The sequence below is a fragment of the Rhamphochromis longiceps genome, linkage group LG8 (genome assembly GCF_057381845.1).
Source record: "Rhamphochromis longiceps isolate RC_006_pf linkage group LG8, R_longiceps_female_GT1.1, whole genome shotgun sequence".
NCBI lineage: Eukaryota > Metazoa > Chordata > Actinopteri > Cichliformes > Cichlidae > Rhamphochromis > Rhamphochromis longiceps.
In genome coordinates, this window is record NC_140564.1 from 13777476 (window position 1) to 13836626 (window position 59151).

The window sequence follows — 59151 nt, forward strand, 5'->3', positions numbered from 1 at the left end:
CCTCTCTGTTCCTCTCTCTCCCTCTCTGTTCCTCTCTCCCTCTCTCTCTCCCTCTCCGTTCCTCTCTCTCTGTTCCTCTCTCTCCCGCTCTCTCTCCCTCTCTGTTCCTCTCCCTCTCCCTCTCTGTTCCTCTCTCTCCCTCTCTCTCTCCCTCTCCGTTCCTCTCTCTCTGTTCCTCTCTCTCCCTCTCTCTCTCCCTCTCTGTTCCTCTCTCTCCCTCTCTGTTCCTCTCTCTCCCTCTCTGTTCCTCTCTCTCCCTCTCTCTCTCCCTCTCTGTTCCTCTCTCTCCCTCTCTGTTCCTCTCTCTCTCCCTCTCTGTTCCTCTCTCTCCCTCTCTGTTCCTCTCTCTCTCCCTCTCTGTTCCTCTCTCTCTCTCCCTCTCCCTCTCTGTTCCTCTCCGTCTCTCCCTCTCTGTTCCTCTCTCCCTCTCTCTCTCCCTCTCTGTTCCTCTCCGTCTCTCCCTCTCTGTTCCTCTCCCTCTCTGTTCCTCTCTCTCTCTCCCTCTCTGTTCCTCTCTCTCTCTCCCTCTCTGTTCCTCTCTCTCTTTCCCTCTCTGTTCCTCTCCCTCTCTCCCTCTCTGTTCCTCTCCGTCTCTCCCTCTCTGTTCCTCTCTCTCTCTCTCTGTTCCTCTCTCTCTCTCCCTCTCTGTTCCTCTCCCTCTCTGTTCCTCTCCGTCTCTCCCTCTCTGTTCCTCTCTCTCTCTCTCTGTTCCTCTCTCCCTCTCCCTCTCTGTTCCTCTCTCTCCCTCTCTCTCTCCCTCTCCGTTCCTCTCTCTCTGTTCCTCTCTCTCCCTCTCTCTCTCCCTCTCTGTTCCTCTCTCTCCCTCTCTCTCTCCCTCTCTGTTCCTCTCTCTCCCTCTCTGTTCCTCTCCCTCTCTCCCTCTCTGTTCCTCTCCGTCTCTCCCTCTCTGTTCCTCTCTCTCTCTCTCTGTTCCTCTCTCTCTCTCTCTGTTCCTCTCTCTCTCCCTCTCTGTTCCTGTCTCTCTCTCCCTCTCTGTTCCTCTCTCTCTCTCCCTCTCTGTTCCTCTCTCTCTCTTTCCCTCTCTGTTCCTCTCCCTCTCTCCCTCTCTGTTCCTCTCCGTCTCTCCCTCTCTGTTCCTCTCCCTCTCTGTTCCTCTCTCTCTCCCTCTCTGTTCCTGTCTCTCTCTCCCTCTCTGTTCCTCTCTCTCTCCCTCTCTGTTCCTCTCTCTCTCCCTCTCTGTTCCTCTCTCTCATTCTCTCTCTCCCTCTCTGTTCCTCTCTCTCCCTCTTTGTGCTGACAATCAAGCCAAACACCAACATCATCAAATATACAGTGGAAACCAGATATTTACTCTTCAGGTAAAAACACTTTTTAAATTGTAACATCAAATCAGACTAAATGTTTATTTTTTTAGATAAGTAAATATAAAAACATATTTGTTAACTTCAAGAGTAAAGAGAGAAACTATCTGTATTTCTTAATTGTAAATGGCACCAAATTGTATTCATAATTGAGCCACACTTATGGAGCTCCACGATTCTTTTCCTGGTGTTTTGGTTGACATCTCTTGATTTTTCCCATGTCACAGAAACAGGCTCTGTGTTTACCTTATATGCATCCACAGCTGTGCCACCAATTTACTCACATGGACTCTACTAACCTATCAGAAGCTTCTTCAGCTCAGAACAGAAACGTCTGGAGTTTCTTATTAATTAACAATAAACTTAGTGTATATGTATTCCTAAATTTGATGAAAGTGATAAAAACAGAAGCTCTGTCTCTCTTTATTCTGACATTTAACTAATTCAAAAGATATTTCAATATTTATTTATCCAAAACAAAACAAGTTTACTCTAAATTGATGTTGTACAGTAAAAAAAATGTTCTTGTGTTTTCCATAAAGTGTATGTAAATATCTGGTTTCAACTGTGAATATACTGCTGTGTATTGAAATTCCTCTTGTTTTGCATAGAAAAATACTGAACAACATACAAAACATAATATATAAAATAACATTTACCTGAGTTTTTTCTTTGAAAGAACCCTCGAATGTCCATTCTTATATTTCAGTACATAACTGAAACCGATTTATTTAGCCGTGGAGGGAAACAACTGAAAATATGAAATAAACACATGTAAGCTAAGACTCTCTAAAGAAACAGCATTGTTGTTGTTGTTGTTCGGCTTTTCATTTCGCAATTTGTTGATTCACTTGAAGAGCAAGTAATGTAATATGGGTCAAGTGATCAGTTTGACATCAATCTTTCGTGATGCACCGTCATATTTACATTATTTGTACAGTACGAATGATTTGCTTTGGTACCTGCTCAAACTTCAGTTCTCCTCTGTCTGCCTGGCTGCGCTTCTCCAACAGCGCACTCGCAGGCAGCAGCTCCACCCGCTCAGTCGCTTAGTGTCTGAGCTCGGATCGTACCAATATTAGGGGGGATTTACGCACAGTCGTAAATTCCCACAGTGTGCGCTATGTGCTTCGAATATTGTGTGAAGTTTTTGTTTTATACAGTTGTCAGCCAGGCATCTAACTATGAAAAAATTACACTCCAAAAGACCCCGGGCTTCTGACAAAACAACCCGGGCTTAAGCCCAGTAAGCCACCCCCCCCCCCCCCACTGCTTTGGATGACAGTTTGCCAGTAGTTCTCATGATAGATGCTGATCTGTCTGCAAACACTTTCCAACTGCTGACCAAATGATAAAGAAACTGTTCGAAAAGTGCAAGAAAGAATAAACAGTTAATGTTTGCCTTCTAACGAACTTGTGCCTTTTACATGTTGGTTTCAGTGGTAATGCATTAGTTTTTATTTTGGTGGCATTCTGTTTACAGAGAGGCGCAAATTACAGGTGAACTCGTCCATCTGCAAAGCAATCAAAAGGAATAGCCAGCGACCACATGCCAACTGATCAGCAAATAAACATTTTTCACTAGTGACTGGAAATAGTACATACATCTTGGGCCTATGAGTGAAGTCAAAATGTATATGGGGAGTCAGCTGGGAGAGTATGAAACTGTCCAAATCAGTAACACAGGCATTTATATGAATCTAACAAAGATCACAAAGATGAAACTTTCTTTAGAAGCTTAGGAGTCAACCTTTATTGATACTGTTCAAAAAGTCACATCAAACAACAGAAAATTATATACGTCTTTCATATTTGCTTCAGTACTGCTGTTTATACTCGTATGCTGCATTTCTTATTTCTTATTACAGTTGAACTCAATTAGCAGAATATAAAAAAATATACCCAGTCTGCAAGACATACAAAAATCTGTAATTTATTGATGCTCCAGCTCCATAAAGCACAATGTTTGGGAGTCTGAAAACAATTAACATTTCTAAGGCAGAATCTTATTTTTTGCAGTGGCACATAAAAACAAAAAGGTAACAGTAATCCATAGCAGGATATCAAACGGAGCCATAGAAAACAGGGTGGCTGGTGGTATAATCTCCATTTTCATCCTCTTCCCTGATGTATATACTGACACCTTGTAGGGCCATACAACACCTCCAAGCAACAGGCAATGCAGCCAAATACGATGCTAGAAACTGCTAGCAAAGCATGTGTTTGTCTTGCTAATGTTACATTTTGTTTATGGACATTACAACAAACCAACTGGTTTGATTTAGCACGTTGACATCAAAGGTATGAACTACAATGAGCTAATTGGAGTTTTTCAGCTGTTACCAATGCATGTAGCAACACAACGGTACAGGACACAAGTGAATGACGTACATTGAAATTGTAATTATAAAAAAAAAAGATGATGAAGAAGAAAACTTGAAAGGGCATCGGATATAGGAGGAATACCAGCAGTTTCAACCTCTTTCCTAAACCAAGAAATCTAAATGTTTTTGCTAATTTCTGGCAGGTTTGATCTCAATTACGATGAGTTAATGCTAGGCTAAAAAATTGTCTTTTTATCTGCTAGCTAGAACGATTTTCTAATGTAGACAAAATCTTTTTCAGATTTACCAAAATGCTCATTTTTAGTGTAGCTAAGGGGCTGATAAATGCTGGTAAGCCTAAAATGACCTTTAAATGGTTATCTGTTGTGTTTCCTAACTGTTCACACAGTGTTCATCTCGGTGATTGGACACCTTGTCAATATTCAAGTACTCTCCTATATTTCTGTCGGGGAGTAAAATAAATTAGATGCGCTTTGAACTGCCCTGCAGTTGCAACGTGACCGGTGATGATATAACTGAAGACATACAATACACATAATAATGGTATTAAAGTACAGTATCAGCATTGTGTATAAAAATGTGAGGAGAGACATGAACCTGATTTTTGAAGATTGATTTCATCAGCTTCACTGCTAAAAAAAGCAAATACACATTGTAATTTCCCAGCAGTCTATGTGCGCAGTTACAAAAAAACCCAAAATCAAAACAAACCAAAAAACATAAATTGCTGTAACCTAAAATCAACTACATGAAAATGCGGTTAAGGACAAATTCCAAAGCCTCAAGATATCAACCAACAAAGTATTTAAAACACATCTCAAACATATACTGTAAAAACACACCTTCCACATAACCTCCGTACACTTCCCTGTCACAAAAGGTACAAAAACCTGACCACAAATTATATAACTGGATCATCTCTGGACTATATAGTCGGGATTTGTTACTTTGGCACGTTGTTGTTGGGTAACAAAACAGCACCAAATTGCAAATCTTTTTGAAGAAATTTAGAAAAACATATGTTTCTTATCAGTTACGTAACACCATTAAAAATATGATCAGCTAAGATTACTTGGAAATCCAGTTCTGAAAAACCCTTCATTGGTCACACAGCAATGGAGAAATAAGCCAATTGATTCTACCTAGCACTTAATACAGTTACTGTGATTTTAACTTAACAAAGGCCTAACTCAGTAGTTGATAGAGACAACAAAGAACTTTCATCCATTGCAGTAATCTTTCTTTTTGGACTTTTCCGTTCCCACATGCTTTGCTGTCCAGCAACAATCCTCCCTGATTTCACAAATGCAAAGTAAAATACTTTCCCAAATAGCCCCATTCACTTTATATGAGACAGAATATTAAGTTGAACTGCTATGCAAAATAATTTTTTTGCTTATCAGCAAATAGTCACATAGTCTTTTTCACAGCCATATGAAAAAGAAAGGTTTACCAGGACTCTAATCAGCTCTGTTAAAAACTCCTTACATCCTTACTGGAGTTCATAAAGTAAGTAGAAGCAAGTCGCATCATCACAGCAAAGTCACGCTAATGCCAGACCATGCAATGCTCAGAGAAACAGCAAAAATCTCAAGAGCTACATCTCAGACTCAACAGGCCTCGGTTAATATGTTAAGTACTAAAATTCACGACAGTAAAGTAACAAAAAGACTGAACCAGTATGGCTTGACATGACAGCACGAAAGCAGGGCTTAGGTTTGTAACGTTGCATCTGAACAAATCACAAGTATTCTGGAAGAACAATGTCCTTTGGACAGATAAAACCAAAGTGGAGTATATAAAGCATATAAACATAAACTTCCTAATACCAACTGTCAAGCACTGTGGTGGAGGGGTGATGATTTCAACTTGTTTTGTAGTTAAAGGACCTGGACAGCTTGTAGTCACTGAGTCAAGTGAACTTAAGCAATGCCATAAATATCCATCCATCCATCTTTTCACGTTATTGCTGCTAATGGTGGTTCTACAATCCTGGGTTGCACTTTGTTTTTCACAGAACTGCACAGAGGCCTGTGAAAACTTTTTCATGTGACTATATTTTATTTTTTTGGAGGTTCAATCTTAAATTGCCACATAAAAAACTACATACAGAGCACAGTTAGATATCCTGTATTAAAAAGGCTTAATTGTCAGCTAACAGTTTCACTTGATATGCTATCCCATACCAGATGTGGCACACAGAACAACTGGCATTCAATATACTGCTGATCTTTGGCTTATAGTAGGAGTACCTTTGGCAGTGAGGCCCACAACCTTCAAAGTGAAAGAACTAGTCAACAGGACGGTAATATCAATGTGATATCAAAGCAGGTGCATTGGTAAGGTGGGAGGAGTTTGTCTGTGTGATTTAGGGTCGAAGGCTTGGGGGAGGACGCGATGGCGGTGGACAGGGAAGCCCTGGGGGAGTGCGTGATGGCGGTGGTCCTGGGGGCACCTGGCCTGATGGTGGAGATCTGGCAGGGGGGCTGGTGGCAGTGGTAGATGGTGGAGTGGTGCGAGTTATGGGGCGGTAGTCTGGTGGTGGTGGCGAAGGGGTGTGGATAGGGGTACGAGGTGGGGCCTTGGCTGCCGCTGACTCCTCTTTCACTCTTGTGAAGTTTATGCATCGACCCTAAAGGAAAAGAAAGAAAAGTGGGATTAAAAAAGCTTTAAAATAATTTTTAAAATAAACATAAAATAATTATATAATCCTGTTTTCAGGTCTTTCATGTTGGTTGGACCCCAAACTTAGTCCAGACTGAAGTATTAGCAGATAGTCACGGTGATGAATGATATCTAATGGCGCCTAGCATTAGCAACCACGATGCTAATGTTTACAATGAAATATCTAACCAGCTGTAATAAGGCTCATCTTGAAATGATCTCTTTGTCTGATACAAAGAAATCTTGTAAATAGAGTCATGCAGAGAATACATGTAATTTTTTTCCTACCGGCTAGCATGCTAACAGGGCTTTGAATGTAAACCACACAGCCACAAATCTGCACAGTCAGCATATTACCATGCTAACTAAAACCACCATATGACCATCCTCACAGAGCCTTTTGCTGCAGACTCCGACCCCTTCCTAAAATAACACAAATTTTATAATTTACCCTTCTATGCGTTCACACTAAAAAGCACAGCTGCATGAAATAAAGAGTAAAAATAGGACAGCAACCTATAAAACAAAATTTCACCCTGCTCTCCAGCCCATTTTTAACTCCCGAATGTTCAGGTTGTTGTGGTGACCAACAGATCGCACAGAGGTTAGGGATGGAACGCCCTAAACTTCTGAGTCATTTTGATTACAAGGCAACTGATCAGGTTACCTTGAGTAGATAATCCTTCTCCAAACAATCACAGTTAAACTCAGATTCACTGCAATCATTCTCAGACATACTACCAACATGGTTACAATCAATCTCTGTCAGTCTGTCTGTACCAATGAGCTCAACTCATCTGCATCTCTTTGCAACTGGTCACAAAGGACCTGTGTCATTTTGCTGTTAATTTAGGGTAAATATGATCTTGGAGCAGTTTCCATCCATAGGATCACTGTAGCATAGCAACAACAGTAGTTTTCAGTCAGTGATGGTACGTGAGGTGGTTTTTTTTTGTGTGTTTATGCATGTTACGTTCTCATCTTCAGGATAGATAAATATAATATTACTTATGTTCAGCAAATGCAGCAGCTGCATGGCATTTGTGATCCAATGCTGCTGTACCCATTTCCAGTCATCACACTACCTTGCCAAAATTCAAGCATTGCACAAATAAATTAATAGAGTATTACATGGAAAAGTACTGAATGAAACATCTGAATTGAGACACAGAGTATGTGTTGTTAAACGTGGTATTTTTTTAAGATAACATGGAAAATACTACAGATAAAAAGCATCTGATGCAATATATAATACATAATCTATACATGCGAGTTGTTTTAGATTAAAAAGAATCTGGAGGAAAAAAGTGTCTAATCTAAAGTAGGCTACATCTGGGCTAAGAAGGCATCTGAGCTCAGGTCATGGTACAGTCACTGCTCTTTGTATGCTTGTGTGTGCCAGTCTGTGTGTGTGGCCAGCTGGTGTTCCAGATTATGCTTAAATCCCCGCTTTTACGCCCCCACTCCAAATTATCCCTGCTAGTCCAATGTTCTGTACCGAGAACTGTAGGTCCGAATGCCGACGGTCCATATGGAGAGAGAAGATTAGGGTTAGAGGCTGGGGCTGAACTGTGCCAGAGGTGGTAAAAGTTAGCAGTGAAGCTGGAATACTTTAACAGGTTGACTTATCAGGGCGTAAAAGCAACAAATTTATTTAGACAGAAATCACATTTTAGTTACTCATAAAATGTTACACCAACCACTGGTTTCAGCGAGTTCACAGAGGTCACTGTTACCAATGAAACTCTACCCGCTGCATAGCTGCATGCGGTTGGCAGTCAGGGTGGAATGAAGTAATGTTAATCTGCTAATAAGCAGTATCAGCGACTTGAGCCGCAGGTCCCTGGTTTTACATAGTGGAAAACGAAGGAATGGGAAATGATGTCACTTGTAAAACTCTAATGAAAAAGACCTTAGGCACAAGGGAAGATAGATTTTGATCTTTAATGTTAATATAATGTGACAGTGTTGCAGATAAAGCACGACAGTGAGTAAAAGTGAGACACAGAGAAAAATAGCCAGAGAAGAAATGAAAGACAGAATAATCCAAACTGAACTGAGAGAATTTCCCATTCTTAAGTTTTTCCCTTTATTCAAGCCAACCAACCTCTCCTGTCTTCTTCCATTTAGCAAGAACATCTCTGGATCTACAACAGACTCCACTCTGGCACTGATGTTGACGTTCATCAGAGTAACTTAAAGCTAAGAGATACTTTAGATGTTAAAAATAAGGTAAATATATAAAAAATGCATGATGCAGATTAAGCAGTGTCTTTTTCAGCAACACATACATACACTCATCAGCCACTTTGTTAGGTGCACCTGCTCAGCTCGCAAATATCTAATCAGCCACTCTCATTGCAACAACTCAGTGCAGACATGGTCAAGACTACAAGTAGGGTTTGATCCACCATGCAATACCAAGAAAGTGTTTGATTTGCAATGGATTTATTTTTCAGCATGACAATGATCTCAAATACTCCACCAATAATGAAAGCACACCTGGACGGACAAAAGAAAACGCAATGAAGAACTATCAGTCGTGGATTGGCCTCCCCAGAGCCCACACCTCAATGAATCAATCTGGCATCATTTTAACAGAGAACAGAAAAACGCAGCCAACATCCAAAGAAGAGCGTCTTTCAAGAAGCCTCGAAAACCTTTTCAAAAAAGGTGTTTGAAGAATAACAAAAATCATTAAACTAATTACACTGTGGGGGGCTGAGATAAGTATTTAACTAAGAAATGTTGACATTAATTGTATGTGAATTTTGTTTCAATTTCTTCATCCTTAATCCATCTTTGCTTCTTGAACGTCACTCTGTTAGCACCCAGCTGTGGTTTGAACCTCTCGACATTTTCCTGGATTAAAGAAAGCCACACTCGCTTGGTCTTTTTCACTGACCTCCACCACTGTCTACAGTCTTACCAAGGTCATTAAATTGTCTAGGACAACGCAAAATGTATGTGTGTGTATGTGTGAGAGAGTTTTGTTCAGTTGGCTTCTGAAGACAGGCCTGGCAGACATCTGCCAAAGGCATTACCTCGTGTCCTTCAGCCAGCTAAATGGCTCCCTGTAGAGCTCCGTGTTTATGTCAGTGAAAGACAAAGAGGGGAGGCACTAGCTCTGCTTCATACTGTACACTCTGACGTCAGTGTAATGGATGTGGTTTGGTGACACACATTCGCATAATGGCTAACTCCGTTCTCCAGTTTAGAAACTTTTACTGTAACTCTTCAAGTACACACACACATTCTCACACACTGCTGCTGCAGTATTTTTCCACGGTTAAAAACAGGCTTTTAGGGATGAAAACTCACATATGGCAAAGAGTCAATGCTACTGCATTCGACAGCAAGTCAAATTTGTGTTATTTCTGATTATTCGACAAACATAAATGTCTGTTATAGTTGAAACAAAAAAATCAAATACCAGCTGAATAAAATGCTTAAAAACAGAGTGATTTATTGTCACGCTGGAGATTTAGCTATGCTGCTGTCTCTGGCTGAAACCTCTTTGGGAGCACCAAAAATTCCTCAAACATCCCTTTGATGAACAATTTAAAGAAGCAGAGATGTTAGTAGGTTCATTGCTGAGCGAGAAACAGTGTAGTCATTGCTCTATAGAACACTACATATTTTTAAGCACTACAGGATCCTTAAGTAAATTTACCTGACGCTCAGGAGCACAAACACACTTCCTCTCTTTAACCCTGGACAGCTCATCTGAATCACAAATGTGGCTCTGGTATCGCCCACTTGCTAATTTAAATGGCATCTTCTTTCAGGACCAGCTGTCCCACTAACAGAACAGATGCTGGTTTGGGTATTTTTTTGGCAGAAGGTCGTTCCTCACCAAATGACCTAATTTTAGTCAAGTCAGTCAATCCAAGTCTTTTGCATTCATTACCATGAATCCATCATCCTATATTAAAAAAGCACAATCATGTTTGGTGCTGTTATCTCATTCAGTCGTGGCCGATAGCCGCCCCTCCCTCAGCCTGGTTCTGCTGGAGGTTTTTCCTTTCCACTGTCACCAAAGTGCTTGCTCATAGGGGGTCATATGATTGTTGATTTTTTTTCTCTGTATGTATTATTGAAGGGTTTAATTTACAATATAAAGCGCTTTAAGGCGACTCTTGTTCTGATTTTGTGCTGTATAAATAAAATTGAATTGAACCGAATCGTCATACTTGATCATCACTGAATGTCCTCTGACTTTTGTTTTAGCAAGGGAAAGTTTTAGTTCTATCCTTTTTATACACTGAACAAAAATATAAACGCAACACTTTTGTTTTTGCTCCCATTCCCCATGGGATGGACGTAGAGACCTAAAATTCATTCCAGATACACAATATAACCATCCCTCCCAAACAGTGGTCACAAATCAGTCCAAATGTGTGGTAGTGGGCACATCTGCTATATTGAGATAATCCATCCCACCTCACAGGTGTGCCACATCAGGATGCTGATCTGACATCATGAGTAGTGCACAGGTGTACCTCAGACTGCCCACAACAAAAGGCCACCTTGGAATGTGCAGTTTTTTGCGCTATTGGGGGTCTGGGGACCCAGAACCGGTCAGTATCTGGTGTGACCACCATTTGCCTCATGCAGTGCAACACATCGTCGCATGGAGTCTATCAGATTGTCAATTGTGGCCTGTGGAATGCTGGTCCACTCCACTTCAATGGCTGTGCGAGGTTGTTGGATATTCGTGGGAACTGGTACACGCTGTCGTATACGCCGGTCAAGCACATCCCGAACATGCTCAATGGGTGACATGTCCGGTGAGTATGCTGGCCATGCAAGAACTGGGACATTCTCAGCTGCCATCTGCCCTGAACAATGTGAACCATGATTCATCCGTGAAGCGCACACCTCTCCAACGTGCCAGACGCCATCGAATGTGAGCATTTGCCCACACAAGTCTGTTACGGCGACGAGCTGGAGTCAGGTCAAGACCCCGATGAGGACGACGGGCATGCAGTTGAGCGTCCCTGAGACGGTTTCTGACAGTTTGTGCAGAAATTGTTTGGTTGTGCACACCAATTGTTCCAGCAGCTGTCTGGGTGGCTGGTCTCAGACGATCTTGGAGGTGAACCTGCTGGATGTGGAGGTCCTGGGCTGGTGTGGTTACACGAGGTCTGCGGTTGTGAGGCCGGTTGGATGTGCTGCCATATTCTCTGAAACGCCTGTGGAGACGGCTTATGGTTGAGAAATGAACATTCAATGCACGGGCGACAGATCTGGTTGACATTCCTGCTGTCAGCATGCCAATTGCACGCTCCCTCATTGCTTGTGGCATCTGTGGCATTTTGCTGTGAGACAAAACTGCACATTCCAGGGTGGCCTTTTGTTGTGAGCAGTCTGAGGTACACCTGTGCACTACTCATGATGTCAGATCAGCATCCTGATGTGGCACACCTGTGAGGTGGGATGGATTATCTCAATATAGCAGATGTGCCCACTACCACACATTTGGACTGATTTGTGACCACTGTTTGGGAGGGATGGTTATATTGTGTATCTGGAATGAATTTTAGGTCTCTACGTCCATCCCATGGGGAATGGGAGCAGTAACAAAGGTGTTGCGTTTATATTTTTGTTCAGTGTATAATCGTGTTATCAGTGAAAAGAAAATGGAACAGCCAAAAAAGATTGAGACTGTATCTGATCCTACTGAGCAACTGCGTGGGTGTCTGATAATACCAGTGTTTCTAGTAGAGTGATCACAATCATTTCGTTACCAAATTAACCGTCAATCAGATACTTTTGGATAAAAAAAACCCCAGACATACACATTTGCTTTCTTATTTGTTTTGATATAATAAATAGTTCTTTCTTGGTCAGAGTTTTTGATTGGTCCACTGCTGTGTGAGGACTGTAAACATCTGTCTGTGCAGTCTACAGCGTACAGGTTTAGACTTTGTGTCTTAATGACAGAAAATAAACCAATGAGCAACCAAGCAAACTGTGAGTTTTCTGACAACAATAGGAAACAGCTTGTGTACTGCTTGATTATTAAAATATTTTGGGGTTTTTACCATCATTAAAAAAAACAGGAAGTTGCATTACCACAAAATGAGTTCACTGTTACAGGACTGCAGCCGAAGTCAGTCCCCAGGGTGACAGTCATGCTGTTGCAATTAGCATAAAGAAACATGCATGCGGGAATGCAGATGGAACTAATTTAGAGAGTTTTCTTATGGATTTGAATGTGTGCCAGCTTTGCAGTGTGAGACTGTAGATCTGAAAACCTCAGGATGAAATTGAAAACCACCAGCTTTTCAGGTAACATAAAAGGGAATGAGGTGTCTGACTCTTGTTTCTGCTGTTTCCTCTTTAATAAAAACATATTATTCTGCCTGGAAACGAGCCGGCACGCTGGCCTGTAGGCCTGCTTCTTTTGTTACAAACCACAAATGACTGGTGGAGGCGACATCGTTGGAAAGAGAGGATTTCTTCAACAAAATAGGCATTGCGTCATGTTGAGCTTGCCCGAGCAATCATCATTAAAAAAAGCTTTTCTGAGTAAGAGAAATTTGTCATTAAGGAAATCTCTTTTTATCTGTGTGCCAGGTTGTCTTTGGTGAAGATGGAATTGGAAGCTGAGGGTGACTTTTTTAGGTCTTGGGGAATCTGAATGTTTATTATGTGGCTGCAAATTCTATCGCTGTACATGTTCGTTGTGCCCAGAAAACAGTCTTAAATGTGGAATTCCTGCTAAAGAAGATCACTGGAAATTTTCTGCTAATAAGGCCGGATTTTAACTAGTGCTTTGGATGGGTCCCGATCAGCAGGAGAGTGAGCTATGGAGAGGAAAGAAAAGAAACAGGGAGGAAACAACTGGCAAAAGGAAAAAGGTGGAGAAGAATCAAGGGAGGGGAAAAAGGAAATGCTAACAACTGTATATGTCACCAAAATGGCTTTGAGTCAAACCATAGAGAATTTGAGGGTAGTGCAACACAGTTATGATCTATCATTGAATTACAAAGTTGCCTTTAAGACCAACAGAGATGAAAATAATATGCAACACATTTAAACATTAAAACAGTCTTTGCTAAGATTGTCGGCGGGATTTAAAGCATCCCTAGAGAGCTTCCTCTCCCAACATTCAGCCCAAACTCTTATCTAAGGCTTTTTGATAGAAAGGCCTCAGGCGTTAAAACTAAACCATGTGGCTTATCTGCTCTGAAGAAGAGAGACTTTTTACCAGCTTACGCGCACGAACACATCACAAAACTCTCCCGTTGAGCTACAAGGATGTGAGCTGCGGTTTGGCTTAACATCCGATTTATGGCGTATAATGTGAAGCAGGTGTGAGATCGAGGCTAGCTCAACAGCATGGAATGGGCCAGCTGAGGTGTCAGCCAGCACAGCCACACCAGGAGTGAATGAAGTGCGCTCCCAGACGGTGGAAGGGAGGGCAGGGTGAGCAAACAGCACAGATGAGCTGGACACTTTTAAAACTGCACCACTTCTCAGCCTATAGTGGATCACCGCTCATCTTAGACACTCAATACGCACTTGGTCAAAACTGTGCAAGTAAATGGATACATCCATTATTAGTGAGTTAGATTTGTTCCTACTAATTGATGCACTTTTATTGCAGCTGACCAGTCACAATGTTGTGATGTCATAATTTTGCAACAATCAATTCCAGTTTCTTTATATAGTACCAAATAACAAGACAACAACAATTGCTTCAAGGTGCTTCACATTGTAAGATAAAGACCCTACAATAACAGAGAGAAAATACTTGGCAACAGTGGGAAGGAAAAACTCATTTTTAACAGGAAGAAACTTCCAGCAGAATGACTCTCAGGGAGGGGCAGCCATCTGCCATGACCGGGTGGGGGTGATGGAATACAAATTTAACAGGCAAACTTCACATGAGAGCGGCTAAATTAGGCTACTTCTGACTGCCCACTGATCTGCAAGCAACTTTGCAACCCAACTTGACCATAGCTCCTCCTTTTATGCTGAATGTGACTTAATGAACAGTGTAGCTGTTGTCATTGACGCCTGCTCTCTGTGTTAGGGTGTTGCTCTTCCACCTCTGGCTTTGCATGTGTGTTTAGTTGCCTTGGTAACTAGTGATGATTAAATCTATCAGCAAGTGTTTCAGTTGATTTATAGTTTTGAATTGAGACGCTTGAAAACCAAGGCTTTGAAATCAGGGGTTCATTATTCCTGAAAAACTCCCTTGATTTATGTGCCACTCGTATTACTATTGGATGAAAAATAAATCTTTCTTACTTTTGAATTCTCGCTGTCCAGTGAAAAAAAAAATCAACAAGATGGCACATATGAAACGAACATATAAAAACATGACATATAATTTAAGATGGAGAGAATGCAGTGAAGGAGGGATGACCTTGCAGATGAATTCTTAGACATCTGATGAAACAGAGATACTTACATGATCACCGGGCTGGGGTCTCATTAGAGAGACCTGGTCATACCCACGGCGGAACAGAGCCCAGATGGCGTCCAGTTTCCCCTGAAAAAGAAGCAGAGGAGCAAGAAGATAAACAGCTGGCCAGATGTGAATTGCACACTTCTCCACACTGCAATCTATCACCTAATAAAAGACTGCTCATACTGACTTTTCTATATCAGCAAACATTTGGTCTGTGGTTCTTTTTCAAGGCTGAGACCAGGTTTTAATCCCAAACAAACACCACGGCAGCTGATTTGACTGATTAGTTCCTTCCCCTCTGGATAAAGCTGCTGAATCACTGATTAGTCACAAAGACTGCTGGATATATTTTAGTTAACTCCGGTCATGAACGCTTTAACCTTTAGCAACATAAAGCAATTAATAAAGCATGATAAAACACACGATCTGCCAAGAATCAGAGCGTGGGCTTACTTCTCAGAGACAGGAAAGAGCTGATCCCAGCTAAAACAACTGTAGGAATCCAGCGTGTATTTTACTGTAGACAGTATTTAACATTTGACAGAGCTGAAGGGCAAATGTTTTGAGATAAAATCTTCTGGATTAACCGAATAAAAAAATGCTAAAAGATGTTGCATTTGCTTGGACAAATAAGCAGTGGTGGCATGGATCCTAAACAGAAGTGCACTCACACATCAAAAAGTTTTAGAAAGATGGGGCCAGCCACAGCCCAATTTCCACATTCAGTGATCAATTTACAGTATTTACCCCACAGTTCAGTGTTCACATTCACCTTCTGTACATGCTGTTAGGCTGCTGTGAATGAATTATGAATGCAGCAGTGTGTACAGATAACAGTACGCTTACTGTATGAAAAGCGTCACACAGAGTGGTTTTATTTTAGGAGTAATATTTATGCTGTGCTGGCAGTCTCACTATGGGCATGTGTTGGTGCTATGGCACTATCAACTAATTACATGTATATAGCATGTATATACATGTGTGCTGTGTGCTGGGAAACTTCTGCTGCCCTCATGCCTTTAAAAAAAGTCGGTGGGTGAAAATTCAAAAATGCAAAGTGGTCTGAGTGTAAACAAAGCACATTTTTGACTTTCTAAAAAAGGAGGGTTTTTATGTAAGAGTGGTGAGCGTGAATTCCTGAACTAAATGCAAACAGTACGAGCGTCTATACGGGATAACAGAGTGTGTGGGTATATTTTACATTACAGTGTCCCATTGTGTGCTGATTCTGTGAGGCTGTGTTTACCCGGATGGGCGTGTACCACTTCCGGCTCTGAGGTGGCTTCTTGTTCTGAGGTTTCTTAGGTTTTGGCTCATAGGGTTCGTACTCCTGCTCTGGCATTTTCACCACAGCGTTCTTTGGCTTTTCCAGCTTAGCCCCCTCCTCAGTTGAACCCTTCCCTCCCCAGCGCACCTACAAGATGGTAGACCATACAAAAACAGAAAAGGTCACTGTAATCTGTTGTCTACAGATTTAATTGTGACTTTATTTCAGCAGCGTAAATGCATCGTTTTGACACCTCCATCCTCTTGATTCCCCCAATTCCTCTTCCTCCATAATATGAGGCATCCACAGTGGGCCACTTCTTTTTGGGAAGACCGTCGTCGTCGTCATCTGACTCCTAAACACCGGTACACAAAAGAGTTTGTCTTTCACAGATGAAATAAAGGTGCAGGAAAGTCTTGGGGTATTACTTAGTTAGGCTGTATTTATGTGCGTGTGTGTGTGTTTTGACTCACAGGCTCAGGAGGAGGTGGAGGAGGAGGCTCTTTGATCACCTTTAGACAAATAACAGACATGCCATGATTTTAAAATAACATAACATCAATGCAAGTGTTTATTATTTGTGAAACTAGTCGGTGTTTCTTACCACAGTGCAGCAGAGCGGCCAGAACCACCACAGGAAGAGCAGAGCAAGGAGGAGGAACAACGCCAGCAAGGTGATCAGGAGAATGGTGCCATCGAACTGGAGGGCAGACACAAACACACGATGCTAGAACATTACGACAAGTGCACCGTGCACATCATGTTTCACAGGCTGGACATAGATGCTAGCTAAAAAAACATGCAGGCGCCGTATCTCCAGGAGATAGAAGGAAGATGGCAACTGGCACAACACCTGATAAAAGTAGTAGTACAAGTAAAAAGGGAAAGTAACGCTGACAATTTTAAGATACTTGTAAATTATTTTAAAAGTACCTCAACTACCAAATTTGTGGCATGTATACATCCATAGCTCTGATCTGGGACCTCGCTGCCCTTCTTCACTCATGCATAAGGTGCTAGCCTTCCATGTATGCGCATAGAAATCTTGACTTACTTGTTGTGTAGTGAGATAGACAACACATATATAATAAAAACGGTGATGTAGTGACTGAATGCTCGTATTATCCACAGTGGTAGTGCTGACAAGAAGAAGTAGGACAGTATTTTCAGCACTAATAGCAGTAGCGACAACAGATTAATCATAGCTGTGGTATGACTGATTTGAAGGAAAATAGTAAAAGCATATAGGCTCTAATATTCATGTTTTCCTTTCTCGAGGACAGTGGTTAATGTGAGCTTTTGCCATCCCTGACTGAATCCTTATGTTGACATTTCTCGCTTTAAGCTAGGCAGACGTCCGCTGGCCAAACATGGTTCTCATTAGAGACCACAGATGAGGATCACATGTGGTTAGACTTTCCCCTATCTATCTATCTTGTGGCAAAGCTGTGGAGGATTTATCTGAACTCAGCAGTGGGGCCCGCTGCAGAAAGCACGTCAGCGGTGCCAAATGATTATTTATTAAAAATCACCCGGATTATGATTTCCTGTGACAACAACTTAATTTGCAGAAAAGTTAAAACAATAGATGGTGGGGTGGGGGTGATGGGGCAGGGTTACTGCTAGCAAACAATGCTGAAAATTTTAATAGTGGCCACATCTGCATTTTGCTGCTTTTTCACATGTGAAGTGTGCATTTTCTCCCATGCAATATGGGTGTTTTTTGTGGGCTAAGTACAAAGGCTGAAACCCCTCAGTGTGACACTTTGACAGATTCTGGGGAAAGGATGCAGGGGGTCAGTGGGTTTGTGGCTTTTGCTTTCAGCTTTGATTCAGAGACTCCAACTTGCACGTTGTTTATTGCACCAGGCCCTCCAATCTCCAGCTGACAACTTTCCGTGCCTTCTCGAGCCTGGTGTGACTTCAGTCTATATGTTTTAGTTTAGTGCCATGAGGCAGCTAATTGCAATGGTATGTCTAATTGAGGTCTCTTTATCGTGAACCACAACACAGTTGTTTAAATTTGCAGCGTCTTCGTGGATATGATGCTGCGTGGATGGAGGCGGTGCAGCTTCAAAGACTGCATATCTTTTTGTTTTTTGGGCCTATTTAATATGTTCCAACATACCAACTTCATTTAGTTAAACTGCTTTAAATTGCATTTGTTAACTTGTTTTCATGGACTGAAAAGCTGCTCCGTTTCACACATGCACCACCTCTAAATAGCAGTACCAAGAGTGCATCTGTCACAGATGTTTCACCCACAAAACTAAAATATTAAACCGGGAACTCCAAGGTCACCAAGCAGCTTCTTTAACCTTTTTTTGTGCCCAACACACGGAGGTTCATAAGGTCTTTGTTGGGTGGCTCACTGCTACCAACCTCTGTGGTTTGGCTACCAAAAAAAAAAAGGAGAAAAACAAAACTGAGAGTGGAGAAAGTGAGACAACTAAGAAAAGAGAGAAATGTTGGAGAAAGCAGAAGAAGAAGCAGAAGAAGAGTACAAACTACACAAACGTTTTTTCTTTCTATTTTTTGCACAATTAAAATCTTTGCAGTGTCCCTGCGTGGATACATGAAGCTTCCACTTACACACTCTGTGGTGGTGATGTGAACGTTGCTGCTGATGAAGGACAGACCGTCGTTCATGCTCACTTGGAGATAAATCACCCTGAAACAACACACACACGCACACGGATGAAGGAAAGGAGAGTAGATCAGTGAATAGAATGAGTGAATCAGTAGAATTTAGATCGGTTTATTTAGTCTGTCTGAAGTTTTTCCAGCTCAAGCTCGACTTTGTTTGATGGGAATGATGTCATTTAAACTTGGGTTCGTGCCAAATAACGTCACCGAACTGTCTGCGAAAGGCGAGGTGGTTCGTTACATGTGAGAACGAAATCTGAACTAACAGGGAACGACCACAAGAGCGGAGGATTATGAGCTGAAAGTGACAGATTTTTAGCTTAGGAGAAAACTGAAATCTGAGCAATTTCTTTTCTGCAGTAACTCGAAAGAGGTTGCTTTTGACTGTTTCCAGCTGCGAAAATCTCAACCCAGCAGGAGGAAATGTTATTAAAAACTCTTCCTAATAGATGAGGTATGCGCTGAGTCGTGTGACTCTTGTTTACGAGCCCCGTATCACTCGCAAATTGTGCAATCTGACTCCAAATAAACCAAACCTTTTTTTAAAAAAAAGAAAATAATCGGCAACGGTTAATAAACAAAGACAGAAAGTTTAGAGTGTTTTCATGTGACTGATTGTGCAACACAGCAGGCACGGCAGCCAATCCAGGGAAGAACTGAAAACACAACCTGCTAGTTCAGGCTATTTTTTTATGGTTCTGGACAGGTTGTGTGTGTTTTTTTGTTTTTTTCCAAGAAATGACAACATGCTAAAAGCATCACGAGGAATAACAACAACAACCACTTCTCCTCTTTAAAGGCAGTTCATCATATCTACTTGGAACTACAAAATAATTTGTTCAACAGATCTCAAGTAAATATTTTTCTCACTTCAAAAATGTATAAACTTGCCAAAAAGAGTACAGAGTACAGATTTGTGTCTGTATTCCAGTGGAAACCATGTAGGTTTTCCTGAAGGCCTGAATCCCTTCTCCCTTTGAGAGGTGAAAAACAATTCAAGTGACCCCCAGAGACCTCTCCGAAGCCTGTTGTTATTCACTTCATAAAAACATGGATGAAAGGCATGCCTGGATGTGAAAGAGGTATAACAGATGGAAAGAAGGTGGGTGCGGACAGAGAGGTGAGCTGGGTTAGTGGGTGAAGTTCATGATCAACATCATACGGATCGTGCCGACGACAGACATCTGGACACGAGTGGATCGAAACCTAAAGATAGCCTAGACCCGAGCATGCGTTTGATCACTTCAGCATGGATGCCGACTCCGTCTCCTTAGTTCAGGTCTGGACATCTGTAGACAGAGTGTGGTATTAATAGCATCAGTCCACGTATGCATCCTAGCTGATCTCAGTGGCTGACTGACGGCATTTTAGTTTCCATATTACCAATAAAACCAATAAAAATGTCATTTATATAGCACCAAATCCTAATGCTAACTAGCGCATCTGTTAAGGGCTAAATAGAGATTAAGTCCTTTTGATATGTAGCCATGTCATCAAGTTTACTGCAGCAAAAAATGCCAATGGGAGTAAAAGGCCAATGACCATCACTGATCATAGTGGTCTGTAGTATAATGTAGTGTCTCATAAAAGGAAACTATTACAAGAAAACCTGGGGAGGAAATGTAGGCTGGTGTAATAGACAGCTATTAAGTAAGGAAGTGAAACAGACAGGAGAGATAAACACCCACTCACACTTTTAGATGTGCAGTATAGAAACGATACACTGATTAATTGGTCAAGAACCTACTTTATTAGTCTGAGTTTCAGAAGAGTTTCAAAACCTCACTAAGAAGTTTTTACACTCTGCTGAGAATCATACATAAACACACATGGCAAGGCCAGGGTAGGCGCTACATAGCTTTGATCAGCCGAAGCTGCAGAAGCAGACAGCGCAGAGGAGTGATGATGGGATCAAATAAGGAGGTAATGATAAAAGACAGAAAAGAGAGAGAAAAATAAACAGATGGGCAGGCAGGAGCTGTGGTGAGGTTCCACAGAAACTAGCAAATAGGTCAAAAAGAGCCAGCCTGGCACTAAAAGCTGCAGAAGTGGAGTAAAAGAGAGAGTCTGGAGGTGGTGTTTAGATTTGAAAGAACTTGAAAGTTTACAAGTGCTAAGGTAAGATCAGAACAACAAACAAAGATCCAAATGAATCTAATCAGCGGGAAGTTGTGGGGTTGTAATGCCACCACATCTGCCACCTTTGACTGAAGTTTCAGCATCGGAGCCATCACTCCAGGTTTCCTAAATCTTTCTCCAAGGACGCAAATCAACTTCTCTCTGCTACCGTACCACAGCCAGCACAAATATTACCTCTAGTGTTAAATAAAGGAATTTGTAAACAATTATAGAAATACAAGAAGTACCCTAAAAAAGTCAAGAAAGAAAGCGTGAGAAGAGAACCTCTGGTATTAGCTGACAAGGTCTCGCCTGCCTACTTTGTGTGTTTAAAGTCTTTACCACCATCCACTCAACCTTGTATTCTGTGGCCCAGTGTACTTTTCTTCCCATAAAGACTTAGGTTAGAGAGGTTTGTGGATTGTTGATGTTGGAGCATAGTTGGGCTCTAAAAGGAGAACACAGCTAGCTGATGAGAAGCAATTCTGGCCCCTTCTTAGGTTACACCGAGAACTTGTGTGACAGTCATGTGGTCAAAGTTCGAGTAGGCCAACCTCAGTTGTCTTAGTTTTCAGAGCCCTTCATTGCCCCTTTGAACACTGACAGAAACACTTCTTTTTAATGCCCTGTGATCCTGAACTTTAAAATGCAGCTCATTTTTTCTATTGTACTGTTAATCAGCTTCATGAACCTCAACAAGCACAGATCCCTGATTTGAATCTCATCTAAACTTGGACTACAATAATTTGAAAGTCATTATACCAGAACTGATTCATTTTTGGACACTTCAGAGCAAATTTTAAACAAACTATTGATGTGGTATCAATTTACATGCAGATGTGGAACAGTGTTAGCTTTTATTACGTTTTTCTTCTTGAGGCAGTACTTTCTATCTATGTCTACCAAGAATTTGCTTTAGTTTTCACTGCTCTGTTCTAATTTACGATAGAACTAAGACGTATTTATGAAGGGTTTACCACTGAATATGCTGCCACAGTGAGAGAGCCTCTTTTATTTTGGTAAGCTCTACTGGGATCGAGAACGGAGGAATCTGGCCTCGGATGGGGATCATAAACAGCTAATGTACAGCAGGCGTCTTATGGTCTGTGCACATATACATGCGAATATATTTATGTGGTCTAAGATGCACATGGACGGCACTGAAGTATGAGCACTTTTGCTTGAAAGGGTGATGAAAGTGGATCTGCATAACTAAATGAAATCATGAAGTTATAAAGAAGAGGGACTTACTTTCCAACTTCATCGATAACAGGAGCTGGACACAATAAGAATGTGTCTTCTACATCAGCTGGCTTTTCATCTACAAGAAAAAAGAACTGAGCTATGTGGCATATATGTAGCATGTACAGACAACATACACGAGTGAAAAGTGAATTTTGTTTCTTTGTGAGGGTTTCTACTTTTTCCTCATAGAAACTGTATACTAATAACACATGCATCTGTCACAATTCAGCTTGATTTATATTAAGGAAACAAAGCATAGGTGTACTCACTGATGGTGATGGTGTCATTGATTTTGAAGCTGCAGAGCACCTGGTCGATGTTTCTTGCATGGAGAAACCCATTCCCTTTCACCACCACTTGAAAAGACTCTGGTTACACAAGGTAATTTTACATTTTAGACACTTGGCAGACAGTCTTTGCTAAGAAAAATCTGACACTTTATTACTTTATCCTAAACAAAGCTCACTTTCCTGTTTAATGTGGCACAGTTGCACACCAGCATGGTGTGATGTCTCTCTAATGATGTAGTATTATTTCAGAAAAGCCAAGAAGCCTCCAGCTCAGCTCAGCTTAGCTTATCAGTCTCACACAGGTCGTTCTATTTAAGCCTCTCCACAGTTGCTATGGGCAAGGCAGCTTGCAACCCACCCTTATTGCAGCTCCTGCTTTTCTTGCTGTTTCTGACTAAATCAGTGCCACAACTCCTGTTATTAATGTCCTCCCTGGCTTGCACTTATGCACCTTTGCAAATACAAGGGTTTTCTCCATCTTATCCATGTCATAAGGTGGATGAGAAAATAACAATATCTTGACTGTAGTGGACCTGAGTGAAACTGAGCTTATTTTTCCACCATTGTCATGTAGAGAAAATAGCATGGGCCTTAGTCTCCTTACATTGCTTTAAAATACAATAAAAATGAATAATATAAAATAAATAGAACTAATGTCTCTGCTGGACCTTAAATAGTTACAATGTTGCCTGTCAAAAATTGAAACTACTGTTATATATCAGCCGTATACGTATATAATAAGGTTAAATCTGTGAGGCAGCTTGCTCTAGCAGCAGGCCATGGTATAATATTCAGTGTGAAGTTAAATAATTTCCCTCTTTATTGGTGAAAGTAATTCATTGCTTCATAAAAGGCAGATGTGAAAAACAGTCAAAGTCCTTCTGCTATTGCCAGAAACTTTTAATCCAACCCTGCTTTTATCTGTTCATTTGTGGCTTTTAATGTCCATTTATTGTTGCTTTAACTGTCATAATCTTTCTCTTGGCAGGAGAGTAAAGAATGGTGTCTACTTTACATCATATCTGCAGGAAATCTCACCCCTGCCCCCCGTCTCACGGTCCCTCCTTTTAATGAGACTCTAATATTTAATGAGACTGTAATATTATTCCCTCCGTGTTACCCCATCCCAGCAGATTTCCTGTAAGTAACCTGGATGGCCATAAATGGTCATTTCTTTCAGTCTGGGATTGTCATAATTCAAAGAAGCCGAGACCAGGCACCCACTAATGAAAATGACACAGTGGAAGGAGCAATGGTTTGCTGGCATATGTGTCGATGACTCAGGAGGGACCGAGTTCAGGCTGTAATTGTGAATGTGTGAGTTTTATAGCTCCTCACCTCCTGCACAAACACTGGAAGGCTCAGCTGCCAAAATTTCAATGCAGGATTTCTTGATGATCTGGGGGAGAAAAGACAGCAGTGATTTTTCCACATTTATTTTGATACTAGCCTTGTTCATGAGCCAAGAGCTCAATTAATATGTTTTTGTATATTTGGGAGTCATCTGATGTAAAATAATCCTTAATAATACTTATCAGTGTGTGTCTAAAAAACAAGTTTGGGTTAAACCTCTTCCCAGAATACTCAAAACTCTCCCTGCTTTGCAAATACAGCTGAATACTTTCATGTTTTGATTTCCTTATTATTTTAGTACAATGATGAGTTTTTCTCCCTGGTGATATTATTATTGAGTCTCTAATTTCTGTCTTTTCTTGACGACTGATTTGTTCTGAGTTTCAGTTTCATGTGTCGTGGTTAATGTCTTGATTTTTATCTATGACAGTTGCAGTTCGCACCCTTTGTCTCATTTCTCTGTTTTTGTGTTGGTTCCTCTTTGTTCCCCTGTCTGAGATCTTGCTAAGTGTAAGTATTTATGTAAGCACTAGTGCTCTTTTAGTTATTTCCTGTTATTTCCTGCTTTGAAAGATCTTATGTCTTGATTACCTCCATCAGCCTCTAGTTCCCCATTCTGTTTCCAATCCCCAGTTAGTCATGTGCATATAAATAATCCTGTTTGATTTTTGTCACATGATTTGTAATGCTTGCGATTCATTCCCCTCTTTTCAACCCTTTGAGATCTTCAGTTCTCTTTATGGATTTATTTTACATTGATATACCTTTTATCCTACCTTTTAGCAATTAAAGCTTTTAGCTGTTGGATCCTCCGAGTTCTGAATCCTGCCTTTTATGACTCTGACTCTACACTCTGCACATCTCATTGTGACAACTTTATCTTAAATTATCAAAGTGAAGGGACTAGTGTAACTTACTTTCCGATGGTTATGTTCTCCAATCTTAATACTTTTACATTAGAGATGTTTAAAGCATTAATAAAAGCAAGACTTAAAAATGACCGATCCTTTAAATAGGAAGTGAAAATCTTTTAAAAGAAATTCCAGCCTTAGATATTTTTCAGGGTTTTTTTCTTTTTTATATACTCTGCGTAATAAAACAGTGAGACACACAATGCATTCCATTAAGGTCAAGGAAAAATGATTTGGTAATTACATAAGATAATGTTTTTAGCTATTTGACCATTATCAAACTCTTGGAGCTACAACGGATTAAATGTTCAAATGACAATCATTTCAGCTGGAAATGATCTGGTCACTGGCTAACGACTATGAGCCTACCTTTGTTTATTATTCGCCGAAAGGACGACTGCAGCTGAGAATATTAGGCTTTAGAAAATTGTGATTTAGCTGAGTATATTGAGATTTCTCATGTGATGTCATTGCCTAAAATTTGGATGTGATACAGCCACAGATTTCAAGGGAAAATTACATTTTCCCAGACTGATTGGCAGCCGTTCCTGGAGGTTGCTGGCTGTTGGTGGGTGAGAAAGAAGAGGGTAATAAACCAAAAATCTCCTTGTGACAGCTTTGCCTGTAGATTCACGTCTGTCTGCAAACACTTCCAACTACTAGCTGAGTGGTATTAAACAGAAATGGAGGTTTGCCTCAGAGCTTCAGCCAACATGTTTCAAAAGAAACAACTTTCACAATGAAGGTCTCCAATTCCGGTTTGTATTGCAGTTCTTACATTTTCACTTCAGCTCAGAGAGCAGCTGGCCAGTGTTTGTAGACAAGTCCATCACTTCCATGCAAACCACGGGAGACCGCAACAATATCCTAACAACCAAAGCAATCACAAAGAATGTTTCTGCCGACCAGCTGAGGAACACACATTTTTCCCAACTGACAGGTAGGCTGCTAGGGGAAAATGGGGGTCACTGATCAGTCAACAAGACCATGTGACTCGAGATTTATCAGTCATTTTCCCAATGACTGCCATAAACCTCAAACAACCACTCTCTACCAGTTGATGAATACTAATTTGACCCCCATGACCGGTGGTTGCCAGATGTTCGTGAACAAGTCTCAAACCTGCGCGACTGGTCCTTGATTCACTTGATCCTACACTGTCACTGTGATTGTCACAGATCCAAAACTGAAAAAGCAAAATATTGCTCAGTGAGCTGATAAAAAGCTTTTTTTTCACCATGCTAGCTGTAGGAGAGAACGCAAGTTGAAGTAGCTTACCCTGCTTGAACTGAACTCTGACTGTGTGTGTTTCAGCCAGTATACACAAAGAGTTACAGTTCTGCGTGTTGCATGACAGAATACTGAGCAGAGAGTTGAAACCTAGACAAGTCAGTGCTCCTTTTAAAAGCTTAAAAGGAGCACTGTATTAACTGGTCTGAGAGAAAATAAAATCTAAAATCTTAAAGAGATATTCAGTCATTATGAAATTGTACAATAGTGTTTTCAAAAGTCAGGTTTTGCTTTCAAATAAACAACTGTTTAAAATGACATTGCAGTGAAAAGGGATCTTGTGTTGAATATGTAAATACAGATGTCTGAACGGAGCCTGTATGGGCTAGTTTCTCTGCAAGGAAAAGTGTTTATTTACCGAATCAATGACACCCCGCAGGGCGTGGAAGCCTCCCAACACAGGAAACACATGTTCAATGGTGTCTGCAATGGTGGCCAGCTACAGTGGGAAAGAAGTTCAGACAGAGGTACACAAACAGAAGAGAACAGAGGAAGGATTAACAAACTAAATAATCAAAGGAGGCTAAATAAACTTCAACAATGAAAGATGAGGCCATGACAGGGGGAAAGCTGCCTCAAATGCACTCATACTCATTTGAAGCAATTTCAGATGTTTTAGAGGTAAAGAACTGTACAGTAAGAGAACATTTGAAGAGATCAGAGTTAAAAATCACTGGAGTTGGTTCACAGGGAAAATGATGGGTTACCCAATTTGTAAGATTTCTTCTTTTCCAGAATAATGAGCACATGTGGTAGAGTACATGTCCTGTGGTGAATTTTTGCTTTTTTCTCTAATCAAATGTCTTATATTTGGGGGATTAAAGGGAATAAACTTCCATATACTGCACAAATTTGTTACATCTGAATTACCTGTGTCTCGTTGAAGTCTTTGACACCAACACAGTACACAATAGCTCCCAGAGATCTGGCTTCATTCGCCTGTTTGAACAACAAAGGCAAAAAGTTGAGCAAACTCCAGAAAACTGTCAGTCATGAAGCTAATGAGAGCAATTCTGCTTCCAGTTTAGCCCTGTTACTGAGCTCTAACCAGAGTCCCCTGGAAAATCAGTGTTAGTGTGAATTTGTTACCTGATGTTGTGCATCTCTAAGCTGATGCTCATGTAGCTCTCCATCAGTCAGAGCAATAATCACGCTGGCAGTACCTGCAAATCATATACGCTGTGTTGTAACTTCACCATGTGCTCCATTGTTGCCCAAAAAATGAGATAATTATGTTTATTAATGCTTACCAAAGTTCTCTTTCCTTATCTGCTGATTTGCCTTTAAATAAAGTCATAGCACATTTCAGATTTAAACAGGTAATAGAAGGAGCCTTGAGTAGCTCTGTTCTTAACAGACTGATTTTGCAGTGTAAAAATGTTACACATTACAGCACACACTCACAAGCTGTAATCCGAGGTGCATGAAGGTATCTCCACCGGGAACCTCTCTGTTCAGTGCGTTCAAACCCTTCGTGATGTCGACTCTGCAGAAAGTAACAAAGCACAATTGGATTCCTGTCCTGCCTGTGCATTTCTGGAAGCTAACCTACGGTACTGATTAAACTTTTTTGGTTATTATATATAAAGCAAATACAGAGTTTGTACAATTCTAATGAGCTTGAAAGTCAATATTTGGTATGACCACCATTATTCTTCAACACAAACTCAACTCTTATATTCAAGCTTTCTTATAATTTTTTTAAGTATTCAGGAATAGTTCTCCAGTGTCATTCAATAATGCTGAAGTTTGGGCTCTGGGGAGGCCAATCCATGACTGACAGTGTTTCATTGTGTATTTTTCTATCCAGTTATGCTTTTACTCCATTGGCAGTGCATTTGGGATCATTGTCAAGCCGAAGAATGAAGCTGCTGCCAGTCAGATGCTTTCCTGATACTGCATGGTGGACTGAACTCTGAAACTACTTTTCTGCATTCATAATTCCATCAATTTTTACAAGATTCCTACCACTGACTGAAATACAGCCCCAAACCATGACAGATCATTCACCATATTTTATGGATGGCTCTAGATGCTCATTGTTATACTTCTCAGCTGACCTCCTTCATATATATGTAGGGTGATTATTTGCACCAAAAATTTGAAATTTCATCATTCCACAAAGACCTGTTGCCACTAATTTTCAGTCCAGTTCTTGTATAATTTGGCATACCTATGCCTTTGTATGTATGTAGAGCAATGTGATTCCCAGCAATCAGCTGAATCACCTTGGCATATCTCTGCAGAGTATGCCAAGGTGATTCAGCTGATTAGTGGGTATCCCACTCTTGGTGCAAAAATACTATTTTATATTCTATTTATCCACTAAACTATGTTATCTTTGCCAATTTCTTGTAGATTCAACTAAGGAAATGAGAACAAATAATAAGATGCTAATAACAAAGTGCCTATAGATACAGCTTAAAAGTTACGTGTAGACACAAAACTGGTTCAGAACTTTTTCTCAAAAATACTTTTAAAACACAACAAGACACTTGCACACCAAGCCAAAGGAAATAGTGCTCTGGGGATTCTCAGAGCACCAGTATTTTGCATCAGTTGCTGTTTACATTTTTGCTTATTAATTACTGACTCACTTGGGACTTCCTAGCACTCCTGTTTTCAGTTTTGTCTTTATTAGTTTAATTTACTACTATTAGCTTCTGGGGGATCCCATCTTGCTTACATGTATTCAATATTTGCATTTAAGATTTTTTTTTAACTGCATTAAAATCGTTGCTTCTTATGTGTTGTGTTCCTTTGAGCTGTGAATTTATTGACAATGACATATTTGGGGGCTTGACCAGCAAAATATCTGAATACTTTCACTACTTAAGGATTATTCTATTCTAAGCTATAGCCACTTCTGTTAGAAATGAAACTTGTTTACACAATAGCAATTATCAGTGCTCTCATTCTCATTCTTGTCTCTTATTCAACAAATGTTATTCTGTGACAGTTCCACAGTGACATGGGCCAATTTTCAGTTTTATCTGCATTGATTCTGATGCAGTGGATTAAGTTTACTGTCGCGTGAGATCACTTCATGCTACAAAAATTTGCACATGAAAACACTCAGCTAATGTTAGCTGTGTCTAAATACTGACATTAAAAGGTTGTATTCATTGTAAGGTTATATAAGAGAAATTAATTCACCTGTTTTCCGTCAGTTTCAAAATGATGGACGCTCTTGAGGAAAATGTTATGAAAGACATCCTCAGCATAGGACTATAAAAGGTAAAAAGAAAGAGCAAATAAAGCATCACACGTATTATTAACGGTTCATCCAAAAGAATGACCAGGAAGTACAGATATTAGTATTCGTCCACTAAGGACAACACCATGTGTGAGCAATACAAACATTTCTATGTCATCTGAGATTGATCAGAAACAGTTATTCTAAGTAATAACAATAAAACACAAACAATATAACAATTTTCCTAGAAAACATAAAATAACTCTTCGTATTCATGACTTTTCTTTCTTCTCTTTTCTTCAACAGATATCTTGCTGGAGACAAACGACTTAACTGATTCACTCCAGCAATCTGTGTTTCTAGCTTGAGATCGATTATTTGTTTAGAGCACACAAAGAAGCCATGTGACATGAAGTTGTTCCAGTGTGCAGGATTTGAACCCTTTGTTGCGTGACAGTGACATAAATGTTGATATTGAGGCTGCATTGCTGAATCTTCAGATGTGGAAAAGTTCTGTTTACTGGTGAAAGGAATTACTCACACTTCAATTATTTGAAGCAAGAATGTGTGTTTCTTGTTTGAGACAGTAAGTTAGCACAGATTTGGATTGTTTAAAACTTTTTGCATAGTTGTTAAAAAACTACAGCTTTGAGGAGGAGCTGTTCTTTGCTATGACTAGGCCACAAAGCTCCAGGTGTTGTGGCCTTCAAACCGTGTGGGGAAAAAGCCTTTCAGTCTGGCTGACAGCTGGCTATTTATTGAAACTTCTTGCTTTTAAATATATGCCATATTTTAAGAATGATATTTCAATTTTGAAATTATAGATGCAATATCTGCATCTTAGAGAGATGAGAGAGATCTTAGAGACATTTGGAGGAAAAGAACTTTAAACTAGACAGTCCATCAAACCAAGCCAGCTCACATACATAAAGACATTTTTGCCTGTAGTCACTGACACAACTACTGGAGACTGAGTGAATCATCAGCCCGGATACTGAGTGACTTAGCATATGGCAAGCTGTAGCTGTAAGGACAGATTTTTTCACTTTACCAGAGTGACTACTCTGTAAAATGTGCTTTTCTCTTCAGTAATTTATATCTCTGGGCTCCAGGAAGTCGAATACGAGGCAACATGCTGTTTGGAGACTGACAATGTTGGTTCCAAATGTTGATCTTGCACTATACGGTGTATATCACCTATATTACCACATTTATCTATGCAAATCTGTTGGCTTAATTGTGTCTGTTCACACACGCTCATTAAGTGTCTCTTACCTTTTAAATTTTTCTGCTAAGTTCTTCACAAACTCATAGATTTCATTCCAGTGATCCTTCACACTGCCAGATCTAGAAAACGGATGGCACATTTAAAAAAAAGGTTATATCAAGAAAAATGTGAGAAATATGACTCTGCTTGATATCATAGTAAGTGATTGTAGCAGTTCAAATAAAAATAAGAAAATGAAAACATAAAAAACAACTTCATAAGTTATCTGCTGTATCAGTTAGACTCTAACCTTCATATGCTAGAGTACTCATACAAGAGGATAAGAGCTTCGTTAGCCAAAAATGACAGGGGGTCTAGTCATTAGCTCCACAACATGAAGAACAAGCTGTATATATGCCAGGCAAAACACAACTGCTCAACCTGTTAGCAGTGCCTTTACTGCGTGTCATTTACTTGCAATAAAAGTACTGTTTTAATTTATTTAATTAAAGTAATTTGACTTTCATTCCTGAGCTGCCAAACATAACAAACATGCTATCATACTCATTAGCAAGAAATAGTTAATCTAATACGCCATTTGTTAGTGATCCTCAGAGGGATAAATGTAAAACTTAATTTTGTTATGAATATGGATTATTTTGTAACGAAAATATGTGTGTAATAGTCATTTGTGGCAGGAACGGGAGTATGATTTAGCAAACTCCTGTATCATTAACGTGGCCCTTGAGGATGAGGAAACAGACCGCGGTCTCCCTAGATGATCCTCCATAAAAGTGAACTATCATAAAATGATACCCTGTGGAGCTGCCTTCATTTCCTCTAGCCAGACACCATGTGTGCTGTGGGGCGATTTTATTAAGAGCGATCATTAGGGGAGAGAGTTTTGGGCATAAAGTAACCAGCTAGGGAAGAAGCCAGAGAGATAACAACGTGTAAATGAGCCAACTGATGGTGGTAAAATTGGAAGAGGATGAAGCAGGAATTATTTAGTGTTATTTTCAGTACTGATATGAGTACGTTTTGTTTGTTTGTCTGTTTCAATCTTAATTCAACTTATTCACCTGCATTCATCTATGCAGTTCTCTAAGAAAGAGACGAAACACAAAGGCATGTCATATGCTTAAAGTGGAAGTTCATATCCTTGTGATGGGAGAAAATGGGAAACAGACTAAACATCCACTCTGTTATCCTACTTTCTAGCTGAATGAGTTCCTTGCACACTAATGGTCCATATAGCTGTCTGAGACCTCTAGACACAACAAGGTGAATCAACCATTCCTTGCAAGCAGGTTTCTCATGCTTTAAGCTGATAATAGTCATGTGTATTTGTATTTGTATTACATGGATAGCTAAACTTGCAGGAACCAACTTAGCCTTTCTTATAGGAGTTGGGTGTTTTGGAAAACAGCGCCAGTTGCATGGCCTGGCTTGAAATGGAAATGAATTGTGACTAATGTTATTTTCCTGCAATAGCATGTCAAAGAGGTTTTAACCCCTGGTGTTTTTGTGTTATTGCTTGGAAGCAGAGGGGTAATTATTGCATTTGGCCAGGATTTGGGGAGGATAGAGCCAGGGAATACCAGGGAGTTTCCCATCATGCCTCAGTCATTCAAGACTTTTTATCGTGCCAAACCAGACTCTAAGCCTTCATTAAATGCTTTGTTAGATGTATTTGTTTCATATAATTTTTGTTTAAAGTAGGAAATAATACTTCCACTGCTCATTTAATATATCCAAGAGGTCAGTACAGCTGCCCACGAGCAACGCTGACATGTCTGACTTACAAAGCTCAAGACTTATTTTACAGCTACTGCACAGAAATTTCAAGCGTGGTTTATCAGAACTTCTTTGACTCATACAAAAACCTTATCAAGAGCAAATGCTAAAAAAACAAACCAATTGATTGCTCAAATGAAGCCAAAACGCCTCTGCACTATTATATCTATGTATTATGTAACTCTTAGTGGTTTTATCCTTTAATTCAGAATGGTTACAAACGCCGGTCAACTGGGGAAAAAAGCCTCTTCTAAGCGTTTTCTCTGTGTTTTTGCAGTTCTGATGACATGACTTGCTCCCCCCACATCAAGGCTTACATTCCTGGGAGGCTGACTGAGCAGAGAAAGAGGACAAGACCTACAAGCTAAACAAAATTCTCCCAAAATAATAAGAAAAAAAAGGTCTGAGGTAGACTGTAGCATTTAGTTCAATAAAAAGTGCAGCGCAAACAGAAAGAGTCCCACATACACATGCAGACGGGTTCAAACCTGAAGGAAAGGCAGCAGCCAGGTTCTTGTGCAAATTGTTCCATTATAGCAACAGAGGAGGGGAGAAAGAATAAAAAGTCTGGTGAAATTTGCAGCTAATACTTGTGACGAAGTGTGGGGATCATTCTTGAGTATTTACTTAACACGAGGGTGAATCTGAGGACATCCACGTTTGGTTTTTAGCTGCTTATCTGTGCTTCTGGACCACTGTGGCTCATGTTTGCCTTGGAGCAGTTGTGATTGTCTGAGGTGGCTACAGTCATGGGATTGAGGCCTAGCTTGCAGTTTCACTCACCTGTCCAAACAGTGCTGGGAGAGGAAGTGGTCCTTTTCATTCTCTGATTCTTGATGACACCATTTTATACGGTGTCTTATTCCCACCACAATCCCTTGATCTAATTTTAATGACCTGAGTTGAACACCGAAGTTTAGCAGTGTGCGGTCTGGACTCAGAAAGCAAAAGTTCAGAAAGGTGAGGGCCGGCCACAGATTGCCGACTAAGTGATGACGCCCAACGGCGGTGTGAAGTTGTGTCATAGCAACTTGTCATAGCCGAGTGACAGCGTTTTCTCTGTACTAATGAGATGAAAACCATGTGTCTTGTTGTAAGCCATCTGAGAGCCGAGAAACAAAGAAGCAAAAGAAAAGGAAGGACAGAGCAAGGGAAAGATGAAGAGCTTTATCAGTCAATTCCACTGTGGGAGTGAGATAATGGGAAAAACCTGTTGGCTCATATCAAAGTGCAAGAAAACATGCCAGTGGTTCAGTGATTTAGTTCAACTCCAAGGCCAAGTTTCTGACCTGCTTTGGTCTGTCTGAGCCAGCATGGCCACTAGAAGACCGAAGCAGCAAGTAAACAGTCTGTTTAGTCACTGTGCAGTTCTCTGTTTTACAGAGACTGGAGATCTGTGTTGCTAAATAGCTAGTTTTCAGTTGTTTTGCCAGATTTAAGACCACTCCTGGAAAAACACTGTAATCCATTAAAAAAAAAGAGTAAGCACGCTTAGCTTAACATGAAAAATACTGTGGCAGCCAATTACATAACACTGTATAATTTGACATTAAAAGAACATTGAATGTACTGATCTGATGAACATATTGCAGATAAATCAGATGGAGGAAAAGGTGTTTAATGTAGGTTTTGTGTAGGTTTATAATGAAAATACAACTACAGGGCCTCTGCCGTTTCACAGTGGCTTTTGCAGTTTTGCTCTCAAGTGCAGCAATGGTTGCTTTTACGTTGTCCTGTAGGGAACCTGTAGGGGTTTTCTTGAATTGTTTGTCTAATAATTTTAGATGCAAGGACAGGAAATGAAGAAGAAGAATGTCGGGTAAGAGACACATTTAAGCTCTTTGTCCAAACTAAAGTGAGATCTCAGGGAGCAGCGCTTCAGACACGCTAGAATGAAGCATTTGAACATCCAAATTACTTGTGGTGCAATTCCATCTGATTTTCAGTAGAAGTAAACTCAATTTCCTTGTTAATACAGAAGATCAAATGTGACAATATGTATTTAGATAATATCTATTTTTCTAAAGTTTTAAGACGCATAGTTTCAGGTTAGATTGCTGAATTTACAATCGGGTGGTCTTGCTTTCTTTTGTCTCTGCAGCTGAGTCACATCATACGTGCTACATTCAGGTTTACATTCAGCCCTTAGACCAAGCTATTGTGCATTATACAGTATTGGGAACATCGTATCTTCTGCAACATTATGCATATGTATGATTATTTGTAGCAACCTTGAGTTTCCAAAATTGCTAAAAGCACAAAGGGAGGTACTATATGCATCATTACTAGTCACTGATGCTAAACACACTGTGACTTGTGGGTTGAAGTCCCCCATGGGTTTGAGTAGCCCTGAAGAATAAAAAATCTTTAATCATTCTCAGTAATGTCTTTTTCTGCTGACTGGATAGATTTCGCAGTGAGTGGACCTGCAGAAAATTACTCAGAGACTGTGTGTATATCTCGAAAGCACAAAGTTCAGCAGGAGGGGAAGGGCAGAAGAAAGACAAGAAGAAAAACATTGTAGAGGAGACAGAACAAGCAGGGTACGGCATCAACAGCACAAAGAACTTGAAGCGTTTATGACCTTCTATGTTCATTGGCTTTCTTTTTATTTCCATCCACTGAACAGTCTTGACACACGTATGATTTTTTTACTTTTCAGTCATCTCTTTGTAAGAGATACTTGCCATTTCAGTTTAGAGTGATAGACTGCTAATATTTGCTAATTAGTATAATGAGCTGAAAAGCTCAGAGCTTTCAATGGTTAAGTGGGATAAATGACACACTGCAACACGATTAGCATTATGTAAGAAAATACCAGTCTAAAGCTGCTTTGGAGAATATTTCAGGTTTTCACCAAACCCAGATAATTAACACACAGCTCTGCACTTTATTAAGTTTATTAAGTGTTGTAGCATCTCTCAGCTCACCTCTCTGGGTGTATGGCTATTTTGCTTCACTGCTCTCATCAGCCATGCGAAGAAAGCAATAAGCCTGATGTAAAGTACCTATATAGCACCAGTTGACACACAAATTTAGTGACGGGTTTGACGATTAGCTTTGGAGCTGGTGGAAACCGAAACAGACCTTAACAGCTATTTGACCATTAACATACATGATCTAGAAAAGGCTTTCATTTCCTAACAACAAATTAAATTAAGGGAAAAAAAGTAAAAATTATTTTATTGTTGCATCCATTGGTTGCTCTATTACCTCCAGTTGGCTAGGTAATAATAAAATTGCTCAACGTTGCAGTCACAGTGGAGAAAACAGTGGTTGCCGACCACAGTATCACCAAAATTGTTAAGACCATGTGCAATAAACTTGCAATCTCGTCTTCTATCAGTTTGCTAATGAATGGGGTCGAGTACGGAATTGTTTGTGATAATAATGTGAAATTGGAGAAAACCACAAATCTGTTCCTGTCTGTTGCAAATATGTTGCCATCTGCTTCGACAGAAATTCAAATTAAACAGAACATTCACATTAACTATTTACACTCAAATTCCAAGAAGTAACTCTAAAACACAAATTCCATTGCAAACATTGACGCAGCTACTGAAGTATTCTGGATACAACCAGCTGGAATGGGAAGTACAGCTGTGGGGTGGTTAGCATCGTTGCCTCACGGCAAGAAGGTCCTGAATTTAAAACCAGAATGGGACTTTTCTGTGTGGAGTTTGCATATTTTCACTGTCTAGTGTGGGTTCTCTGGCTTACTCCCACAGTTTTTGGCAATCTCTCCATGTTTAGTAATTAATTGGCAATTATATAAACCTCCAATCTGCTTGAGTGTGGTTGCAGTCAGTCTGATATGAACTGTGATTAATTTGTAAATAGGTTGGCTCCAATCAGCTGGTCTGTGCCTAGTGATGGAAAGTGGTCGCCCAGAGGTTGAAAGTGTTGCACACATGCATCTCTGGGCAACCAGCTGGCTGCTGCAACAACTTGCAATCAGTTGCCAAATGCAAAAAATAGACAAATAAAAATTAAATGCAATCACCAGGGGGCAGCATGCATGTGGGAAAAAGCTCCCTACACCTTAAAGCTTAGTGGTGCGACATTCTTCTCGTGGTTCAAAGTGTTGAAGATGAAAAAACAATCCCCCCAAAAAACAAACAACAAAAAAACTCCACTAAGGAGTCCATCTACCATTCCAACTGGGCCTACCCACACCACCCCAGCCTGCAGCCAATGATGCCGCACCAACTTAACTGAGTGGGAACAAGGATTTGTTTGTTTAAAATCACTAACCTACTTTTACAGCCACTGCAGAAGTCAGAGTCTTTACTGCGTGATTGCTGAGCTAACGCTGCGTGTCTATTCCAAAACCGAGAGGAATCGTTAGGTTTGATACTAAGTAACAAGCTGATGAACATTATGTATTCTTCAAAGCATGCTCTTCTTTCTGCATCAAATATTAGAGCTAGAATGAGATACAGTATATCTACTTTTTATTCCCCCAGTCTTGTTTTTGCAACCCAAATTCTTGAATGACAGATAACACAATATCATGTCAACAGGCATTTGTCCTTGCTGTAAACGTCACAGCAACATTTTGTAAAAAGCCCCAGACAGCAAAACACAGAGTGGGTGTCATTCCACAGCGAGAACGTATTCAGACATTTGAAATGTATTCACAGACTGCAGCTGCACTTAAGGTTTTCCACTGACTCGTCTGGATTCCGGAAGCATGACCCAACGCCCAGCCGGAGCGCTAACTTGTGACTACATTAAAAGACAAGAGAAACATTTTGCAAAAACAACGACAAGACTTGATGAGAAAATAACAGATAAACTGTTATTTTTTTAACACAATTAATAAACTGAATAATGTGTTTCCCCATCTGTAGTCAATAAAAGTAATACTGTAAAATGTAAAGAGGATGTGGAAAAAAGGACTAGTACTGCATAACACTGTTGTAATGCATTTTTGCATAAATTCAATCACCGGATACTGTTGATTTACCATATTTGAATCTGCACCCACCCATCAAAAGAAATGCAAACTTCATTTTGAGGTTGAACATTAACATGTACCCTATATGTGAATTCCTTTATCTGCTATGAACACACCCAAAACCATTCCTCAGGCAATGTGTTCCATATAAAACAGCAAGCTGCGACCCACCCGGTCTGAATCAGCAAATGCAAAAAGTATGCAAACCCGCAGCTATATAGGACTTAAAGATATGCAACATATTATCACAGAGGTTAAAAGGCTTCATGATTTTAGGAACATCATGCACAGTGCACCAAGCTAACTTAAATGATAAATTCATAACGTCCTGTTTGGAAAGTCGGGACATCATCTGTTGGCTGGTTTAGTTTAGTTTGCACGCTGTTTGTAAGCCTAAGTCTGTAGGTCAGGGCATGTTAGTATTGGTCTTGGGACCCTATCATCCTATGAGATTTATTGCTATTCAAAAGCCTAAATCTAAATCCTTTATTATTATCCAAGGCAGTTTAAGGGCTATTTGACCAAGAAGGAGAGTCCTGGAGTGCTGTGCCAGGTGGCCTGGCCTCCAGAGTCACCTGACCTAAACCCAATCGAGATGGTTTGGGATGAGATGGACCACAGAGTGAAGGCAAAAGCACCAACAAGTGCTCAGCATCTCTGGGAACTCTTGAAGACTGTTGGAAAACCATTTAAGGTGACGACCTCATGAAGTTCATCAAGGGAATGCCAAGAGTTTGCAAAGAGGGTAGCTACTTTGAAGAATCTAATATTGGGGTGGCTGTAGCTCAGGTGGCAGAGCAGGTCAGCCACTAATCAGAAGGTCGGTGGTTTGATCCCTGGCTGCATGCCAAATATCCTTGGGCAAGATACTAACCCCATGTTTGCCTACTGGTGGTGGTCAGAGGGCCCGGTGGCGCCTGTGTCCGGCAGCCTCGCCTCTGTCAGTGCGCCCCAGGGCAGCTGTGGCTACAATGTAGCTTGCTATCACCAGTGTGTGAATGGGTGAATGACTGAATGTAGTGTAAAGCGCTTTGGGGTCCTATGGACTAGAAAAGCGCTATACAAATGCAGGCCATTTACCATATATAAAACATATTTTGGGTTATTTCACTTTTCTGTTTACTACATAATTCCATATGTATTAATTCATAGTTTTGATGCCTTCAGTGAGAATCTGCAATGTAAATAGTCTTGAAAATAAAGAAAAACCATAAAATGAGAAGGTGTGCCCAAACTTTTGACTGGTAGTGTACATGCGCAGTTTACTTAGAAAATGACTGTGCCACGAACAGCCCAGGGTTGGCTGTCCACAGCCAGGGGCCCAGTATAGAGACGAACGAAGATTAATACACTGACTTCTGTGGAATTAGCACGAGTTTGATGATGCCATATCGCTGACCTTTATTTCACTAAACTTCTTCTTTTTTTTTGCTAATAGCTGATAAAAACATGTTGCGTTTTGGCAGCATGTCAGCATGCTTACAGCACAGCCTCGCAGAGCTGCTCGTACACTTCTTAGTCTTGTTACTGTGTTAACTTGAGGACCATAAACAATACACCACAACAAAGGCATATGATGTCACATTATTAACTATGGATGGTTACTGTGCCTAAAACCCTTTTTGTTATTAACTTTTATTTACTAACACAATTTTTAGTTTTTGTCAGCGAGTACTCTTCTTTCATAACATTTTATCTGGACACCCTTTGTTTTCTACATATGTATACTGTAAATCTTACCACCATATGTGTTGGAAGGCATCCATTTACACAACCATCTGTATTATATTAGATGTAATGGCCTGTGTATTAAAGTAGAACTTAGATGTGTGTGGTTTGGGGGCTTAAAATGAGACCCAACATCTATATTTACTGGATTTCAGGCTGTGACTGGACGCTCCTAGAGAATTTCACATACAGATCTTCATGGCACATACCATTTTAACAGCAACCACTTTTTCCAAACACTGTCCCAGATGTTTCAAATTCAGCAGACTGCCATGCAGCCATTAGCCACCTTGTCATCAGAGTGCAGCTACCCAGATGTCTAAACAAGTAGCGTCTCACAACTTTGAGCCATCACATGACATCATATGCTCAAGGCTGCAATAAACTCCACTTACAGCATGCATCCCTTTTTCTACATTTAAACTGATCCATCGAATTTTCTACAAACTACCAATTTGATCTGCAGTCGATCGATCAGGTGGTTAGTCTGTCCATCACGATGGTGAGGACTGAAACAGAAGAACCTAAACTGTACTGTGTGTTTAGGGTATAAACACTAACATTTACTTGCTAAACACCAACATGTTAGCAATGTCTTTGTGAGGATTTAACTCAAAGTATGGCTCTGCTTAACTAGAGCCTCAGAGCTCCACTAGCACAGCTTTAAGCTTTAAAACTGATCTTTAAAAAGTGAAAAACAACAGAGTTGAAATCTGTGAATCTGGCTTGATCTTACTATAAAGCAACTTAACACTTCAAAAAGAATGAAACACACAACTTTGCACCCAGTGTTGCCTCACATATTTAAAAAAACGAGAATGACTACAGCGCTTATGTATTAATAAGCTAAATGATTTCACCTTTCATTAAGATAAACCAGGGCACAGGGTTGAGACTGTGTCTCATAAAGCCAGCTGAGGCCTCAGGGATCGGTGGTGAGCGACGGCTGTAGGAGGCCGACACCGGTCTCTAATGAGCTTCCTCTCGTTTGAAGTCCGCAAATGATGACTTGTTAGTCAACCTTGGAGTGGGCACCGCAGCACGCAAGAGTGCTAACAATAGCATCAGACACACAGAAAAAATGAGCAGATTCTTTATTTGCAGCATGTGTCAGTGTTTACCTCACAGCACAAGACGAACACAGCTGTCCACATCTGGGAAGCAGTCCTGTGTTTTGCGTGTGTGTGTATGTGTGTGTCTTTGCATGTGTTTTCTTGGGACTGAGTTCCAGGAAAAAACTAAGCCTTACTAAGATTCTGTAAACTTCAATGGACATAGGAAGACCCTTTTACCGTCTTTACATATGGAGTCTTTTTTTCCCCTCTGGAAAAAGCCAATGGCAACGGAGATGCTTTAAATACCCCATGAAGCCCCCCCTCCCCACCAAAAAAAAAAAAGGTGCTGTGTGCAACATTTCCTTCACCAAATTAATACCACATTATCCATAAATGTTGTTGTTTCCTGTCTCCTCTTCTTTCCCCTCCCATTTCTGGCACTGGTTCATGTTCGCAAATTAGATTGTAGGTGCTGCTGGTTAAATGTTTTTTAATCATAGTAAGATTATCTCAAGATAACTGCTGGCAGTCAAAACATGAGAGCAGCATCACTGCTTTAAACAGATTCTCCACAACATTTGTACCATTTGTGCTCTAAAATAAACTGAATATAACTGAATCACAGTCATGTTCATGTCTTCAAAGTAAATGCAGAAAAAATGACATGTTAGAAAATAGCGAGCAGGAGAGAGGGCAGGCACTCCAGAAGTTTCTCTGACATTTTATTTTCTCTCCAGCTGTTGAAGTCCAGTTCAAAGATGTCACTTAACCACAACATTTTTCCTATGTGGGCGTACAGAGTGGAAATGAAAGAGCGAACGGTGAGCAGTCACATTAAAAAAAAATCCCTTCGGAATGGATGGGAATAAAGGAAACTGCTTAAAAAGTTGTATTTCTTTATAAAAACGAATTGCCAGATATAGAAGACGAGGGTTAAACAATTTAAGCCAACATATATCGCGGGATTTGCTTCCAAAACCCCACTCGGTGTTTTCGCTTATTCAGCAGCCTGAACTCTGACAGTCAGCCTCCTCTCCAACGTCATCACGCGCGCGCACACACGCGCAGACGCTAATCGGCTGCAAGCTCTCGAGCCCGACTTTTTTTTTTCTTTTTTCAGTCTTTTTTTTATGTCAAAAGTTAAACTTTTCTATCATTCCCCTTTCCTTAAAACAGCGGCGGCTAGTTTGTTCACACTTTGAGAATGACATGCTTCAAAAGAATATTAAAATATAATAATAATAATAAAAAACCTCTGACAACAACAAAAAGTTAGCTTATTTGTGGTGTATTGCTAACAACCTCCACTTACTTATCAAGCACGAAGTACAGGTCAAAAGCACCCTGGCAGGAGCTCTCCTCCTCCTCTTCATCCAGCAACCCCGGCTCGGCTCTTGCAGATGGAAAAGAGAGCAAAAATAATCCGAACAAAACCAAAACGAGACTTATGTTCAACAAAAATCTTGCCATAATCTCTCCTCCCGGCGAAACAGCGTAATTCCTTTATGGAGAGGGGGAAAAAATGCCAAAACAAGCCAAAGTACTTCAGCGGGTCTTTACATCCCACAAACAATATAAGTGGAGAGACAGGGATGCTACCGAGACAAAAGAAAGGATGCCGGTGATGATTCAACTATTTTGAGATCAGTGTACAATCAGGACCACCCGCATCCCGGCCTGATTGCAGCAGGAGAAGTGTTTTGACTCAGAGAGGTTTTTTTTTTTTTTTAATGCTGGTGGTCTTCAGGCTCTTTTTTGGATAGTTTTGAATCCACATGCAACTGACAGGCAAAAAAAAGAAAGAGAAAAGAAAAAAAAACCTGCAAAAAATAAAAAGTTAATTGAATGGGTGGTTCGTAAAAACGGATAATATTTTCCTGTCAGTGTGTCAAAAGTGATTTAGTTCTAAAGAAGCCAAATGGAGCTGGGTGATGCAGAGCTGTGTTTGAAGCCGGAGGAACTGAGAGCCCGGGGGACAGACTTGGCTGAAATGGCCCAGGTTTCAAATTTCATCTTGAGGAGGAGAGAGGAAGGGAGGCAAAAAGAAAAAAAAGAAGAAAAAAATGGCTCAAGATCCCATTTTGCGCCTCCCTCACGTGGCAGACCGGCGCATGGGTGACAACAATTTATATCATTACAATTATACAAGGTATATGAACTTCACTGTGGCACTGCGTCCTCAAGCCACACCAGCGCGTTTATTTATCGAGCCTAGCATTTTAGCACTTTGTCCTCATTTGTTCGTTTACTTTCAGCATGCTGCTGATGGTTAACTATAAGCAGCAATATCCACTGTAATTACAACTCAGTGAAGCAAAGACTGTAATGAGTGTGGCAGATATGGTGAAGGGCACATTTAAAGAGTAAAGCAAACCCTCACATGAAGTGTGAGTGCTGCCATACATCAATCACATGAGGTAATCTCTTTCTTCTAAAATATGTTTTTAGAAATAGGTGTACGATTATTTTGAACAGCCATGAATACACTTAAATGATGACTTAATTAGAAATTATGGCGTCCTATTTTTAAATGTGTGTTTTGCTTTGGTTTGGTTTGTTTTGAATAAATAACCTGTTTAGCTTTTCTTTGAGTTTTGGAGCTTGAATGCATCTTGTCATCTGAGCTTTCATTAGCTAATAGGTAATCATTCACTCTATGATCAAATATGGTCATTTGTTGCTCCAAAATACCAATATGACCAAAGGGTTTTTGACACACAAAAGTGTATGCCAGGAAAGACTGACAAAATCAGCTGCTACCCTGATAACATCTTGAACAAATAACATCTGAAAGAAATGAGAAATGACAGTTAATAGAAACAGGACAGAAAACAGGAAGAGAGATGTAACTGTGAAGCTGAAAGGAGTAGAGTTAGTGAAGGTAGATGAGTGGAAATACCTGGGATCAACTATCCAAATCAACTGACAGTGCATGAGAGAAGTGAAGAAGAGCATGCAGGCAGGGTGGAGTGGGTCAAAACAAGTGTCACGAGTGATTTGCGACAGGAGGATAGCAGTAAGAGTGGACGGCAAGATTTACAAGATGGATGGTACACCTGCTATGATGTCTGGTTTGATGATGGTGGTGCTGTCCAAAATACACGAGGCCAAGCTGGAGATGCTAAGAATGACCAGAATGGACAGAGTTCGAAATGAGTACATCAGAAGGACAGCTCAGGCTGAGTGCAGCTAACAAAATCCGACAAAATCGAATCTAGTTGTTTTGTTCTTTCAGCTTACTTTCTACACTGATTTTTGTAGTAATTGCCAGGAAAAAGTCCTAGTTTTCTGTCTCTTTTCATATTTCCTCTTCCAAAGCCATATTTGCTGTGATCTATTATGCTGTCACTTGTACAAAAACCAGGCAGAAAAATAGATTCCTGAAAAGTAAACAGCAGCCTTGTTGCATCACTTGGACACTCTCCCTTTTTTCCATTAATCCCGTGGCCCCAGGCTCAAAACATGTGCTCACTTATCTATCCAAGGCAAACATAGTTCTTCAGTTTCTCACATAACATGGTGTAATCTTCCCAACTGAAATATCACTGAAGAAAAAAAACACACCATCTGAAAAACTGCACATCATCCCTTGAACTAAATGTGCATTGCTCTGCAGAGCTAAACATCATGTAATGTATACTTTATTGATCCCCGTGGGGAAATTCCTCTCTGCAGTTAACCCATTCACTCAGTGAAGCAGTGGGCAGCCACCAATCAAGCGCCCGGGAGCAGTGTGTAGGGACGGTACCTTGCTCAGGGGTACCTCGGGGTAGCCGTTCACTGGATTCGAACCCCCGACCTTCCGATCATGGAGCCACCACTCTACCTACTGAACACCATCTGCACATCAAGTAAAGTCTTCTTTCTCCCTTAATCTGTAAATCTTGCATTTTATACAAAAATAAACCAAATATACTGTTAAAATAATGAAATAACTTTTGTAGTGATGAAAAAACATTTTATCTTATGTCATGCTATCCAAGGGGCGATCGTGGCTCAAGAGTTGGGAGTTCGCCTTGTAATCGGAAGGTTGCCGGTTCGAGCCCCAGCTTGGACAGTCTCGGTCGTTGTGTCCTTGGGCAAGACACTTCACCCCATGTTTGCCTACTGGTGGTGGTCAGAGGGCCTGGTGGCGCCAGTGTCCGGCAGCCTCGCCTCTGTCAGTGCGCCCCAGGGTGGCTGTGGCTACGATGTAGCTTGCTATCACCAGTGTGTGAATGGGTGGATGACTGGATATGTAAAGCGCTTTGGGGTCCTTAGGGACTAGAAAAGCGCTATATAAATACAGGCCATTTACCATTTTACCATGCTTTAAAAAATGAGCACAACACTCACTTTCAGTTTGTTTTTTATTGTGTCTGATAAAACCCAGAAATGTTCACATGGCACGAAGTTCACTACATAGTGGAAAAACGATGCATGTTGTATCCACAGTAAGAACATCACATGTGATAGTTTCTTCATCAGAGTAACAAATTGATTATTATACAGAGCTCCTAATTATAATTTTGCAAAGTTTTGTTGATGTTTTTTCCAGACGTCTTTGACAAACACTAACTTCACAAAGAACTGCATAGGCTTTTGAGAGCCATTCATTCTCAACCACCTCAGCACAGTAATATTTGACAGAAATGAAAACTACAGAAAACTTTCCTCTACTTTAAGAACAGACTAAAAAGGCTTAGTTATGAGCAACAGATTATACTTTATTTTTTACATAAAACCTACGTTGTTCACTTCTTAAACAAGTCTAGACTCTTGAGATTATTTGGCTGCCAAAACAAAGAGGTGATTGTGTCCCCCATGACTTTGTTCAGGACTTGGTTTCTTTAACGGTGCTTGTTGAATATGCCTTTGGCGGTGTCGAGGGCAGCATCAGCTGGGACGGGAATGTGAGGTGCAATGCCGGCTCCCTCCCAGGCTGGCCCTGCAGAATTGTCGGAGTGAACAGTGGGGATGCTGAGGAAGATATCGGTCTCGCCGACCTGGAAGGTCTTGGGTGGGTGGGACGCCCCAGCTGTAGTTTCGCCAATGATCATGGCGCGGCCCAGCTTCTTCATGATGTAAACAAACTCTTCTGCAGCACCAGCAGTAGCTCCACTGGTCAGGATGATTACGCTTTTCTTGGAGCCATACCGTACACCTGAATAGGAGAAAGGTAGATAGAGATATGGCTGAAAGTCAAGTAAACAAGGGAAGTAAGTTATTTCTGAATAATGGAAAGGATTAAGTTTGAGCATGATAACAAGCTGGTAGAAAAGGGATATGGATAACTGTATGCCAGAGAGGCTGGATTATATCGTGGGGTTCCAGGTGAGGGTACAGATGAGAAAATAGTTTGATATATTCTAACCACAGCTGCCCTGCAGATAACTTTGAAAGACTGGTATTAAATTCAGAAAGCATTACAACCTCCAGCACAGGGCCAGCTGGTCTGTTCGTATTAAAAAGCAAAGGTGCCTTTTTGTCTGTTCATAAATCTGCGTATCACTGTTTCATCAGACTTGCAAATATAAATATATATATAAATAAATGAATATATAAATAATATATATATATGAAGCAATGGGAACAATTTGGAGACAAGTTTCTGGATACCAGATGAACGTCTCGTTTCAGCTCTGGTTTTGAATCTTTACCAGATTCTTATTGAAACATCTGTCTTCTACTGAAATCTATTGCACATATTCAAAAAAATACACAGACTGGATTTTTTTTTAACTACCGGTGAGTTCCTGCAGAGTTTGGAGCTCTGTGATGGTTCCAGATGATCTGTCGTAAAGCTTGTCCAACACAATCTGCTTGTCCGCGTCAAAAAAGTAGGAACAGAAGCCTGCGATAGCTGTTGTTGGCCCCCCAAGATTGTTCCTGCAAATTCATTCATGGAAAGGTTTGATTCTTAGTTAAATTTAATGGTCATTTGTGATTTCTTTTTATTGATGGATGTCAACCCACATTAGGCTATCTCTGGACATCAACCTGACGATTTGAGGAAAAAGCATTCTACATTCTTCAATAATGATCAAATGCACTTTATTAAGAGCTAGACTGTTGAGCTATAGCAGCTTTAATGACTGATGTAGACACAAGGAACGTTTTTAATAGAAACTTGGACTGTCATGTCAAGTAATATTACTCACCTGAGGTCAACGATCAAAGCATTAGTGTTGAGAACTTTGTTCCAGACATGTTCAACAATAACCTGGGCAATAGGCTTCACCTCCTCAAAGTCTCCAAACATGTCAAAACGCAGATAGCCGATGTTGTTTTCAAATACGTCAGTATGGAAGGAGACTTTGATCAGTTCAATGTACATTTCTGGGGTATAATCCTGTGGAAATCAACAGGCACCAACTTAACATGTATCATAATTGTGACCAATATTTTGCATTATATTTTAAATAGCTCACCAGTTCATTTGCTTAACAGGAACTTTTGTCCATCAAACTGAAACAAAATAACAACCTCAAGTCTGAGTGTCTTACCATAGGTGGTAGGGCTGGAGTGTTGCTGGTGGTCTTCAGGCTCTTGTCCCCAGAAAGGGTCTGCAGATCAGCAGACAACTTCGATTCCAAACTCTGCTTGGAGACAACCATATTGTACGTGCCACTTTCCAGCTGCTCTTTGAGCTTTGCTGCAACATCTGACCCAATATTTTCAAAGGCATAGTTGTCAGCGATCAGGGTTGCTGATCCCTCAATGATTGCTGGAACTTGGGCACGGAGGTTGATGATCTTGATAGCGGTAGCAAGGGCATCCTCAGCATTTACCTCCACATCTGGGGTGACACCTGTGACCTCCCAAGTGGAGCCAGTAACGGGGTTGATAGACTTAGCAGTTGGTACAGTGACATAGAAGTCAGAATCACCAGCTTTAAATTTATCAGTTTTCACCGAGCCTCCCGCTGTCTTCTCACCAACAATGGTGGCCCTTTTCAGATTCTGAAGACAGTAGGCAACATCTTCGGCAATGCCCTTGGTGTTTTTGCTGGTTAGGACAATGATGGATTTAGTTGCACCATATCTCTGCCCAAGCAGATCCGGCATAGTAAAAAATGGAGTGGTGGTGTTCGAGGGACGGTCATAAATGCTGTCGATGTGAATCAGAGGCTCAGCTTCGGTGAAGTAAGACACAATGTAGGGGATCCCAGTGACTTCCCCACTGCCAGTGTAGCGCAAGTCAAAGATCAGGGCAGATGTAGGCAAGATTTTACTCCAGACAAGGTCTAGAAGCAAAGGACCAACCTTTTCAGCTGCCTCTTCTCCAAGGATGTGATCAATCCTCAGATAGCCAATGTTGCCCTCCAGGATATCAAGCTTCATGGAGTTCTGGATGACTGCGATGAGCTGCTCAGGGGGCAGGGGAGGCAACTTTGGGGGAACTGCAGGAGCGTAGTTTGGCTCATAGGAGACCTTCAGGCGTGGGTCACTGACTGTGTGCTGAACCCCACTGCTGAGGACATTCGCCAGAGTTTCGGCATCTGGCATGTTGAGAATACCCGTGTTGCTGCTGGCTGCTTCGATTGCCTCCTTCATCCCCACCAGCTTCTCTGGTGAGCAGTAATTGTTCAAGATGATTGTTGCTATGTCTACGATGACACTGGGGGAAAAGGAGGCATGGCTAAAGAAAACATTTCCCAAAATTAGCAGAGATGCAACCAGAACGAGAGTCTTTGCCATTTTTTGCCAGTTCAGCCTGACAAAAAAGCGAGCAGACACAAAACGCACGTTGTTGAACCAAACCTCTTTCCCCAAAGAGGTCTTCTGTCAAATGGCACTGTTTTGGCTGCAAGGTTTCTGGTTAGTACACTCATAAGAGGATTTATCCCACATTAAACCTCTAATCGCATTATCCTGAGTGCTTCTGCAAGGTAATAACAACCTAGCTAAGTAGATGTAGTAATACAAGGTGCTGCTAAAGATACTGGTGCTAGAGTTACGCAATGTATCCTGGAGTGAAAGGTTCCTGTGTCAAATAAGGTCAGTTTTATAATTGATAAAGGTCAAGAAAGGCATTAAGGGTAGTGAAGATATGACCTGGGGAAGTCACTACCTGCAAATACAATATACAAATGGGGGTCAACATTATATCTTAAATCTTACATAATATTTGAAGAAGGAAAACAATGGAAATGGAGAATAACTGTAAAAACATTAAAAACCCAGCAAATGCCAAATACACCATCAATAATGTTCCATCAATAACTGAGAAACACCTAAGTCTTTATTATTTTTAGAAATTATACACATTTAACAGCAAAGCATCACAAATGAAAACTAAAGAGGGAGATCTGGTTTAGGTTTGTTTGCTTGGTACTTGCTCCCTCTGCTGGACTGTTCTTTTGTTAAAGACCAAAACAAAAAAATAAAAATAAAAAATAGAGCATTATTACAGTAAACTAAGCAAAAGTACACTAAAACAAGTAGGCAAACTCAAACAAAAAACAAAAAGGGATTTCACGTGACAGGGTCGAAAGAATATCCACATTATTTTACATATAATTTAAAATGTGATCATTTTAAAGAGTAACACAGAGAAAACAAGTAAAGAAGAAAGAAAAAATATGAAAACCTTTCCTATATTATGAATAACTGGAAGTTGTTTTACTTACACAATATTCACACTTAAATGGGGCAAATGTATTGTAAAGGAATCATCAACTATCACATGCTTTTCACAGTTAAAATGTCCACAGCTTATACATTCCCTTCTGTAATAAGATCAAATACTAATTCATGCTACTTAGTTACTCAAAGTCTCTCTAAATGGAATAACAAGCAAGTGCTCTTGGAGCTTAAAATTTCATATTGAAGTGAAGTTGAGTTCCTGTAGAAAGGCCTTCGAAAAAAGTAAAAAGACTAGATTACGTGAAGCCTAATGCCAAAAAAATATAAAACAAACCAACAACTGATGACAGTTTGGTATAATAGAAGACCTTCTTTGTTAAACTACTAAAAAACACTGCCTTTAAATCAGGGTGTCAAACATACCATTTGGTCAACTCTGTCCCACTGAATATCTTTGCAATATCAATTGTGAAAACAGCAGAGAATTAATTAAAGTTTCTAATTTTTAAATAAAATCTTCTTGTGATTAAGCAATCTTAACTGAACAGGAGTGAAAATGTATGGAAAAAGTTTAATTTTATTATAGTTTTATTGTAGTGTACTGTAATATTATTTGAGGGCTGGATCTTTAAAAATCCAGTGATTTTCAATGCATGTAATAAAAGTGAGCTGAAGAAATGTTGAGAAACTGAGACAAATCTGTTCATCAGTTTTGTAAATGAACGGTGTGCTAAATGTGAAGCTTTCCAGCATATACTTGTTTCTTTACCCCTTTTTGATCTTTAGACTGTTCTGTTATATTGCAGTTGCTTGTTCTTGCAAGATCTGACCTCTGAATGATCTCTGATCCTTTTGTGCTGCATATAAGATCACTCCTATGCTATTTTACTTATTGACTGTTTTAAAGACCAACAGGTGCCTGCATCTGTGGGAACATAGGGAAAAGTGCTGGAAACACAGACAGTTCTTTTGAAAGTATCAAGGTCCCCATGAGTTTCAAGATTCTCTAAAACCACTGTCTTCATTGAGTTGACCCACAATTTTGGATCTAAAATCAATCTGAGGAAAGTACCCATTGACTAAAATGAGTTTGACACCCATGACTTAAAATAAAATTACTTTAGGTGCCAGTTTAGCTCAGTGAGCGAGCATGCCCATTCATTCAGTAGGTAGCTACCAATCTAGCAACCGAGGAGGAGTGTGTGGAGACCATTTGGTGGATTTGAACCTGCAACCTTGCGTGCATGGGGCAAACACTCTACCTATTGAGCCATCCCTGCACTTTGCTGTCAGAGCCAAAGAAATTAAATAAAAAACAAAACATCTAATTACAAGGCCACACATGCTACACATGGAACACAACAACACACACATTTACATTGAAGTGGTGCCTAAGCAGAAAAACTAATTAACTAGTCATTTTAGTCGCATTTTTATTGTTTACCTTGCACTCTCTTCAGCAACCTTGACTCTAGGATTTTCTGAGCTACAGATAGAGCCTCATTTGCCTGGACAGCAATATGGGGCTCAACCCCCGAAAAGCTCCACATTTTTCCAGTGATGGCACTAAAAACAGCTTGGTTAGGAATGGAGGCATACAGGACAGTGTCTCTGATCTGATAGGTTCTACTTGATAAAGACCCACCAGTTGTTGGCTCGCCAACAATTGTGGCCCGATTTAGGTCCTTCATTGTGCAAGTGAATACTTCGGCTGCTGACCCAGTCATATGACTGGTCAAGATGAATAGTTCCTTGGAGGATCCGTATCTTTGACCTCTCACCTGTGGAATTGTCATGACTTCTGTCATTGTGGTTGTTGTTCGGTCAAAAACAGAGTAAAGATGGTGTAGAGGTTCTGCATCAAAGAAATAACTACACAAAAGTGGAATCGCGGTTGAATAACCACCACTGTTGTACCTCATATCAATTATGAGGGCATCTGTATTTATTATCTTGCTCCAAACAGATTTTATGAGATGCGGCCCGATGGCTTTTACCACTTCTATGTCTGCCATCATATCAAACCTTAAATAGCCAATGTTACCTGGTAGAAGCTCAATTTTAAAAAGAGCATCAATTATATAGCCCACTTCCTCTGCTGTAGGAATCTTTGAGAGTTCATGAAGTGACTCAGGCTCAACCTCACAGTGGAAAACATGCAGTCGGTGATCACCTGAAGTCTCTTGGAGATCTGCTGTCAGCTGTGATGCCAAAGACTCAAAGTCAACCACCGAGCGGTATAATCCGTCAGCCCATTTACTTACCAGCACCTTGCTAACCTTTAGCGCGACTTCATGGATTGCGTAGTGATCTTCTAACAAATCTCCAGCTCCTTGTATGAGGGAATTTAGTCCTTTGTGAAATTCAGCAATCTCATGAACATGGTCCACTGCTTCTTCAGCAAGCACAATGGCATCAGGTACCACCCCACCTCCCAGCCAGAATTCTCCGTTGTTGTCGATAAAGTTTATGAAAGGAACAGTGATGGCAATATTGGTCCCCTCTATTTTAAAGGTCTTTGAGTGCATCAGGGTACCAGATGTTATTTCCCCAATGACTGTGCCACGATGTAATGACTGTATCAGATAAGCAAACTCTTCGCCAACACTTGCTGTGTAATAACTGGTTAACACGTAAATCTCCCGCTTTGAGCCATACGCTGGTCCTGTAATTTTAGGCAAAGTGTTGTGTTCTGTTGTACTATTCTGAGTTCGGTCATATATTGTAAAAAAGTGTTGCTTCTGTGATGTGTCCTGTAGATAAGACAAAATAATGGCTAGAGAGGTAGAGGATCCACCGGTGTTATAGCGCAAATCAATAATCAAGTTAGCAGTATCTTTGAGGGGTACCCATACCTTTTTAGCCATGACCTCTTCTAATTCAGCAGATGACTTGACAAACCTGTCAAAGCGGACATAACCAGTGTTGCCTGGGAGAATTTCCACTTTGAGCAATGTATCAATGTATTCCGTTAATAGTCCAGGTTCGTCTGGAACTTTCTCATGTTCATGGCCTTCCTCTACATTGGCTGCATATTCTGGCATGTATTTGATTGTCAGTCTGGGATCTTCAGACACAGTCTGGAGCACTTGGTTGAGTCTGATTGCTAGACCCTCTTCAGATATGACAGACACGAAGTCTGTAGATTCCAAGAATTGAAGAAGAGCTGGAACTCTTTCAGTAAACGTGTAGAACCGGTCGATTTTGTCAGAGATTCTTTGGACAACTTTTGGAATAGAATTCCTTATAGCCAGAAGTGATTTGGCTTTTGCAACAGCGTCCTTGGCAATGATGTGGACATTTGGAGAAACACCAGTGACCTCCCAGCTCTGACCTGTAATTGGACTGACAGATCTTGCCACAGGAACTGTTATGTAGAACTTCGACTGAGCAATCCTTATTTTTTGGACTTTCACCGACCCACCAGCAGACTTTTCTCCAACTGTGGTGGCCCTCCTTAGGTTTTTTAGAGCATACGCCACTGCCTCAGCAGCCCCCGTTGTGGATCTACTGGTCAAAATAATGACATCTTTTTTCTTTCCATACCTTTCCCCCACTATAGATGGGATGGTCCATAGTTCCCTGGTTGAATTTGAAGGCCTGTCATATACAGTGTCAATATGAATAACGGATTCAGGGTCTGAGAAATAGGAGATAATAAAAGGAACTCCAGAGAGCTCTCCAGCTGTGCTGTACCTTAGGTCAAAGATTAGTGAGGATGTGTGAGCAATATTATCCCAGATATTTCCCATGAGCTGCGAGCCAAACTTTACTGCTGTTTCCTCCCCAATGATCCGATCTATCCGTAGATAGCCAACATTGTTTTCCAAGATATCCGCCTTGACAGAGCTTTTCACCAGCCGGATCAGCTGTTCTTTTGGAAGAGATGACAGAGTTGGTGGCATCACTGGGACAAAATTAGGCTCATAGGAAATGGTCAACCGAGGATCATTCAATGCTCCTTGTACTCCAGCTGTGAGCACAGTTGCCAGGGTCTTCCTATCTGAAATCTGCAGGATTTCTCCACTGTTGATAGCTTGTTGGATGGCCTCTTGCATCCCAACCAGGTTCTCAGGGAAGCAGTAGTTTTCCAAAAGAATCTTGGCCATTTCTAATACTAGAGCAGGCTGGAATGACGAGTTGCTGGATAGAGTAGATAGAAAAAACATCAACAGAAGTGGCACTGTCGTATGCGCCATCTCTAATATCTTCATCAACGCTGATAGAAAGAGAACCACCTCCGTCTTTGCTTTTTCTGGGTTGTGTTAGTTGATTTGTGTTCAGAGACTGTGGATTTCACTGGAAGGAATATGTCATTGTCAAAGGTTTTTCGGGCAGCAACATCAACATAAGAGGCTTTTGTCTACAATAAACCTTTAATCGCATTATATGTAGTGCTTCAGCCTGCAGACGATAGCAGACAGAATGAAAAATGATAAATGGGAGGTACAGTTTCTCACTGTTTTTGACACAAATGTAATAGAGGTTTGGGTTCTGGTACCTCTAGTTTTAACACTTGTAACTGAAAGACAGTTTACTGTTTATTATTTTTCTACTTATTTTTCTATTACAGTCTGCATCATTTACCAAATTCTCCCCGTGGAATACTCAGTACTAAAAAGGTGATAAATGAGGCTGCACTGATTTGTGCCAAAGCCCCAACTGAAACACTCCCACTCCTTTTTACCTCTTTCTTCCTTGCCTGTTACGAAAGCTGATGGTGGTGTATTTTGGTGCTGTTGGTAGCTTTAGTGGGTCATGTCTGGGTCATTTCACTGGTGACATGATTACACAGTTTACAGACAAAGCCTTCTTAAAACACATCCAGGATAAGAACTGGGTAACAAGTTCCTTAATTCAAAGTGTGTGTAACACCCACACTTTGAATTAAGGAACAAACAGTTGAGTGGAAAGTTTTTATGTCTATTGAATGCCTTATTTTCACAACAAGGACAAGTTTGGATATAATAGAAAATTGATAGCTGGTAACTTTCCATCGTTTACTCAGATTTAAACAGCAAGACATCATAAGACCAGCTCACAACTAATAGTGCCAGACATGAGCTTATTCCAAATACTAGACTTGCTAATCTTAACGTCTTAGCCTTTATTATGGCCTCATACCTTACATAACAAATTCCAGTCTCATCCAATTCCCAGGGTGCTTATCGAGAACTTCGAAACACTGAATACTTCCTGATGTTGTCACTTTGTGTCAAATAAAAGAACAGATTATATCATTTTCGCTGATAATAAAATACCTAAGGGTTAACATTGATTCAGAACTGATTCAGAAAGTAGACTGTAGAAATGAAGTGGCGTAAGAGTTAAGATGTTAGCTGTGATAGTCACGCAACAAAACGTATTAATGTCAGCAAGATTTAGAGCTGAGTTCCCAACACACATTCAGGAATGAACAAACACAAGAATCATCAGTGTCCATTTCATGTTGCCTTTCGTGGCTGTTCTAATCGCTGTTTTTAAATGATAATATTAAACAGTAGAAGCAGAGACTTAAAGGCTCTGTTGTCCCATGCTGTTGGTGATTGAAGGAACACACTGTTATGAAGCAAAAAACTAATGGAGCTTTTTCCTTGGTTCTCAGGAAACAGGAATTCTGACCCCGACACTGATGTTATTTTAAAACAAGATCAGTTTAGTGCTACAGGACATGGAAGTGTTTGCACAAACTTGTCCCCTCATTGATTTCAACATGGTGGGTCAAACTCAGATAAGACTATGTCACTGACATTTAATATTTACACAGCTGACAGTATAGATTACTGTATGATGAGTGTGTGTAAGGGGGATAACTAATTGTTTTTTCCACATAGTCATTAGTTTATACAGTCATTTTTCCACGATTACATTAAAATGTAGAACCTCACTTTCTCTTTCTCTTTGTTGTTTTCTATAATTTGTGGACTTTTGGAAAATAGCATTCATGGAGACGTTATACAGGCTTTTTTGTAACGCTATTACTCTGTGCAATAAAAAGTCAGCATTGCACAATGTGAATAACTGTGATATTTCTTATTTCATCACCTGCCTCTAATCATCTTATTAGTCTTCCACTGTATAGCAGCTGTTTCAGTACCTAATGAATAATTGTCTTTGTGGATCAGCCAGTCTCCCCAACTGTATCTTGTGTTTTGAGTCCAATTGATATCGGATTTTTAGGAGCAACGGTGATATTCAATGATTAAAAATCTGATATTTTGGCTGTTTTTTCCTTTCATATGCATGTAAAAGACAGATTTCCCTGATTTGTTATATGTATTTGTTTACAGTTGTTTTAGGAACATATTAATTAATTCATGCTCTGGACAGCTATGGTCAGGTCAGCTGGTTGATGTGCTTGTGGTTTTCCAGACTCACGGATGTTGCCAAAAGGGAAGTGGCAGAGTGCCCTCTAGTGGACAAACTGTGCCCTGTTGACACTCACAGCATTTCATTTATTGGCCATAAATATCAATAACAGGTGAGGAGGTGAGTAAGTCAAAAAGGAGACTTCTGGCTGAGAAGAGCCCAAGAATTTTTTATTAATTTCAGGGTTGGAATGCCTTAGAAACAAAATGATGACATCATGCTACATATAGGAGAGTAAAAATCTGCACACTGAGAGCAAATATTCTAATAATTATTATTTCTTTTAAATATACATTTTTCTGTAATTTCTTTCTCTCAGGGATCATAAGTACAGATACACACCTATCAATTTTTGACTTCTGCCCCTCTGTAGTAGCCCATGGTGGGCATGTTTATGCTGTCAATGAATGTAATGTTAATAATTTACAGACTAATACCAGATATATATCAATATAAATAATTTATACTTACAATATCAATATACAGATGTGTTATATCAGCAAATGAGCAGTGATTATATGTGAATTTATGTTTCACCAGCTTATTACAAACAATAATTATACCTATTTTACCTGTAATAGTAAACTCGTTTAACTTTGCTTTTTACATGCTTTTTATTATGTACTCCACACATACAGGGAAAACCTTTACTGTACACATAATGAGAATTAAATACAATAAATGCAAAATGTGTCCCTTTCCTTTGCTCTTCCACTATTCTGTTGGTCTGACAAACCGTCACGCATATCTTACAATGAACTCTCAAAAGCAGCAAGTCTGTCATGCTGTTAGCATTGGGGTATTAATTTAAGTGATTGCCAGTTTTTTTTTTCATCAATTATGCATAGTACCTTACTTCTGACAAAAAATAGGTGCATAGTTTAGAGCAATTCTTTATTCCTTAGTATTCATTTATTTAGAATATTTGCTAGAAAAGTTCTTATCTTGAAGTTTAGCTTCTTCCTAGCTTCACCTAAAATTGAACCTAGGGATGGGAGATATTTTTAGCACAATCAACATCTTGTATGACATCTCTTTTCACGCTGTAGAGAATTCTAGTCCACAATGATAGATTAGAAATACCCCTTCTAGTCTAGAAGAGCTAATCACAGCTTTTTTCACAGTAAAAATAAAATAATATGGAGAACTTAAAGCTAAATACAGGTGGTGCGCGTTTATTATGAACTTTCACGAGGGAGGGTGGCGTTTAACTCCCACATGAAGCCATAGTTTGCTACTGAACTTTTTTCTACATATAAGTCATGTGCATATATCAGTTGAATCAACAGATCAATAAAAAAAATCAGTAGAATTAATAGAAAAGACTTTAAAAAACAAAACAAAACAAAAAACTCTGGAATATTTTACAACCTTTTGGACCAATACAGGGCATGAAAGTTGCCATATGACCTGTTATCCTTGAACATTGAACTAAATGGAATAAAATTTAAATTTAGGATGATCATTACCTTTGCTAGGGTAAGGGCAAACTACCTGCAGCCACACTCTGCTACCTTCATCTCTTCATACAGATATCTTATAGTGATGCGCCCATTCTCCTGATACATGACTGTGATGGGGTCAAGTTGGATTGGGACGCAGCATGCCATGTTGGCCTTCTTGGGGTCCCTGATGTTCATCAGCGTCTGGATAAGGGCGTGTTTTGATGGAGATGACTCATCCGTCAGTGGATGGTAACACTGGCCGCGACATTCAAAGGCATCATATTCCCGAGGCGCCACGATCCAGCTGTCCCAGCCAATGTCTTTAAAGTTGACCTTGAGCGAGGTCCGCCGGCAGTATTCCCTCGGTGCTCGTCTTTTTGTTCTCTGTGGGTGCTGAGAATCAGGGATCTCGTTTGGTAGCTGATATCCTCTGTTCCAGTCAGCCCCTGAATGTAGGATGGTTTCTTCTTCATGAAGGATCATCTCTCTTAGTTCCTTCTTCATCTCCCTCCTCCTGTTACTGAGGTCATTTGAGAAGACAATCAAAGCCGCAGAGGTATTATCGCCGACGGACACGCTCATGTTTAAACAGCTGGCCCCTGCCGCCCCGCTTCTAGAATCCCCACAATCTTTCATATCCACCGCTACGTCAAAAACAGTTGGTGCAGGGCCTGACTTGATCCAGCTCTGAATAGCCGTGGTCACATCAAACGTTGTCCATGTGCTCTGAGAGCCTGCCACCTCTTTGCCCACCAGCAGTTGGGCCGAGGATGTGAAATTGTTCGTATCGACTTCGTAGACTTTAACCATGATCTTGAAACTGTGGGAGGTGACTCTTGGCCTGAAGTTTGGGAAGAAGAAAAGCTGCAGCTCAGCAGTTGTGATCTTTTCATGGCTGGGGATGCTGATGTTGAACTGCAGCCTGTACTTTGACTTTGTCCCATTCGTCATAGAGAGAGTAAAATCTGTCAAAGAGAAAAAACACCCTGATCACTGATACATCTGAAACAGCAGCAGGGATTGTCATGGTCGGCCACGGACTGTGTACCTATTACAGTCAGAAGTGAAATCCGAGTCTTATTTCATTTTCTGCCGAAATAGTACCCTAACATTGACAATATTATGTTATTTGATAGATTCGATATCTGTCTGTCGAGACCAAAAACAGTTCACGACCACTAGAGATCCAAAGACCACACAGGCAGTAACCATAATACAGAAACTGATGTGTAGTTCTCATTGGCTAATCAATCAAAGGAAATCATCTGGGGATACTTTCGTTGGTACTTTACATCCTGCATCTTCACCAGAATATATAAAATCATGTAATAGCAAAGGAAAAGCCACTGATGAGGGCTTAGAAGTAAATATTTCTCTATTTCTAAGAAGTTTCAGCTCATATATGCTAGGAAATGTTAATATTACCCCAGCTGAACATTTCAAGAAACAACAAAAAAAAATAGCAATGTGGGTTTATCAGCTAGTTGTAGCTCTGAAGAGGGAAACCTGTATTACCTGTGTTAGCTGCAAAGATCTAAACCAGATATAACACAAATGTGCATTTCTCAAGGTGGCTTTTCCAGATATGGTTCTTGATTTGGAATACTGGAATAAACAAGACTCATTTTCATGATCCATGAATGTCCCTCTGCCATCAGCTACATGTAACTCAGAGTGTACTTTTGCTGTGTCCAGTTAAATCCAATTCAGATACCTTGCACAGTGAAGCTTCGTATGACATCAGACTGAGGGGCTGCCGAGGTGTCCGAGGCATACTTGTTGTACAGTTCCATCATGAACTCAGGGGGGATGATCTTGCTGTGCTCCTGAGGAACATCTGACAAGTTGAGCTGTCTCAGAAAACCCTCCTTCATGGTTCCCAGGAGGTTCTCCATCCTCGAATCTGTCTCTTCCTCTTCCAGAAGGTCCTCTGAGAGCTGAGAGTAGAGTTCCTCCATGTTCCTTCTGATGTCATTGTTGATAGGTTTACAGTGGCAGGAACCAATGGTAGCCACCAGACTTAAACACACCTGGAACAGGGAGCTTCTGGAGAGCTGCATTTTGAATGTGACTAAACTGGTGAGAACTTCACCGTCTCCCCTGCTCGAAAACAGACTTTGCTGTGGCAAATTTTGAAAATGGCAATTCTCAGTACACATATCAGACTCCTGGTGTCCGCTCCCATGCTCCCAGAGTAAACAGGGGGACTTGTGTCAACTAAAATAGTAGCTTGGCCATGCTTATCACTGCAGCCGATGCCTTCTTTAAAGCTTTGTTATCATTAGAGGGGTGTCTGCTAATGAAGACACTGTAAACAGTTGACAGGGATAATGAAGGGGGTGCTGGAAATTGCGAGGTTACTGAAAAACAGACATTTATAAAATTACTTTCCCCAACTCGGATGTGGCTTCATAACGAAACCAGCCAAAAGAAAAAGAAAAGAAAGAAAAAGTGATAAAATGTCAGCTTGAAGGCGTAACAGCCTTGCTTGTTAAAATCTGTAGCTAGATTAGCATTGTAGCTCTCGTGGTTTCAGTGCTGTGGTCAAAATGTCAAGAAATTTCTAATTAGACAGCAGGATCCAACCAATCCTATCAGTGTGCATATTTCACATTTCACATCTCTGGCATCAGTTTTCTAGCCCATTGCTCAAACACTACTTGTTTTTGCAAATGCAAAAGTTCTTTACAATGACCTAATAATCCCATTATTTACAACCATTATACTCATGTTAAACTTTTGCTAGTCCCACAGAGTCCACTGAGGATACACATTTTGGTGATTAAGTTATGTACAGGCAACACAATGGAGAGCATAACATCCTATTCACAGGGGGATGATGAAATTAACATAATATACACGAAAAGCCAAAGAATTTGGATTGATGTTTCTTTTTAAACATATAGATATTAATAATCACTGTATGTGTGATTGTGTTTGTTTCATTCAGA

General features: G+C 40.4%; 4 protein-coding genes across 4 annotated transcripts; all 4 read right to left on the reverse strand.

Moving 5' to 3' along the window:
• Positions 1–3065: 3065 nt before the first annotated feature.
• On the reverse strand, positions 3066–41755 carry antxr1c (ANTXR cell adhesion molecule 1c). The gene is made up of 18 exons (XM_085415867.1): positions 41132–41755; positions 30348–30419; positions 29033–29104; positions 27281–27362; positions 27127–27157; positions 26966–27039; positions 26747–26815; positions 26235–26315; positions 23661–23721; positions 22302–22400; positions 22039–22108; positions 18616–18694; positions 16628–16723; positions 16497–16535; positions 16277–16378; positions 16003–16170; positions 14757–14837; positions 3066–6299 (listed from the first exon to the last, which is right to left on the reverse strand). The coding sequence occupies exons 1-18, from the start codon at positions 41287–41289 to the stop codon at positions 6036–6038; spliced, it is 1698 nt and encodes a 565-aa protein (XP_085271993.1). The 5' UTR covers positions 41290–41755; the 3' UTR covers positions 3066–6035.
• Positions 41756–44276: 2521 nt separating this feature from the next.
• On the reverse strand, positions 44277–47566 carry rbp3 (retinol binding protein 3). The gene is made up of 4 exons (XM_085415239.1): positions 46305–47566; positions 45960–46150; positions 45545–45687; positions 44277–44962 (listed from the first exon to the last, which is right to left on the reverse strand). The coding sequence occupies exons 1-4, from the start codon at positions 47496–47498 to the stop codon at positions 44649–44651; spliced, it is 1842 nt and encodes a 613-aa protein (XP_085271365.1). The 5' UTR covers positions 47499–47566; the 3' UTR covers positions 44277–44648.
• Positions 47567–49819: 2253 nt separating this feature from the next.
• irbpl (interphotoreceptor retinoid-binding protein like) lies at positions 49820–52600 on the reverse strand. The gene has a single exon (XM_085415238.1). The coding sequence runs from the start codon at positions 52598–52600 to the stop codon at positions 49820–49822; it is 2781 nt and encodes a 926-aa protein (XP_085271364.1).
• A 2500-nt stretch (positions 52601–55100) lies between these two features.
• gdf2 (growth differentiation factor 2) lies at positions 55101–58395 on the reverse strand. The gene is made up of 2 exons (XM_085415241.1): positions 57915–58395; positions 55101–57165 (listed from the first exon to the last, which is right to left on the reverse strand). Exons 1-2 carry the CDS (start codon positions 58357–58359, stop codon positions 56246–56248), a joined length of 1365 nt encoding a protein of 454 aa, XP_085271367.1. The 5' UTR covers positions 58360–58395; the 3' UTR covers positions 55101–56245.
• Positions 58396–59151: the final 756 nt, after the last annotated feature.

Bases quoted from the DNA above. Each gene is read 5' to 3' on its own strand.
- gdf2 (XM_085415241.1), bottom strand. From the start codon at position 58,359: ATGTGTACTGAGAATTGCCATTTTCAAAATTTGCCACAGCAAAGTCTG. The intron at 57,166-57,914 runs GTATCTGAATTG...TCTCTTTGACAG, and splicing joins ACGAAGCTTCACTGTGCAAG to ATTTTACTCTCTCTATGACG.
- irbpl (XM_085415238.1), bottom strand. From the start codon at position 52,600: ATGAAGATATTAGAGATGGCGCATACGACAGTGCCACTTCTGTTGATG.
- rbp3 (XM_085415239.1), bottom strand. From the start codon at position 47,498: ATGGCAAAGACTCTCGTTCTGGTTGCATCTCTGCTAATTTTGGGAAAT. The intron at 45,688-45,959 runs GTGAGTAATATT...ATGAATTTGCAG, and splicing joins GCTTTGATCGTTGACCTCAG to GAACAATCTTGGGGGGCCAA. The intron at 44,963-45,544 runs GTAGTTAAAAAA...TCTCCTATTCAG, and splicing joins AACTCTGCAGGAACTCACCG to GTGTACGGTATGGCTCCAAG.
- antxr1c (XM_085415867.1), bottom strand. From the start codon at position 41,289: ATGGCAAGATTTTTGTTGAACATAAGTCTCGTTTTGGTTTTGTTCGGA. The intron at 18,695-22,038 runs GTAAGTCCCTCT...GTGTTGTTTCAG, and splicing joins GTTATCGATGAAGTTGGAAA to GGTGATTTATCTCCAAGTGA. The intron at 14,838-16,002 runs GTAAACACAGCC...CTTCTTTTTCAG, and splicing joins AGTGGTACACGCCCATCCGG to GGGAAACTGGACGCCATCTG.